The following is a 61,034-nucleotide window of genomic DNA, read 5'->3' on the forward strand; positions in this document are numbered from 1 at the left end:
TCTGGGCGAGCTGTAAAATGGGGGAGCCTGTCTGCGGGGGCCTGTTGTGTTTCCCCACTTTCGGGGTGTCTTCACTCTCTGGGTGTCTGCCCCTTTTCGTTCTCTTGGAGAACCCTTTCACAGCACGCTGCATCCCAAAGGCTATTATTTTCTCAAGGCTCTTTGCATTTTAAACCACAATGGAAGGCTTTTTTCCCCCTTTGCTAGAGATGCTCCGCTTCCAGGGAAGGCACAGAGGCCATAGTTTGGGACTGAGCCTCTTCCTTCTCAACACTCCAGCAAGGAGACCACTGTTTCCTGTTTCCACTACGGCAGCATGGGCCCTGCCCCTAGAGGTTCCTGATGTCTCTTCAGGTGATCACACTGAATGGGGCTGGGTGGGGCTGATCTGGGGAAATTCCCACTTTCCTCGTGTGCATACCTCGCTGGTTCTCAAACTGTGGTCTTTGGGGCCCAGTGACCATTTTTTTAAACATGCTCTCCAGAACTGAGAACTATCGGCTGGAGGGGCAGATGTCCTCCAAGCCGTGATGCTGGCCCCTGCAAGCTGAGCATCACTCTGAGGCGGTCTGTCCTGGTGTCCTGGTTCTCCCCAAGGTTCCTCAACTCCAAAGAACCAGAGTTAGTTGCCAGCTTCTCAACTGTCTTGAGCCCCAGTGATTGACTGGGACTGGAGATTTCAATATCTCATATTTCACACTGAAACAAAGAAAAAGTAAAACAAACAGAAAAAACTCTGTTTAAGTCTGTGCCTCAGGCTCCACACCCTTTTCTCTTGCTTCCCCACCCTTCCTGCTTCCTTCTCACCTGTGTTGAGTTTTGTTTTGCCTGAGCAATCATGTCACCTCTTCCCAGGGGTATTTATTCTGCCCTGTTGGTCTGATGCTTGTGTTTTGATGCTAACTACTGGCCCTCAAGAGCTGGTTACAGCCTGGATATGCCTATCCTTGTTGTGTTAACCTGCCTTAGACATTATACCTGATTGGTTGATTTAAAGGCCTAAAACCTGGGCGAGGCAGAATGGGGTAGGTGTGGCTAAGGTTCCCTCGTCTTTGGGAACAGGAGAATCATGGGAAGCAGAACATGGAGAAGAACCGTGGAGAAGCATGGGGAAAAAAACCACATGGGATAAGAAGAAGGATTCCGAGGATGGAGAAAAACATCAAGATGAAAAATATAAGCAAGTATTTATAAGATGGATGGAAGGTAGCCCAGATAAGAAGGGTTAGGTGGATGGCTTGGGATTTGGGCCGGGAGGTTATTGAGACAGCTTAGGTTGAAATATCTGCCGAGCCCAAGGTGAATAAGGCAATTATAAAATCTAACAGGTGTCTGTGCTTTATTTGATTGTGATAGCGGGTTAAATAATACCACCACAATAACTATAGGGCAAATAATAAACAATATATAGCCCAACACCCATTTTATTTACTCCAGCACCCCCCAGTTACCGTCTCAGCAAACCTAGCTTCTCTCTGTTTCTGGCTAATTCCACTCCGCCGTGATCCCGTCTGTCCCTCAGCCTAGCATCACCTTTAACTCTGGTGTCAACTCGTTCTTCCCAACTCATTCTTCCTTCCAAATTCTTGTCTTGACTAGAGCTATTCTGGTACCCTTCCCTCCCTGCTCCTTTTCTCTTTCCTGTCTCTCTCCATCTTCTTCCCTCTACAGCATTCAAAATCTCATCCACAGTGTACACTGCCACCCTGCTGCTTCCCACCTGCTGGATCTAGATCTTCTTCACTCCTTTCCCCAGGAGCCTTTCTTCCCTTCCAAATGCATTTTCCACCTTATTAGGGGGTGGGGTAGGGCCGGGAGTAGTTAATTGACCCGGTGTTTCCAGAGCCTCAAACTGTCTCAGTGCTGGGGAGGGGTGCACAGGGATGTCACACGTGCATACAAGCGGAGAGACCAGAGGAGGATGGCATCAAGCACCCTGCTTTAAGTTTCTATCCCTGACCATCTCTCCAGCTCCAATGGACCTTTAGCAAGGTCACAGAAACTATGTGTTTTCGGGAAGCTAAACGGAGTGGCACAGGTGGGGTTAGGGCATGGAGAAGGCTGGCTCCGGGGTTGCTTTGAGGCGGTAGGATGGGGTGGGGACAGAGAGGCTGAGGGTTGGCCCACTGGTCTGTTATTTTGACACCAAGCTTCTGGGCCTGCAGACAGAACCACCCTGCTGCCACTGTGATTCTGGATTCTTTGGGGCGCCAGTGTTCACAGCCGGCTTCAACAAGTTATCAAAATTCTGACGTGGGTTTTGAGCATGTGACCTTCATCCACACAAGAATAACACAAGCAAGCAGACACACCCATGTAGATGCAAGAGGCACACAGAACACCAAAAAGGCCGGGCCAGAAAAGAAAAAATAGTTAAAACGCTAAATATACAGGTCAAAGAGAGGGCATTGAAAACTGCAGAAGAAAACTCACAACCAGCTGGGAAATCCAACCTCATGGATGGACTTTCCATTGGTAGACAGCCTTTGTTGCTCTATCTGGACCACAGCCATAAGTCACTGTAATAAATCTCATATGTGCGCGCGCGCACGCACACACACGCGCACACACACACACATACACACACACACACACACACACACACGCTTTCTGTCAGTTCTTTTCCTCCAGACAACCTTCTAGATAATACACAGATATAAGGGAAAATCCATCAGAATAACATTTGGCTTCTCAATAGAAACTTTAAAAATCAGAAGAGACTGGAGCAATGTACTCTAATTTCTAAAAAAATAAAAACACCACAGTTTCCAACCCAGATTACTTAGTTACAGCATAAAGAAGAACTTTTTATGAAAGACATATATAAGCATACACACACACATATATGTTAAGAGAATTTATGTCAACCAAACTAGCCCTACAGAGAATTCTGGAAGTTCTACTGCAAACTGAAGAGAGGAATAAGTACAGCAAAGAGCCCGCAGAAAGAACAAAAGAAGCTATAATTACTGAAACACAAAGTTGGACATGAACACAAACAGAAAAAAGAATGATAGTGACACCCACACACCGTTCTCAATAGTAGCTTTACATATCCATCATCTCAACTCTTAAAAGACATGGATTAGTTGAAGGATTAGAAAGAAAACCCATCTTTCTGTCACCTATGAGAAACTTATCTTATTTTCAGAATAGGCAACACTTTCAAGCAAACAGATGGAAAACACTATTCCCAGCAGGTGGGACCAGGAAGTCAGCAGACATTGCTATGATAATAGCTGACAATCAGACTGGAAATTAAAATTAATCTGAGGAGATTAATAAGGTCGTTTCATCCTGATCAAGGGAAAAATTAACCAAGAAGACATTACAATTCAAAATTCTGGCATACCCAGTTTCAAAAAAAAAAGATTACACTTACTGGACCTCAAGACAAAAACTATTCCGAACTCAGTGGATGATTTCAACACCCCACTTTCTCCAAAAGACAGACCATCTGGGCAAAATAAAGATGGGACAATCCACGTGGAAAAAATAGAGACATCACGGTATTGAGTCAGTTAAAAGTCTGTGTCCTTTATTCTGTCCGGCCACCGAGAATGGGCTCATGCCTCGGAGTCTCCTCCTGCTGAAGTTGAGGAGAACAGAGGTTTTAAAAGCAAAATCCACAAAGACCATAATTTACGTTAAAGTTATATGACACTCAGAGTGACCTTAAAGCATTCAGTTTGACAGAATAGAATAGTTATCTCAGACATAACATGCCAACTGCTCTTGACTTACACCTTCTTCCGTTATTTTAGTTTGTATTAAATTTATATAAACATCAACTGTTTTTGTTAATACATCTGGACCGTGGTCAGGTCATGGAAATTTCAAATGCTGATGTGAGTGTCAGTGTGGAGGTAGAGGGCTGAGAACTGTCTGAGCAAACACAGAGGGGAGTCAGGAAAAGATGCTGTTACCTAGGTCACTTCACAGAAAAACATCAGAATTAAGTGAAATCATATATCAAACTCCAAAAAAAAATTATACATTCTACTTAGCAGCCCATGGGAGTGTCTCTAAAATAGATCACATACTGGGGTACAAAATATACTGACATAACTCAGTGTACCTGATCTGACCACAGTGCAATAAGGCTCGAAACCATCACCAAATGAATCCCTAGTAATTACACAAAATTGAACAACGTATTACTTAATGATATTATTACAAGGTCAAAATAAGTTCATTCCTGTTTTCTGTTTTCCACACCTTATAACCTGACCGTGCCCTGACCTCCACCCCATAAGATGCTCTGCCAAATAATTTTGAGATGTTCTGCTGAGTTCCTACATAACCAAAAATCATTAGAAATGCCCCAGCCTTGCTGGGTTTTTTTGGGAGGGGCTGTATAAGCCCCATTTTCTCCTGCGTTCAATGCTATACAGGGAAATCATCCCATCTGATAGAATATAGAGCTTGTCTAATTCAAGCAAAAATGCTTCAACAACACAGGGTAAACTGAGGAGGGCCTTAGAGTCAGCAACTGGTTGCCCAGAAGATTTTTCTCTGAGGGTAAAAAGCTTGACTCTCTAGGCCAGAACTGCTTGTTACTTACAGGGCCATTGAAGAACCTCTCTGGGCCCAAACTGCTTGTAATCAGTGTCTGGGGGCCTTGTGGCGGCAAAGAGAAAAAGGAAAGAGGGAGTGCAAATCACACACACACACACACACACACACATACACACACACACACACACACACACTTGGTGGGTGAATCAAGCTTCAACAAGCTCCAAGAACTTCACATATACACATACATACATACACACACACACACACACACACATACATACATACACATTCACACATTGGGTGGACCAAACTTCAGTGAGGGAGCTCCAGCCATTTTACATACATACACATATACACACATGCTTGGGTGGATGGAGAAAACTCCAAAGAGCAAGCTCCAAGAATGTTGGTTTTTCTCCCACCGCTTATATATCACAGCAAAAATTTTAAGCCCTATAAAAATTATAATGTGGTTTCATTGTATTTTCCTTTAAGGGAATAGTTACTCTGTGAGCTGTCACATGCTGGAATGGCAGAAGTAGACACGTGATCTTCCTGGAGGCAGCCTGCTCCGTTCTGCAGGACTGAAGAATGGGCATATCCCCGGTTTCAGCAAGGCGCCGGGGATTTTGCCTCAAGACTGTTTATTTCTGCTCCACTACCTTTCCATGATTGTCTCGCATATCTGGCATGGCAGAGACCCTCACTGCCTGTTGTTTCACTCTGTTGGGCAGATTTCCTACACGATATATTGAACATATACCTTCATGAAGTAATTCCGTTTAAATGAATGGATGATTCCGTAATTCCTGATAATGATTTTGTAGAATTTCTGGCTTGATTCAAGTATTTAAAAAACAAAAAACAACAAACCCAACCCTCCTGCAGTGTAACAAAAACTGCTTAGAGCTCTGTGAACCTCCATGTGAAATTACACCACGAAGAAAAACAAGACTGAAACAAAGTGATAATTAAGAAAATACATTCATTCCAGGTTTAGTCCAAGGATAACGCCCCGTTGTACACTACGATAAGAAAGACCATATGAATATAAAAAGAAAGAAAAAATGCTTGGCTATATAAGACAAGATAGAACCTGATTCTTAGAAAAACCTTGACCCAAAAAACTCTTGCTTTGAATGCATAATGTACATTTGAAATAAGAAAAAGATAAAAACTTCCGCTTTGAACTCATAATGAGCATAGAGATAAAACCACTGCTTTAAACTTATAATGAACAAAAATATCTACTTAGGTACAGTTCTAATTAAAGAACTTAGACTCAATAGTCCTACTGAAACTCCCTTTTTATTCAACAATTGTATCTATTTTTGAAAGAGGTAATTTTTTCATAGATGGTATAAAAACCCAAGACAGAATTAAGCGCTTGTTGAAGCACTTGTATTTATGTATGTATTGTCCATATGTCAGATTGTCTGTCGGTATATTTATACGTCTGATTGTCTATGTTTTTATATATGTGTGTCTGTTTGTATGTGTGTGTGTGTGTGTGTGTGTGTGAAATTGTGAAGCCTGTTAGAACTTAATTGTTGAAGTCCCCTGCTTCATCCAAAAATGTGTCTGTCTTTCTGATTGTCTAGATATGTTTTTATGAATGACCTGTGGGGGCTCCCAATGTTTATGTGAATGTATGTTTTTCCCTTCCTTCCTTCCTTCCTTCCTTCCTTCCTTCCTTCCTTCCTTCCTTCCTTCCTTCCTTTCTTCCTCCCTCCCTCCCTTCCTCCCTCTCTTCCTTCCTTCCTTCCTTCCTTCCTTCCTTCCTTCCTTCCTTCCTTCCTTTGTTCCTCCCTCTCTTCCTTCCTTCCTCCCTCCCTCCCTCCCTCCCTCCCTCCCTCCCTCCCTCCCTTCCTTCCTCCCTCCCTCCCTCCCTTCCTTTCTCTCTCTCTTTCTTTCTCTCTCTCTTCTTACCACAACCAACAGCACCAAATAACAAGCCTAACAGCCTGAAAGTTTAAGAGTTAAAATATAGATCGAGTTTCCTGCTGTAATCAGCAGCCCCAAATAGCAAGGCTACCAGCCTGAAAACTTGAGAGTTAAAGTATAGAGACACCAAAGAGCCACCAGCTCCTTTTAGCCCTCATCAACGACTCTGCTGTTCGACCTCAGCCACCCTGGACCCTGTGGCGTAAAAAGATAGTTTTTAACAAGATTACAATGAGTATACATAGAAAAAAAGTGTTCTCCAATACCCTCAAATGATCAAATGTTTTAGGTATTGTGGATGCAAAACAGATGTGAAAAACAAATTATTCCTAAGAACCCACATACATTTCTAACTAAGCAACTTGTTATAAATTAACAAAGTGTAAGCAAGGAAGGTAATTTTTATCAGCCAGTTTTCTTTACTGGCAGGCTGCAATTTGTAGTTACAAAGAAATGAACAATTATTTTATTACTTATCTTAAACGATAATCTTATAAAAATCTTAAAAGAATCACAAATCTAAACTTTCATATTAAAAACCACCAACCGTTTCTACTTCAAATTTGCAAGGTGCATATCTACTCATTAACAATTTTTATTAAGTCATATCAGGAAGCTGAGGGCAAAAGTGAGTACAAGAAGCTCATTATCATCTCGATCGTTAGCCTAGCTTCATCGAGAGAGTCACGTCAGCCAGTGCTAATTTGGGCTCTTCTTGCTCCCTAACCTCTAAAAGTCCCTTGCTCACCTATTAAGAGTGTGCCTTTATGAATCTTAAATAGTTCCTCAAGATTTTGTTCAGCAGAGCCACTGACAAAAACATCTTAATCTAACTTTCTAAAACTATTTAAATCAAATCAGGAATTCTGTAAAACCATTAATTCATCCAAAGCATATTATTTTATGAAAGTTCATCTTCATGCTGATCTGCAGGAAAATTGCCGGAATGAGTGAGATGTCTCCCAAGGGGCAGTCACACCAGACTATAGGCAGTGAGGGTCTCCCCACACCCACGCACACTATGCCAGATAGATGAGGACTGGAACAAGGACAAACATGAGAGGGCACAGCAGCGATCAGAAGAAGAATGCAGAGATGAAGCCCCCGGGACTGTGCCTCCCCAAGGCACATCTGTCACAGCTGTGCAGAACAGCCGGCCATCTTCAGGAAGCTCCCTTACCCACTGCAGTCTCTCCTGCGTGGCATCTGCCACAAAGAACTGGGTTCTGGTCTTTATTCTCATTTGGTGGGGTTGACATTTGGAGGTCCCCGGAGGTTAAGACCCCAATGCACATTCTGGAGCTGGACCTGCACTCCAGGACCGACCGAAAGGTGGTCTAAGGAGGTATATACCTTGAAGATGTTCCAAGCTCTAGGGCATGCTTTTGTTTTGGCAGATTGTTGGAGCTGTCTCACTACAAAGAAAACAGCAAGCCCCTATCTGAGGAGGCCCCCATCAGTAAGTCAGAGTAAAGTGTCTCGTGCAACCCTTTCTGTCTCCTCTTCCTCATAGACTCCCAAGCCTTGAGGAGAAGGACTTGATGATTTAGGACTGAGTGTTCCAAAGCTTTAGGAACATTATTTATTTGGGTGTTTGCTTGTTTAACAGTATCTCAAAGTCTCAAATACTGGAGCCTTATGTTAGGTGTTGAACTGAAGTAGCGTCGCTCTGAACTGTTGACCCGTCTCTCCTGCCTGACGCTGAACACAGAACTCAGGCTCTATGTGCATGCTCTGCCAATGAGCTATAAACTCATGTGCCTTTAAAAAACAAACAAACAAACAAATAATAAAACAGGCCTTCTCTGATTCCCTTATGTAGGCTGGTTCACTGCTCTCCTCTATCTAACTCATTTCAGTCTATCAGACTTTGATCTACGTGTTTGCTTATTCCCTCAGTAGAATATACCCTACATAGAGGCAACCATTGGTCACTGTTGTGTACCATCTCCTGCTCTTAGCCCTGACACGTTGTAGGTTTTTTTGAAAAAAAAAAAAAAAAAAAAATATATATATATATATATATATATATTGAGTGGATATATAAGGTAACAAAAACTCTGATCCAGGTCAGTGGACCTGAGGGAGGGGGAGAGAAAGTGGAATCTTTAAAAAAATTTTTTAATTAATTACAGTTTATTCACTTTGTATTCCAGTTGTAGCACCCTCCCTCATCCCCTGCCAATGTCACCCTTCCTCCCTCATCTTCTCCCATGCCCCACTCCAAGTCTACTGGTAAGGGAGGTCCTCTTCCCCTTCCCTCTGACCCTAGTTTATCAGGTCTCATCAGGACTGGCTGCATTGTCTTCCTTTGTGTCCTGGTAAGGCTGCTCCCACCTCAGGGGGAGGTGATCAAAGAGCCAGACACTGAGTTTATGTCAGTGACAGTCCCTGTTCCCCTTACTGGGGAACCCACTTGGATAATGAGCTCCCATGGGGTACGTCTGTGCAATGGTTATAGGTTATCTCCATGCATGGTGCTTGGTTGGAGTATCAGCTTCAGAAAAGACCCCTGTGCCCGGATTTTTTTGGTTCTGTTGCTGACAGTGGAAACTTCTAAGATTCTGTTAAACTTCTGATCCCTTGAGATCTAGCCTTTCTCCAATCAGACAGTGAGCATTGCCACCAGCTGTGGAACATCTTCCCGTTTCTGCTTGTCTGTGTTCCACCTGTGGGCTTAACATACCTTCCATCTTCTAGAACGTGTCTGGAATGAATCTTTGTTCCTGCTAGTTTTGCCCAGCTGAAGGAAGAGGCCATTGCAACCTCAGTCTTCTCTTCCCCACTATAGGTAGCATGATGCTTGGCACACAATAGAACGAAGGTGTTCTGAATGAGGGGTGGTCTGAGGACTTCGCTGCTGTACAGGTAAAGGATTGTCTTCAATCGGATCTATTTTCTCTGCTAGTCAGCCTTTTGGAGAGGGTCCCCACTTGCTTGACAGAGTCTTTCAAAGCTTCTATGCTCAGAATATGAGCTTGCCTACTTTTTGAGGTAGATGAAAAAAAAAAAGATACAGATGACTCAATCACTTTTCCATAGTTAACAATCTCAAGTAAGAACTTTAATCACACAGGACATTGCCTGGCACCTGCTTGTTAGGGCCACAGAAATGACTTTGTGTTTCTGAACTTTTCTCCCAAGGGAAGCCAGGTAGTGGTGCTGAGCACAGTCTGAGGAGACCCCTGGGTTCCAGCTACTCTTTGCCCAGTCTGGGCTCTCTATCCTCCCCACGTCTCTGATGTCTGAGGAAGTAGGCCTACTGGGAAGGGAGAGGGGATTCTGAGTGGAGGCTCTGGGGCATCATTAACGCACTACCTAAACATTCCTGGAGGTTGCAAATGTGGAAATCCCCATGGGCAGCTTTACTTCAGATCAATTAAGAGCTGGCTGAGTTTAGCTTTGACTCCAAACAAGTCTCGTGAGGTTAGTTAGGAAGATGCCTACAGCAACTCTTTTAGTGACAGACCCTAAGGACTAGGAGCTGCTGGGTTTTGTTAAATGAGTGGTGAAGGGCCAATGCCAGCAGATAACGTGCCAAACATCCTTAGAAAACCTTACCACTCCAGCACCAGCCCCGGCAGCTGGATGACTCTTGCCACGCCAGTGACCACAGGATTAGTTTTTCCAGCAGCAGCAGATGCTGGAGTGGTAAGAAAACACTGCTTCACTCTCAAGCAAACTGTTCTGAAGACTGATACTTACTGCGGTCTGTGCTCTGTGTACACTGTGCTAAGCGATGAAGTGCAGAGGTGATGAAGAGAATCCTGACAAGACCTCCCTCCCTGTGAAAATGGCAGCTGTGGGCTGGGGAGACGGCTCAGCCAGGAAAGGGGCCTGCTGTCAAACTTGATGACCTGATTTTGATTCCCAGGACCCACGTGGCAGGAGGAGAGCTGTCCTCTGACCTCTACGTCCAGACCATGCTCCACACACCCTCCCAAACCACACACAAAGCACATGATAGGTATAAAATAACTTAAGTGGTAATTATGAATTAAATTTTTATGAACCATTTTTTTCTTTAATATACATTATTTGTCTGCAAAATTAGAATTAAGATTGTTGGAAAGATAAACTTTAAAACACATTGAAATATCAAAATGTGGGATGATTTACTAATGATCCAAGGCAGAGAAACAAGTCACAAAGCTAAGAAGCCATTGTAAAAGACCTTAAAAAATTGACAACACTGAATAAGACACCAATGACAGAAAACTCCAATGATCAGAAGAGCAAGGAGAAAATACCCTCCTCATGCCCGACAGCAAAAGGCTGAGAGGCTGATGTGCAGGTGCCCACCGGTACCAGGGAGCACTCAAAGGTGGGCATATTGCAGTCAGAGAGAGTGCGAGTGAGCAGGAGACAGTGAGAGGGTATTTCAGTAAAGTGGAAAAGAGTGTCTTTTGGGCTTGAGCCAAGTGTGAGTGTCAGGAAGCAGGACAGTCTACGAAGCTGGGAATATGAGCTTCATCTTTGATGCTAGGAATACCATGGAGCAAAACCTAATGAGGAGAACAGCAACAAGCCCTCTTGTTAGCAGCAGAGAGGGCTATTTGTTCATTTTTAAAATCCGTCTAGTGTCCCTGTCCACCGGTGATGAGACATGGTTAGTGTCTGTAGTTTTTAAGGGATCTGATGTGTGATTGAATTAATAATTTTGCAGCTCTCCCTGCTTTGTGCTTAGTGGACCTTGAGTATGGAGCAGATTCCCTGTGAGATTTGTTCACACAATTTTCTACCTCTTTAAGCACTGTAACCTTACAGGGCACGAGGGAATCTCTTTTTACGGAGCTTCACTTACCCAATTTCCGCCATGCATTACAGAGTTCACATTTTTGTATGGTTCCATTGAAATAACACAACAACCTTGTCTAAAGCTGGTGGTTTTATTTATTTATTTAAGTGGCTCTATTAACCAGTTCTATCTAAGCGCTCCTTACAGGCACACCCTAACAGCCACCATTTTTTTTTTCCTCGTCAAATGTGTAGAGTTCTTATGAGCAAACAACCTGGCCAAAAATTAAAATTAAAAAAAAAAGGTCCAATTGTCATTACTGACATAGATTTTCAGTAAAGCTGAGTATCTGTAAAGAAGAGGTTCGATCATCCAACCTCCCTGAGGTTAAGGGGGTGACAGCAATGCCTGCTTGGCTCAGCCGTGTCACTGAGGACATTAAACCCTCAGTAAAGCCCTATCTGATGGAAGTTCAGATCTTCCCAGCCCTTTGGGGGCAATGTGGTGAAGGAGTCTGGTGATGGAATTTTGCCTCGTGTCCTCGGCAGATGCGGGGTTAATCTAAAGTTCAGTTTCTCGGAGACTGACGCTGTCAGTTTCTCCAGCGGGTGCTCTGCTCCTGAGAACCAGGTAACAAACCTTGTGTAGCCTTGAGCGAATCCTTGGGTGTTTTGCCAAGAGACGCACATGGGCTGTTGCTATAAGAAAGTTGATGGTGGCTTTTTGCTTTAAAAAAGCTGTTTGAGTGCCTGACAAATGAGTCTTGATCAGAAACCTGTCTTGACTCCCTTCTTCGCGTCTCTGCCCCGATCATTCCCACTCTCTCTTTCAGGTAAACCCTCTTGACTTGCCCTGCAGGACGGGTCATCTTGGCTTGTACGCATTCTCCAGGCAGACATTTTCAAGCTTCCTAGAGAGAAGTTCCATGTGTAAGCAAAGAGGTTCAAAGGGTGATCACTGCAGTGCATTTTCAATATAAAGCCAAAAAACCATCGAAAGACAATAACTAAATTCTAGAATATTGGTAAGTGGCTTAAACCTGATCGTACCTACCTTTGCTATTAATTTAAAAATGTCAAAATGTCAGAGTACATTAGCAACTACTTACAATATCTCATAAGGAAAATAGCAATTATAATTGCACATAATTGTAATTGCAAGTGTTTTTTGTTTTTTTTTTTAAAGAACACTTGAAGGAAATAGTTTATAAAATATTCCTAAATCTGAATAGTGTATTTAGATAGTGTAGATTCAGGGGACACTTTCCTTGCAATTGTCAGCATTTCTAAACTCTCCCTAATAAATAATTCTTTCAAAACCAAGTAAGAACATCTTTCTCTTTATTTATCTATGCACTTTACATGCCAATCACAGCCCCATCCCTCCTCTCCTCCCAATCCCACCCTCCTACCCTCTTCTGCCATTTTGTCCTTCCCCTTCTCCTCAGAGAATGGAGCCCCCTCCCCTCACACCCACAACCCCATGACATCCTGCCCTGCCACTTCATGTTGCATCAGAACTAATTTCGTCCTCTTCTTCTGAGACCAGACAAGGCTTCCCAGCCAGAGGAAAGTCATCCAGAAGCAGACAACTGTGTTCATGTCAGTAAGAGACCCCAATCCAGGTTAGTGGCTCAGTCTCCGTGAGCCCCCGTGGGCCTACGTTAGTTGACTCTCTTGGTCTTCTTGTGGAGTTCTTGTCCTCTTTGGGTCCCTTTCCCCTTCCCCCCAACTCTTCTGCAAGATTCAAGAATTCAAATACAAGAACTGTGCATTTAGATCTCAGAGATTCAGGGAACTCTTTTCTTGCAATTTTCAGCATTTCCGAACTCTCCCTAATAAATATGTAATTCTTTCAAAACCGAGTAAGAACATTTTTATTACATTTTATTTTTCGACAGGTCTTAATGAGTAACGCTGGCTGTTATGGAACTCACTGTGTAGCTCAGACTGGCCTCAAACTCACAGAGATCCACCTGCCTTTGCCCACCCTCACCCATGAGTTTGCACACACACACACACACACACACACACACACACCACCACCACCACCACCACCACCACCACCACCGCAGCAGCAACAACAACAGAAACCAGTAGCTTGCCCCAGACACTAATCCAGATCAGCCAAGTTGGCTAAGGGGTTGTCATGTGCTCTGGTCCCCCATAGAGAGTTGGGAACTGTGTGTGATAGCAGATACTTAGCCCTCAGGAAGAGGTTGGGTTTGAGGATTTTTTTTTTTTTTTAAATTATAAGGTGTTGTACTCAGAGGTGGCAAGAGAGTATTTGTTATTTTTATACTCAGTCCCACATAGGTCTTTTCCCATTCACCCAATGTGTACATTTTTCAGCTGGACTTTGGCTTTCTCAGGGGAGATTGTCTCTGTGTGTTGAGGCTCACAGCACATACATGTAGGGGAGGGCATCCAAGACTCCCTGCTCCTCCGACGTGCTGACATCACTGTCAGTCTAGGGACTTTTAGAAAGCTATTTAGTATTTCAGTTCCTCGGGTTTCCATATCTAGAAAATAGTTTAATAATACCCATGAGACATGGAAGTAACATGGAAGCCTACTTGGAGATTTATCAAGTCAGAGCAGGAATCATGTCTCTCATTTACGGTTCCTAGAGTTTATATAGACACATAAAAGCACATGGGTATATGCTTGAAAGTGGAAGCAAACTGCCTAGAGGAACAAAGGTAAATGAATGAACGGAAGGACGATGAGGAGGTCGGGGAAGGGTTCACTGTGCAATGTGTACTTGGGTGGATTGTCCTTATGTAACACAGTCTTATGTACAATTAACATATGCACTGAAAAAATTAATATTGGATTATCTATTCATAACTGCTGTCATTACTGTTAGTCTCATATTCTCAGGTTAGAGATGAAGTTCGCACCATGAGCTATTTTTGTTCAGTTTCCCGCTATCAAGCTTACATGTCATCACAGTTATGCGGAATCCCCACAATGAACCCTGAAGGAGTCCCCTGAAGGCAAAACCATGAGACCCGTGTTAAGTCTTCTCTGGAACTCTCTATTGTGCAGGCCCTTTCCTCCTTGTTTCTTGGTTACAACCCGACCTCTTCTTTAGTCAACAAGTGACTTCGCAGAGAGCCTCTCTTTGGCTAGCCTTGTGACACAGGGAAAGTTTTCATTGTGTAAAATGGTGTGTCAGCATAAAGCCTCCTGCACCTTTTGAGATAAAAAGGTGATTTCTTATTTATATTACATTTATTGAGTTTATTGAGTTTGTTGATTTGTGTATGTTGAACAACCTCACATCCTCGGATGAAACTAACTTTAACTTAGTGTAGTATCTTCTCTCTCTTTCTCCCTCTCTCTCTTCTCCTTCCTTCCTTCCTTCCTTCCTTCCTTCCTTCCTTCCTTCCTTCCTTTCTCTTTTTGCCATGGTCTCATTGTTCCAACAGGAGAAGAAAAGCTATGGATTCCTTCAAAATTGACAATTAGATGTGACCAGAGGAGACCTCCTGAAAATCTTGACTGCAGACATGAAGGAAGCAACTAAGAACAACAAAGCAGGGAACATGAATTGCTGGTCCCTCTACGTGGAAACAGCTCTGAGACTAACTGAGACATGAGAAAATGTCTCTGCATAGCTAATACATTTTGCTGGCTATAGCTATAGTCCTCAGGACTTATATGCCATCCTGTCATATGTCATGGATGAAAATTTATGTTATAGTTTGGTTATACAGTCCAAACTGACTTACAAAGAAAGACAAGTGCCTTCTTTACTGAAACATGTAGCAGAGAATCATCTTTAGCTGATTTATGAAGCCTGCACATTTTATAAATGTGTTAATGCAGAAGTGCATACTACTTCTTAAATTTTATATGTTAACAGAGCAAAGGGACCAGACACCAAAGAAGATCAGGGGATCCAACTTCACAGACTGTCTCAGTAGCTGTTTCTTCAAAAATCTGCATCCAGAACATCTTCAAAATGGCTCGCTAAGGTGGTCCAACCTCACAGAGTGTTCCAACCAGGACTTCGGTTAAACCCTGCACATTCCCATCATGCAGAGACAAAACAGCAAATGTTACAGCTAGCTCTCCTAGGACTTGGCCAATATCCCAATTTTCTTAGGGACCCCCAAAAGTTTCTGTCACCGCAGATTGCAGGAAGCAATTTTAATAGAATGACACCCCATTCCCAAGAGGTGGGGTGGTTGCTTTTTGGTTGTTAAGTGGGTGGTGAATGTTTGTCATCATTTAGGGGTGTTGATCACAAGCTGTTAGTGGTCTTGGTTGGGGAGAAACCAAATTAAAGGAGTTTAGATTCAGGTATTCCTTTTCTCTTTTTCTTTTCCTTCTTCTTTCTTCTATCTAGTGTTAAGGGGAAGAGTGAGGAGAAGGGATGAAAATAAAAAGAGAGGATTTAGGAATGCTAGGATGAAAGGGTATGTTATTGAATCTACTTTTAAACTAAAGGGCATTCAACAAGCCAAAAAATTTTACATTGGTTTGGATTTTGTATATTGATACAAAGCTAAGAGTATATTTTTCTACAACATACTGTATGTTTCAACTCTTGTTTAAGGTTTTGTACCTATGCTGTTCACTAAAAAGTGCTATGTAAAGCTCTAGTCCTTTTGAGGGCCACTGTTAAAAATTGTTTAGGATAATTAAGAAATGCAAGTCAAGTCAATAGTCAGTCAATCAAACTTATGGTCATGTTAGGTACTAGTTCAGTTATTTACAAAAATAATCATTATTTAGCCTCCTGGCGATGTTTTCAGAATTAATCAGATAGTAAACAGCTGGAAACAAGCAACACTTGCCTATTCATAACCACTATAAATAGATGGATGGTCTTCAAAGCCTCAAAGAGCTCCAGAATATGGCATTTAAAGATGTTTTATTAATTAAAGGTTTGTTTTGTTTTGTTTTTGACAGTGAGTCATGTCTGCCCCTGGCAGCACCCCCATTCTACTTCGAGGAAGATGATGGGCATCAAAGAACCTCCATATGGAGTTTGCCTCAACTGTGGTGAAGCAGCCACTGGGCAAGAAACTGCGTCCACTCAGGTAATATTTATTCTTTTCAGGTCTCTGATGGGGTTGAAGACTAGGTAGATACAGTCCGACAATTAAACTGAAGTTGTTTAAGATTTAAGAAAATGTTTAAAGGTCTAAAAATACATTTTTAGATTGATAAATGCAAGTTAAGGTAGAAAGTGATTTAAGTACAGAATTTTGAACTTACCAGAACCAAATACATTATGAATGTAACTCCTACTTGATAATTTTCATAATTGTTCTTATTGTATATAGTTTATTATTGTAAGACAAAGAGCCTTTTATTAGACTAAAAACAGGGAGATGTTGGAAGATGTTTTGTGCTTTGTGTATTCAAATGCTGATATACCAGAAATCTGGTTGCAGCCCAGACATTGGCATTATGATGAAGCATCTCCTGTCTCAATGTTATGTAAAATTGGTCTCCATCACCCTCTAATTGGTCAATAGAGAGCTGAACAGTTAATAGCTGGGTAGAAGAGGATAAGGAGGAACTTCCCAGGGAGAATGCTGGGAGAGAAGGTTGCCATGAGGGCAGAGCTGGAGCAGAAGCAGCCGGGGTAAGACTAAGATGGCAGGTAATAGGGCAAGTAGGCCAGCGTCAGGATTAGTGGGGTTAATTTAGATTGAGCTGACTGAGAATCTGCCCAGCTATGGTGCCTAAATCTCTTATTAATTAATATAAAGGTCTCTGTGTCATTATTTGGGAGCAAGGGCAGGCATAGAAAAAAATTCTTTTACAAAAACCACCCATTTCATTCAGATTTTCCAATTTTAGTGAGACACAGGTTTTTGAAATAAGAACAATTCTTTGGCTGTTGCTATGTCCTTTTTCATTTCTGATTTTGTTAATTTGGATATTCTTTCTCTGCCTTTTACTGAGTTTAGCTAATAGTTTGTCTATCTTGTTGATTTTCACAAAGAACCAGTCATTGGTTTTGTTTTTGTATTGTTCTCTTTGTTCCTAATTTACTATTCAGCCCTGAGTTTGATTATTTGCTGTTGTCTGCTCCTATTGGGTGTGTCTCCTTCTGTTTGTTCTAGAGCTTTCCGGTGCACTTGTTAAATCTCTTGTATGAGGTCTTGCCAGTTTCTTTATGAAGGCACTTAGTGGTATGATCTTTTCTTGTACATTTGGTTTTGTCATGGAAATTTTTATTTTTTCCCTATTTGGTAATTGAAAGTTTTGCTGGGTATATTAGTCTGGGATGACACCTGTGGTCTCTTGGAGATGGTAAGACATCTCTTCCCAGGCCCTTTTGGATTTTAGAGTCTGTTGTGAAGTCAATGTAATTCTAATAGGTCTTCCTTTATATGTTACTTGGCCTTTTATGCTTGCAGTTTTTAATACTCATTCTTTTTTCTGTACATTTAGTGTTTTAATTCTTATATGACAGGAGGCTTTTATTTTCTGGCCTACTCTATTTGTTGTTCAGTAAGCTTCTTATATATTTATAGGCATCTCTTTCTTTAGGTTAGGGAAGTTTTCTTCTATGACTTTGTTGAAAATTTGATCTGGGAAACTTCTTTTCTTCTATTATTCTTAGGTTTGGTCTTTTCATAGTGTCCCAGATTTTCTGGATGTTTTGTGCCAGGAACTTTTTAGATTTAAGATTGTCTGTGATTGGTGTATCAGTTTCTTCTATTGTACCTTCTACGCCTAAGATTTTCTCTTCCATCTTTTGAATTCTGTGGGTGATGCTTTTGTCTGTAGTTTCTGTTCTCTTCCCTAGGTTTTCCAGGATCCCCTCACAGTCTAAATTTCAGCCCACCTCAATATCCTTACACTGGTAAGTAAACTTCCCTGGGGGGAGGGGTTGGAGTGACAAATCAAACCATAGCATTCTACTCTCGTTTGACAAGATTTGGGGTTCCTTCTTCATACAGCCATAGATCCTGGTGGTATTATTGCCAGAGACTTGGTACTTTGTGTAACCGTTTCAAGGCCAATGGGTCATAGATTTGAAGACTGAGCTTGTGGAAGTGGCTGAGTCAGCGACTCGTGGGTGCAAAGAAGACAGCTGAAGCTCCCACGACGCCAGCATTATAGGCGCATTGCAAATCAAGTGCTTTACAGTGCAGTCCTTGTCTTCTGGAAAGCCATATTTAGGATTCTAAAGCACCATTTCTCTTCTGGAAAACTAAGGACTTTGGATGTAAATCCTGAACTCCAACTTGTTTTGCTCTTTAGAAATAGATATTTGTCTCCTAAAGTCTCACAGGGGTGTCCTCCCCCATCAACGTCAAAAATAGCTTTTCAAATAAAAAATAAACTATTTTTATTTAGTATTCAGTATTTTGATGGTTAAAGGAAGCAGCAGAGAAGAAGGTGGGACAGAATGATGAATTATTTCCCCAACATCCAACAATGAATAGGTGGCAGAAAATGGGTCTCTATTTTTCTGAACTCTAAGAAGGTGAAAGCCAATAGGTCAAGAACCAGTGTAACCACGTTTAAGAAATGGAATCCTAAATATCCGTTGACAGACGGATTTTTAAAAATGTAGTATACAGATGCTACAAAATCTTTTTCAGCTGGAAAGGGAAACTAAAACATGACATCTGGGGCTGGAGAGATGGCTCAGAGGTTAAGAAAACTGGCTGTTCTTCTAGAGGTCCTGAGTTCAATTCCCAGCAACCACATGGTGGCTCCCAACCATCGGTTCCCTCTTCTGGCCTGCAGGTATGTATCTAGGCAAAACAGTGTGTACATAATAAATAAATCTTAAAAAAAAAAACATGATATTTTTAGGAAAATGGATAGAACCACGGATTATGATGTTAAGTGAAACAAACCAGACTCAGAAAGACAAACACTAAACTTTCAATCACATGTAGAATTATAGATGTGTGTGTGTGTGTGTGTGTGTGAGAGAGAGAGAGAGAGAGAGAGAGAGAGAGAGAGAGAGAGATCACAGCTAGGTCATAAAGAAATGGGGCCATGAGTAGGGGGGACGAAATTGGGAGGAGAGGTTAATAGAATTCACATGACATAACATCAGCACGTGGGCGGGCTGTGTCTGCCCTCCCACTGGGGCGCAAGCACGTGGGCCGGGAGGGGCCCCTTTGTGACGTGGGCGCCCCCCAGAACTCCACACTTCCAGCGAGGGCCTTAGGTCAGAGCAAAGCGGGTGGCCCCGCGGTGGGGGAAGCGGGGCCATGGTTGAGACGGCCCAACCCAATGGGGAATCCCAAGGCACAGAAGTTACGATCCAGATCCAGCAGCCAGCGGAGAGATCCCCGAGGACACCGGCCAGGCGGGGTCCGCACTCGGTGCTCAAAGTGTCGCAGCTGCTGCTCAGGGCCATCGCGGGCCACCAGCGGCTGACCCTGGCGGCCCTCAAGCGGGAGCTGGGAAACGCGGGCTACGAGGTGCGCAGGAAGATCACCCGCCACATCGGAGATCCCAACAGATCCGAGAAGGGCACGCTCCTGCGGGTCAGTGGCAGCGAAGCCGCGGGCTACTTCAGGATCTGGAAGGTTCCAAAGCCAAAGAAAAAGGTGGGGCCGTCCCGGCTGACCCTGGGCGGCCGCTCCTCTGGGAAGACCGTCCTCAGATCCCCCCGACCACGCCGGCCCCGCTCCCGTCGCAAGGCGGCCAAGAAGGCCAGAGAAGTCTGGAGACGCAAGGCCAGGTCTTTCAAGGCTAAGTCGAGGAGGACCTGTTCAAGCGCCAGGTCAAAGGTCAGGTCAAAGACCAGATCGAGAGCTAAGGACCATGTGCGTGCCAAGGCCAGGGAACAGTCTCATGCTAGGGCCAGGACACAGGCCCACGACAGAGCCAGAGCACAGGAATGCGTTGGGGCCAAGGAGCAGGAGTGTATTGGAGCCAAGGAGCAAGAATGTGTCAGGGCCAAGCAGCAGGAGTGTACCAAGGCCAGGGAACAGACACAGGCACGTACCATACCCAGGGAGGAAGCCAGGCTCAGGGCAACAGACTGCAGAGTGCGGCCTTCGAGGGAGAACATCAAGCCCCGGTCTGCAGCTCACAGGAGCCCAAGCTTGAAATCCAGGGAAGAGAAGAGGCAGGAACCCCAGAGGCTGGTGAAGCAAGCCAGCCCGAAGCCAGCTGTGGCCAAAATTGATAGTGCTTCCCTCAGACAAGGAAAAGCGCTCAGGAAGTCGTCTACCAAATGCGAAGGTGCCGGGAGCTCGAGGAATCCTTAACGGCCGGAGCTGTTCCCTGCTGCCTTTCCGTATAGGCTCCAAGGAGAGCAGCTCTTTCATTGAAGCTATTTACAAGATTTTCCCGAGTCTGTGTTTCCTCTTGCTCGCCCCTGGAAGGGAAAGGGGAAAAGGTGGGGGTGCTGAGGGGAGCCAGATGGCAGGGGCTTGGGAGGCAAGGTTCTGCTGTTTCCACAGGACCCATAGAGCTTCCCTTCATAACAGAAAAGGGGGGAAAAAAGAGGGAAACCCCCATTCCACAAGAATCTCCATCAGGGACACTAGCAAATCCTCAGTGAGTTTTTGAGACGGGGCAAGAGAAGAATTTTAGGACAAGACTTGATTAGAGTGAATTTGTAGCTTTCGTCCCAAATTACAGTGCTTTGCTTGAACAGCACATCTTGGGTGTGGAAGGTAAGTTAAGGGATGTGGCGTGCGGCCCAGGGGAGGTGGGTGTCAGTGGTTCCTGATGGGGTGCTTATGCAGAGTGGAGCAGCACAGATGGGGAGCCTGGGGAAAACAGGGCTCCAGTCCTAGCTCTGCTCTTGTGTAGTCCTGGGTGGTTGGAACCTGGAAAGTACAGGGATCTGCAGTTAACCATGTCTCCCTGCTGTAGTAAATGATGAGCTGTTGAGCTATAAAATGTTTATTATTGTTTGCCCTATGATTATCACGGCGGTATTATCTAACCCGCTATCACAATAAGACAGACACCTGTTAGACTCTATAGTTGCCTTATTTACAGTGGTCCAGGCAGATACTCCTAGCTGTGCTGTCTGAGTCACCTCACCATCCGTGTCCCAGCCCCCATTCCATCCTTAACCATCCTATCTTCCATCCATAATCCTATAAATACTTGCTTTTATTCTTCATCTGGGCCTTTTCATGCCATTATTGGAGTCCTCCTGGCCCTATGTGATTTCTTCTCCAGGCTAATACATTGTGGCATCCTTCTTTTCCTTTCTTCCTGTCCTCTAAGCCCAGGAACCTTAACCCCATTCTGCCCTGTTCAGGTATAGGCCGTTTAATTAGCCAATCAGGTAGGCTTACTCAACATGGATAGGTGTACCTAGATCTTGAGAGCTAGTAACATGCATCAGACCAACCTCCCAACATCTCCCTAAAACAGGCTGTGGATGATTCGGACCATTTCCTAGAAACAGGCTATGGATGACGCAGGCCATTTCCAAGAAGCCATCATATTTCTATTATTACTGTTTACACAAAGTTTCATTCAGCACAGCTTAATAGTTAAACTTATATAGGACCAGGAGCAAATAGATCTAAACCTTGAGCCTGTCTAGACAAAAATGATCACCTCAGTTTATTTTCATTGATGCACTCAGGAGTAGCTGTCTCTGAGTGCTCAGACACAGGGATTCCTCCAAATGGCTAATTACAGCCCTCACAAGCAGTCATTAATGAAAGCCTCTTGGTTCCTGTCTGGAGAACACTAAAAGAGATAAATCATCCCCACTTTTCTACATTTCATGGTGGACTGGCTGGCTTTGTGTAAGCACGTTTTTTAGAAATCATATTTTATTGTGATTTCTTATATCTCTGTCTCCCTTCTCCACCACAATCCCTTCAACACCCCAACACCAGGCAGGAGAGAAGAAGGTTAGTGTGTGTGTGTGTGGGGGGTGGTCATTGGATTCCTTGGGGCAAGTCCAGTCTGTTTCAGGATATCTCCAACTTCTCATCAAAGTGCAGCAACAGTAACTAGGAGGAGCAGTGGGGAGCAGCAGCCTTCTTTCTCAGATCCCCCACCCCACCGTGTCTCTCTCCTGACTCTGGCATATATTTCCTCTCCAGAGTCCCCAGAATTAAACTATGCAGCTGGCAAAGATCTCGCCCTTCTCAGCGCCCACACGAGGCAAATAGTCAGCTGCTGTGAATGATCGAAAGGCGCTCCATATCCTACACCTGGGATTAAAATATGTTTCCACAACATAACTGAGTTTTTAGAGACACCCGAACTTCCACTACAGTTTTGTGAGTCAACTTGACCCAAGGTAGAATCACCAGAGAGGAAGGAGGCTCAGTTGAGGAAAGGCCTCCATGAGATCCAGCTGGAAGACATTTTCTCAATCAGTGATCAGAGGGGGTGGGCCTAGCACATTGTGGGTGGAGCCATAGAAGACTGAGCAAGCCAGTAAGCAGCAACCCTCCATGGTCTCTGCATCAGCTCCTGCCTCCAGGTCCCTTCCCTGTTTGAATCCCTGTCCTGACTTCCTTTGGTGATGAACAGCAATGCGGAGTTGTAAGCTGAATAAAACCTTTCCTCTCCTACTTGCTTTTTGGCCATGGTCAAAAAGTCGCAACAGCAGGAACCCTAAATAAGACATGGGAACCTTTGGTTACTTTAATCAGAGCAAATGAAATGTCCCTAACTTCAGGTCTTGGTTTTCCTATCACTTGTCTAAGAAAAAAAAATCTAATCAGATTATTACTGTTTGTTAAAGTTTTAATGCACATTTATGTGAGATTGTTCCTGGGGAAGCATGAACAAGTATGTTTACCCCAGCTCAAAGTGAGGATACCACCACAGTCCAACTTTGTGAATTGATGAGTCTTATTGGGGTTAAAAGAATATGGGGTGAGGCGTTATTTACAGGAGCAAAATGACGCAAAAACATCTGTATCACCGAACAACCATATGCCAGCATGGGTGCTAGCTCATGGAAGCTCAAGCCCTGCAGCACACTGCGCAACTCACTGGCAGCTCAGAGGGCTGGAGAGTGAGCGCTACTTTCCAGGAAGAGCAGCTGGTCTTAGCCTGGTCTGCAAGTGCCTCCCAGGACTCCTCACAGTTAAATTATGTCTGTGGAGAGAGGAGTGTCTTAGTGTTCTATCGCTGTGAAGAGAGGCTGTGACCATGACAAACTCTTACAAAGGAAAGCATTGAACTGGGGCTTGCTTACAGTTTCAGAGGTTTAGTCCAATATCAGCTCGGCAGGAAGCATGGTGGCACGCAGGCAGAGCAAGGGCTGAGAGGTCCACATCAGGACAGGCAGGCAGCAGAGAGAAAGAAGAGCTGAAACTCCAAAGCCCACCCCCTGTGACACACTTTCTCCAACAAGGCCACGCCTTCTAATCCCTCTCAAGTAGTGCCACTCCCTAAAGACCAAGCATTCAAATCTATGAGCCTGTGGGGGCCATTCCTGTTCAAGCCACCACGAGGAGCTGAGTGTACCTGGCCAATTTCAGGGACTTTCTGAAGCCTTTGAGTTGTTGACATCATGTGTTCTAACTTGCCCTGCAGGGTGGAGTGTGTCATCCCCCCTTAGAGCATCCTGTTTCACCTTCCTATCCTGCATCCTAAAGAGCTCCCAAGATGGAAGGTTTTATTTGGCGAAAACAACATTGAATACTCTCTAGGCTAGTTGTTTAAAAAAAAAAAAACAGTTAATACATGCAGTAACTTGCAGTAAAAGGTTACTACATGCAGTAACCTTTTAAAATATGAAAAGGTCCAATTTATAAGAAAACTGCTTCTCAAATAACAATTGTATTTAAATAACACGTGCCAAAATGTTCCAGAACCTACAAGCCTGTGAAGAAACAAGCACACAATACAGTGCTGGCAGGTATATTAGATACTTTGTGTTGCTAGAACACAAGGCAGCTTCTAGAAAACAGAGTTTATTTAGGCTTATGGTTGCAGTGGGTTAGGGTCCTCACTGCTGGAGTAAAGGCATCAAATACTGTGGAAGCTGAGCGCTCCCACCTTGACCTGCAAGCACAAAGCAGAGAGGGCACAAGTCAGAAACCGTCAAAAGCCACCTCTAGTTACACACTTCCTCAAGGTCACGCCTCCTGACCAAGAATATGGGGGACAACTTGTGCGATAGATATCTTGTTTGCATATTTATGCACGTGAAATGACACATCTGTGGCACATCTAAGTTGTTTGGTGTAGCATTGCATTATGAAAGTCTGAAAAGAAAAGTACCTTTAGGACCTCTAACAGGGAACCCATGGGCCACACCTTCCTGGATATCAGGTAAGTGATCCTCATGCTCCTTCCCATCCTCCATTTGCAATTCCTTAGTCTCATCTTCAGCCCTGTGTAAGATCACCCTTGCTCTCTGACATCCCTCCCTGTGGCCTTTGCCAAACCTTGTGGCAGAGCCGATTTGTAGACCCTTTCAAACTCTTCTAGCCCTTTCCCATTCCCTTGTGCCAGTTCTCAATATCTAGAAACACATTCTACCTGGAACCCCTTAGGGGCCACACCTGGCAGGGATTCAGAAGCACTTCCTTGCAGGCAACCCACAGTCATCACCAGTTCCTCAGATCAGAGAGGACAGTAGACTCCAAGGACCAGAACACTCACCCAACAAAGACAAGGCCAGGTGCCAACCCCTCCAGTCACAATGGTCCCAACCCCAGATACCTCGATGCCACTGAATAACTCACAACCATCAGCACCCAAAACAATATGCCTCCACCAGAATCCAGCAACTGTCCTGCAGCAAGAAAAGCAATACAGCTGACTCACAAGACAAGCACTTCAGAATATAGCTATCAGGAGTATGCTCAAGAGCCTCAAAGAATCCCTTAATGAAGTCTGTGAAAAGATAAACAGTGGAAGGAGAGGAGTAAAACAGCTCAACATCTGAAAGGAGATAGAATACAAATCACTTTAATTGAGGTAAAACTGGAAATGAGAAATTTAGGAAGTGAAAATCTCAGAGGTAAGTGTCACAAAGAGTACAAGATATACAAGAAAGAATATCAGACATGGAAGACAAGATAGAGGAGATGGATGCCACTGTTAAAGAAAATGTTAAACCTAAAATAATTCAGGCACAAAACATCCAGGAAATCTGGGACACTATGAAAAGACCAATAATAAAATAATAGAGGAAGAAGAAATCCAGGCTAAAGGCAGAGAAAATATATTCAACAAAATCATGGAAGAAAATTTTCCTAACGATGCCTATCAAGGCACAAGAAGCATAATTAGCACCTAAATAGACTAGACCAGGAGAGAAATTGCTCACAACATGTAAAACACAAAACACAGAGAACAAAGAACTTTTAAAGGTGTAAGGAAAAAAGGCCAAATAACATAAAGGCAGACCCATTAGAATAACATCTGGCTTCTCAGTGGAGACTCTAAAAGCCAGAAGGGCCTGGATGGATGAATTACAAATTCTAAGAGATCATGAATACCAGCCCAGAATATTATACTCATAAACAAAATTTTAAGCATAGTAGATGGAGATAGAAAAACATTTCATGATCAAACCAAACTTAGGCAACATGCATCTACTAAGTCAAGATGTACAGAAGGAAAACTTCAACCTGATGAGCTTAGCCACAACCAAGAAAACACAAAGAGTGAATAAACCCAGAAGAGCAAATCAAAAGAAAACCCCACCATAACAGAATAATGGAAATTGACAAACACTGTTCGTTGGTAACTCTCAAAATCAGTCACTTCAATTCCTCAATAAAAAGACTAACATATTGGATTACAAAATAGGATATATTCCTCAGCATCCAAGAAGCACAGGTTAGTATCAAAGATAAATACCACCTCAGGATAAAAAACCAAAAACAAAAACAAAAAAGGTATTCTAACCAAATGGAACCAAGAAGCAAGAGGGTGTACCCATTTTAATATTTGATGAGATAAACTTCAAACCAACACTAATAAAAAATAGGAAAAAAACATTAAGTATCATATTCATCAAAGGAAAAATCTACCAAGAGGGTATTGCAAATCTAAACATTTGTGCACCAAAACAAGGGCATCAAAGTTCATGAAGGAAACACTATTCCAGCTTAAATCACAGACTGACCCTCACACAGTGACAGTGGAAGGCTTTTATTACCCAACTTTCACTAATAGACAGGTCATCCAGAGAGAAACTAAACAGACATGCTAGAGTTAAGTGACATCATAAGTGAACTTAGCAGATATTTACAGGGTATTTCATCCAAATACACACACACACACACACACACACAAAAAAAAAAAAAAAAAACTCTTTTTAGCAGATCATGGAATGTTCTCCAAAACTGACTGCATAAGTTTCAACAGGTACAAGAAAATGGAAACACCTCCCTGCATCCTATCTGACCACCATAAATTACAGCTGGATATAAAAAAACAGAAACAAACAAACAAAAAAGCTTACAAACTCATGGTAACTGGGCAACTCACTACTGGATGAAAAAAATGGGTCAATATAGGAAAAAAAACCTTTTAGTACTGAATGAGAATGAAGACACCGCACATCCAAACCTATGGAACAAAATGAAGGTGGTTCTAAGAGGCTCGCAGTACTGCCGACCTCAGAGGAGCTTTCTCCCGCAGCAGATGGAAACTAGTACAGGGACCCAAAACTCGACCAGCTGCAGAGAGTGAGACCCCTTAGAACACACATTTCTAGGGGGATATCTAAAAATAACTACCCAGCACACTTGGTCCCCGCTGGTGGACCTGTTTGGAAAGGATCAAGAGGTGTGGCCTGGTTGGATGAGCTGAGTCACTGGCGGTAGACTCTGATGCCCCAAAAGTCCATGCCACCCCGTTAGCTTTCTGTGCCTCATACCTGTGGATCAGAATGATTTCCCAGCCACTGCTCTAGCACCATGCCTGCTTGACTGCTGCTATACCCCAACCCTGGGATGGTCACAGACTCTAACCCTCTAGAACCCTGAGCCCCAATAAACTCTCTCTGAAACATTGTCTTGGCCATAGCGCCTCTTACGGGAATGGAGACCAATCTAAGACAGTCATGTCATGGTCTCAGAAAATGTGCCAGACAGGAAGTAGCGGGGATTTCCTCAAGCAGAAACCAGTCAGGACTCATCTACTGACCACAGCAAAACACGAGCAGAATACAGAAAATAAAAGGGAAATTAAGAAGAAACAGCAGATAGATGTGTTTTTGACATCAGTCGTGTCGGTGGTTTCATAGATGCATGTTAACTTCCAAACTTTGCAAGGTATATACAGTAAACACTTAAATTTTATGTCTCAATCATATCAAAGAAAGTGGCTTAAAACAAGAAGAAAAGTATTTGAGACTAATTTCCCTTCCCCGGTGTATGGAGTAAGGGAAGTCCCAGGAGAATGTGTCCATCTCAAAAGCCAAGGCCTTAGACCCACAGGAAATTGGCAAAGCTTTCCTCATTTGAGTGAGGCTCAGAAACTGCACAACTTTCCTTTGTTTGGTCTGAGTACGAGAGTTGACAGTGTGTGCAAGGATACTCTCATGAGCGATTAACTAGTGTGTGCTGAACATAGAAATTGCAGCCTCTTCCTCCCAGATGCGGAAAGTCTGCGATTGCCGGACTACAGCGCCTTTGTCCTAGTGAGAGTTAATGTTGCTGTGATGAAGCACCATGACCGAAGGAGCTTGGGGAAGAAAGGGTTTACTGCTTATACTCCACATCAGTGTTTATTACTGAAGGAAGTCAGGACAGACAAGGCAGGAACTTGGAGGCAGGAGCTGATGCAGAGGCCATGAAGGGGGGCTGCTTACTGGCTTGCTCCCCATGGCTTGCTCAGCCCACTTACTTTCAGAACCCAGGGCCAGCTGTTGTAGATATACACATGTATTTATTTTGGTCCCAGGTGTGGGATATGGGACTGATTCAGATGGTCCACAGCAGCAGACTATTAGCCCCATGCAGGCTCTGAGAGGAGCTCTTTGCCAGCTGCAGACAGTTTAAATCTGAGGACTCTGGAGAGAGAATAAATGCCAGGGCCCAGAGAGTGTGGAGGGCTCTGAGAAAGAACAAGGCTGCTCCTGCCTCCCACCTGTTGCTCCTGTTGATGCCGTGAGACAAGAAGTTAGAGACAGAGCGTGCGTGGCTCACCCAAGCCCAGCTTTTCTATCTCTGTGCGTCTGTGTGTGTGTCCATTCTCCATTCTGTCACTGCATCCAGATTTCCAGAACTCAAGCCACACGGGATACAGTAACTCAAATAAAATAAAATAAAATAAAATAAATGGAATTTAAACTATTCAGAAGGAAGAGCAAGAGCCCCACTTCTAGGATGAGAAGTCTCTATGAATGAGTACTTCATTCAGCCATTAGAGGGATGTCAGTGGTTTCCAACCTTTGCTACGGTTTTACTCTTTGTAACCCACTTGGTTCTTTCTTCTTATCCTATTGCATTGCTTAGGGCCTCAAATGCAATGCTCTATGTTTATGGTTGTGATAAACATCTTAACCAGCTTATTTCTAATTGGGATGAAATTGATTCTATTTCCTGAGAAAGATGCCCTCCTATTTTTTTTTTTCTAGTAGATACTCTTCATCACAGGAATTCCTACTTCTGAACTTAGAAGATCTACTTAAACTCAATAATTTAGTTTCAAAATGAATTGGGGAAAGCATACATGTAAGAATGCAAATGGGCTCTTTAAAACAACAGTTAGGGCTGGGAACAGTTCAGTGGCAGAATATGTGCCCAGCATCTGTGAGTTCCATCCTCAGCGTCACCTGGATGAAGAAGAGGAATGGGAGGAAACTCTTGTGTTAAAATACATCGTAAAGCTCTAGAGACATAATAGAGAAGCAATGGGAAATAGCGCAGTAGACAGAATTCAATGCATACAAGCAGATTTTATGTCTTCCTAGAATGTGACATTTCAGATCAACAGAGAAATGAATGGTTAATTTGTAAATGATATCAGGACAATTAGTTATCCGTTAAGAAAGAAAGTAAAATTCCTGCCATTTTAAAGGCAAAGTCTAAGCTTATTAAAGAACCAAATGTGGAAGCTAGGGATGAGCTTAGTGGTGGCATACAGGCTTGGCATGTATAAGAACCTCCATTTAATCCAAATTCACAGACACCAAAAACAAAGGAAGTGAGAGAAAACACCTAATATAGAACAGACTCACTTGAAGTATTAGGAAAAAAAAATCTAACCATGATCTGAGAAAGCACACCTTCAAAAGACACAACACAGAACCCGTAGCTTCAGACAACGCATTGATTATGCCAAAATGAAACCCTTTGTATGTCAAAAGACACAATGATCAAAATAGACAAAATATTTACCTGGGAGTCCTTACAACTGAGACTATTAATATTTATTAGTAAGAAGGAAAACATCACCCAATAAAAAAAAAAAAGAGCAGCAGAAAATGGAAAGTTGAATGAAGATGTATAAGAAACAAATATGTGAAAAGATACTTGGCCTCAAGTAATCAAAAGATATGCAAATTAACCCAATAAGAGGCTGTTTTGGAAAATATAATGAAAACTAAGAACAACTACTATAGGAAGTAATCTCATATGTTGACACTTTGACAGTATTTACTACATTTTTTAAAATGAGAGAGCCCTCCAATGCAAAATTCTTGTTATCAAAAAATAACAGCACTGCTGTAAGAAGGACTCACATGATTTCACTCAGCGCTGATTATGACAGCAAAATGTTGAAAACCAGTCACATACCACTAAAGGCAGGACTAATTACCCATTCGCAGGAAAGAATGTTCAGCAAATCACATAAAAACAAAAGAGGAGCAGCAAAGAAGATTCTCCGAGAGAGGCAGTGAGGTGAACAGAGTAAGGGGCAGAGCAACAGGCTGAATCTCATTAGTGACATAAAAGAATGCCTGTGAGAAAGGTGAGGAAGCTTAACTGCATGCAGAGATAGAAGCCTGTCCATTCACTGACACTAGTGGGTGCGTCTGGGGACAGGGCTTGGGTAGAGCAACCTCAGATAGAGGTGTTTGCTTCGCTTGACTTATGCTTTCGTTCTTCACAGAAACAAATCTTCATCATTTTTTTTTTTTCAATAGCGAAAAAGTCAGACAGACAGCCAAGAGCTGGCTTGGCCCAATGAGCTGCCTCACAGCTCACCTTAGTTCTTTTCTCTCTGAAGTGAGGGACCACCTGGGAATGAGAAAAAACAACTGTGATTCTTTGAATTGAAGCCAGGTGCAGAGAGCTCTTGAAGGGCTGGGTGAACTGTTCTGAGAAACCACCAGCTGTCAACTATCTACAACCAGCTGTAAACTATAGAGCAAAAGTGACCTGATTTTCAGGTATGAAAACCCTGTGCTTTGCATGTTCGGGGTCGTCTCCTGTCTTTGGAGGGGCGACCCTATCGCTATAGCAATAAAACTTGCTTTTGCATTGAGTTGTGGTCTGTGAGAGTTCCTGGGAAGGGCGCGATCCTGAGCAGTGAGACTCCAGGTCTTACAGAAGCATTTCCCATGAGTCCTGACTCCAAGGCCACTTGTCCTGTAGGTTTTTTTGTTTGTTTGTTTGTTTGTTTTTTGTTTTTTTTGTTTTCTTCCTCTTCTTCCTCTTCTTCTTCTTTCTTCTTCTGCTTCTGTCTTCTTCTTCCTCTGTCTTCTCCCTGGCCCCTAAGAAATCTTGGCATACCCTAAGATCACAGGTAAGCCACTGCTAAAATTAAATCTACTTTAATTAAATGAAATAAACTCAGTGATGACTTTCTAAGATAAGAATGAAAAGGGAGGGCCTGTTTTCATATTTGGACTGAATGTTCAACTTATCTTCTGGCCCTTACATCTCTAGTTTCTTCTCTGGTCTTCTCTGGTCACACAGAGGTCATCTTCATGGGGGTGTTTGCCAGGATCCAATCCAGATGCAGGCGAAAAGAGATGACGTGACATTGCTTCTTACTGCTCGAGCCCATGCATATAGAATTTGAAGAGGCTGGCATTTACAGCTGAGCCTATGGGTTGCCAAGACATCGAATGAAGGGCCCAGGGAGCTGCTCATTGATCGCTGGTGTCATTTTAGCAAGATGCGCTTGGCATAAACGCTCAGCAGGCTGGCTTATTCTCATCAGATGCCGTCATCTCTCATTCGTATCATCTTATTACTGTGACCTTACTGTCCTCTAAATAATCTACTATTGTCTTTGAACTCAAGCAAATCATTGTGAAGAGGCATGTTCACAGCTAAATCCCCAGCTCTCATGAAAATTTTATTTTATGTGTATGAGTGTTTCACTGCATGTGTGTTTGTGCACCCTAGGTGTGCCTGGTGCTCTTGGTGGTAAAAAGGATCATATTCCCTGGAACTGGAGTTACAGATGATTGTGAATCACAGTGTCAGTGCTGGGAACTGAACCTGTGGCCTCTGCAAGTTCAAGTACTCCTAAGTGCTGAGCCATTTCTCCAGTTCCACTAAATAACTTTCCCCGGTTTTTGTAGCAATACTGGGGGTTGAGCCTAAGACCTTGTACACCTTAGGCAAACATTACCTCTGAGCAACAGCCTTAGCCCTCCCAACTCTCTCTTAATAGTCATGTGACAAGTGACTATTTTTTTTCTTTGTTCCTGTCTCATTTATTACATCCCAACCACAGCTGCCCCTCCCTCCCCACCTTCCCTCTCCCCCATACCCAACGCTCCTCCTCCCTTCAGATCAACCAAACATGGCATAACAAGGTGTGATAAGACTAAGCAGAAGCCCTCATATCTGGGCTGGACAAGGCAACCCATTAAGAGGAAAAGAACCGCACGATCAGACAAGTCAGAGACACTTGTTTTTATGTCAGGAAGCTGCTTCTTGTGGTAGTTTCCAGGATTTGCTCTGTTCTGTTTTGCGTACTTTCTTGTTTAAAATAAGATGATAAATTTCAGCAGATTGGGTGAAATGATAATCTAATGCACACCCAAATTTGCAGTTCTGGGTATTTTATCTGGAAATTTCTTCAGGATCTGTAGGCCTCTAAGGGTGCATTTCTGTATTTCTGTGTGAAAGTTATTTCCTCTACTTAACTGTTATTTTTTATTGTTTAAAACATTTTTCATTTTTTAAAGATTTAGATATACTATACATACAGAAGGATAATTAAATAAGTAAATAACTCAATGAGTTTGGGCTAAATGTATTTAGTTAAATAGTCAACATTTTTATGAAGATACGGAGTCTGTGGCCATGGTCCCAGACCTTTTAGGAAATCCTGCCCCTCTCCTACCTCCTTCCAACCCCACACTGTGGAACCTTGAATTCCAGGCTCCATGTCGTTGCTGAAGATGTGGATCTGGGAAGAATGGGAAAAGACTCCCAAAGCCATATTAGCTCTCTGTTCCTTCAGCCTCTAGACTCACACACACCAACTGTTCTGTATAATCACCATAGCCTCAGACTGGATCTGGTAAAAGGACCGACCCCAACCTCAGGCTCCATCCAGCCCTCCTGCCCCTGGACCCACATGCCCTAGCCTCTTCATGTGGGAGCTCTAACTGCCTCATATAATCGCTGCAGCCCTGGACCCAGTAAAAGACCCAAGTCCCTCAGTACTGCCTCTTATAAACAATTCCTGGCTGTCTAGCTTGCCTCCCTGCCTTTGGATTCCATGCAGATGGGCTAAATATATGGTCTAAAAATACTCTAGCTCCAGATGCCCAAGTTATCTCAAAAACACAAATAGTTTTCTGCCCCAAATCACCAATAGGAACAGTCTCCACGAAGAACAACTTAAATGAAATTCAAGTTACAGAATTCAAAAGAACAATTGAAAACATGTTCAGTGAGTTCACAGAACTCAAAGGAGAGAAAAAAAATAAATACCTGAATGACAGAGAGGTGAGGAATAAACTGATGGAAGCAAAAAAAAATTACTAAATAAATAATGAAGACAATTCAAGATACGAAAATTAAATAAAGAGCTGGAAACACTGAAGAAAACACAAACTGAAATGAAAGAGGAAATGACAAGACTCAGAAATCTAATAAAAAGCTCCGTGGAAAGCACTGACAAAGGAATGGGGTGTGCAATAGACAGAATTGGATCATCTACCAAATGAAATAATAAATATTCTAAAACTAATTGTGCGAGCTAGTTATATGTCAATTTGAGACGATCAGAGAGGGAGTAACCTCAACTGAGAAAAATGCCTCGATAAAATTGGACTATAGGCAAGCCTATAGGGCATTTTCTTAATTAGTGATTTGATATAGGAGGGACCAGCCCATTGTGAGTGGGGCCAACCCTGGGCTGGTGGTCCTGGGTTCTACAAGAAAGCAGGCTGAGCAAGCCATGGGGAGCAAGCCAGTAAGCAGCACCCCTCTGTGGCCTCTGCGTCAGCTCCTGCCTCCAGGCCCTGCTCTGTTTGAGTTCCTGTCCTGACTTCCTTCAGTGACAGCAGTGATATGAAAGGGTAATCCAACTAAACCCTTTCCTCCCCAAGTTACTTCGGTCATGGTGTTTCCTCACAGCAATAGCTACCTTAACTAAAACACTAATGAATGGAATATGCAGGAACGTTAAATCACAGTGAAGAGACTAAATATGTGAATTATGTGCATAGGAGATGAAGAATTCTAGGTCAAAGCCATCGCAAATATTCTCAGTAAAATCATTGGAGAAAAATTCCCAGCTCTAGAGAGAAAAGATGCCCACTCAAGTTTAAAAGATTTACAGAAAAAAAAAAAAAAACACAAAAGAGAACCTGAAAAGAAATGCCTCATGACATCTTATAGCTAAAACACTAAGACCACAAACAAAAGAAAGACTATTAAAAGCTGTGCAAGAGAAGAGCCAAGTCACATAATAAATGTAGGTCAATTAGAGCACCAGCTGATTATTTGATGGAAACTTTTAAGGGCTTTGGAAAAATGTATTCCAAGTTCTGAAAGTTCTCAACTGCCAACCCAAGTTCCTGGCAAAAACATCCATTGAAATTGAAGGATAAATAAAAACTGTTTATAATAATAACCGAACAAAGGAATAAATGATCAGCAGCCCAGCTACACAGAGGATTCTGGAAGGAATGCTGTGGAGTAAAGAGAAGCAAACACACTGAAGGGATCATGGAGGAAAAAAAAGCAATCCTGGAACAGTTCACAAAAGAGGTCTAAGAAACCCCCTCCCAAAAAAGGCCAGGAATTAATAAACATTTTTCAGTAATAAAACTCAGAATAATTATGATCTTTTATGATCTTAATTCACCAATAAAAAGATATATGCTACCAAATTCGGTTATAAAACAGGATCCAGATTTTTGCTGCCTCCAAGAAAGATATCACATCCTCCAAGTCATGTACCAGCTTGGTGTAAGTTATTCCAAGCTACTAGAAGTACAAAAAAATGTTGGCCTAACTATTCCAATATCTGACAAAATAAAGCAAATCAAAACTACTCAGAAGAAATAGAAAAGATCACATCAAATTCATTAAGGGGAAAACCCATGGAGACTGTTACAATTATAAACACTCAACAAACAAACACTGGTACACCCAATTTCATAAAACAAACATTTATTATTTTGTATCTGCAGTTTCCCCTCCCTTCTCTCCTCCCAGTTCCTCCCCGGACCTCTGCCCTCATCCATGTCTGCTCGTCAGGAAAGGGCAGGTCTCCCATGGATGTCAACAGCCACGGCACATCAAGTTGCAGGAAGACTAAACGCATCCCTGAATATTAAGGCTGGATGAGGCAACCCAGTGAGAGAAAAGGGTCGCTAAGGCAGGCAAAAGCGTCAGAGACAGCCCGTGTTCCCAGTGTTGGGTGTTCCCCAAGAAGACCAAGCTATATACTAACAATGTGCAATGGGCCTAGTTCAGTCCCATGCGAACTTCCTGGTTGGTGGCTCAGTCTCTGTGAGCCCCTGTGGGCCCAGGTTAGTTGGTTCTGTAGGTTTCCTTGTAGTGTCCTTGACTCCTCTAGCTCCTATAACCCTTCCACCCCCTCTTCCACAGGATTCCCCGAGCTCCGCCTAATGTTTGGCTGTGGGTCTCTGCATCTGTTCCCACCGGTTGCTGGGTGAAGCCTCTCTGCTGACAGTTGACATTAGGGATCGCTTCATTGACATTTTTTTTCTATTTGGGGATTCCCCCCCCAACCCCCAGCATGGGTCTCAAGCTGGAGTCATTGGTTGGCTGCTCCTGCAATTTCTACACCACCTTTACCCCAGCACATTGTGTAGGTAGGAAAACGTAGGTTGAAGGGATTTTTTTTGCCTGGGTTGGTCCTTCCATTGGAAGCCTTGCCTGGTCATCCTTTTTTGAAGTAGGCATCAGACAAGACAGATACAAACAGTCAAGGTACTAAGGATATGAGATTTTGAGTGTCCATCCCTAAATGGAACGTCTTTACCAGCTGTCCAAGACTCAAGGAACGCTGGGGAAGAGGGAGCCAAAAGAGTGTAAGAGCTGAAGGATGGAGAGGAATTCCGTGCAGAGTGCTGCCTTCCGGACGCAACGTGGCGCTTACACTCAAAGCAGCCACTGTAATGCACAGGAGAAGCACAGGAGATGCGGTTACCCGAGTGACATCGTGCCCTCTGAAATTCTGCCAGAGACACACAAAGTGCTCTCCAGTCCCCACTCCACACCGAGACTGTTGATTGTTGGGAGGTGATTGTCGCAGGGGCAGAGAAGATTCTGTTTCTGTAAGGGTGTGGCCCCTGGAAGGTTTTCCACACTCCAGAGGATGACTCCGGAACACATGCACATATGAACAGCACTCGTTGAACTTAGTGGGTTATCAAAACAAAAGGAGGCATGCAGGAGAGAGAGAGAGAGAGAGAGAGAGAGAGAGAGAGAGAGAGAGAACTGTAGAGCAGAAATTCCAGGGCATTTTTGTCAGTGAGCGACACCCCCACCCCCAGGGGACTGTAGGCTGCACTGACGTAACTTCGCTCCTGAATTCCAGCCAAATAAAGACACTCCAAGAGCAGATTATCTGCCGGTTATGGTCAGCTTCCCATTGGTGACCAGTGAGGCGAAGCTCCTTCCTCCTTGATGCTGAAAGCCCATCGGGTGGCCCACCACCTGCCTGCGCCCACTTTGTGTGTGTGGTTACTGCAGCTCTCAATCCTATAAATGCCGAGGGCAGCGGGTTTGCAACAGAGATCATTGCCCCTTTGCTCCGGACCAGTCCGTGTGTCGGCTCATAGAAAAGGTGAGAAAGCTGGCCCTGAGTCTCTGGGTATCCTCGAGATGAGCACTTCCTAAATTCTGTAGGCAGAGCGCATTCCACACATGGTGACCACAGAGGAGATGTGACAGGTCTTGACTTCAAATCCCCGCATGTGCGAAGGTTTCCCCTGTGCATGTCCGACTGTGTCTCTGCGATCTCAACTCTGTCTTCCTAGATGCTTCTTCCTCTGACTCTCCTCCTGTCTTGCTGTCTGGAGCTCTGTCTACCCACTTGCCCTGGCTCTGGTGAGAGAAGGAGTGTGTGTCACTGCCAGGTTGAATCTCCTTTTGAATTGATCTGTCTACATGGAAAGAACTCGTGTTCTCAGAGCCAAAGGGCTGGGGTGGGGTCGCCCCAGACATCTGGTGCAGGAAGTTGTCTCTGCACCAACCATCGAAGACTTCCATTATACTTACACTGGATAAGTCTGTCTCTTATTTGACTAGTCATTTTCCTAAATTCTTTGTTTCTGTCATTCTTTCTGCCTTTGTCCCTTAACATCTTAACTTTATACCATTTTCCCATTGTCTTTCTACAACAGTAGCAGAGAGGGTATTGTCTGGTCTCTAACCTCATCTCTATCAACTTAAATAATTTATTATTAGGTAGCTCAGTGAGAGAGATATTTGAGGATGTTCAAGCCTTGCTTTTGCCTCTTGACAAGTCATTTACTCTTTTTTTGGGACTCCATCTCCCCATCCACACAAGAAACCTTTCTAAATCATCCCCGTGCCTTGCTCATGAGGCGCCTAGGCAGGAATGAATGTAAACTGCAGTCTTGCAGAAACCACTATTGAAATGCTTCTGCTTTTGCAATCTATTCTTGTTTCCCCCTTTCCTAATGTTCTCAGTCATGTCTGTATTCAATTTCATCATTTGTTTCCACTCATCTGCCTTTCCCCCTTTTATTTGCCTCATGACTTATTCATCTCCCTCTTTTCTCATTAGTGCCTTCTTCTCAACCCATTTCCCTGAGTGAATAGATTTTCTGTTTGTCTGTGTATTTTCTTTTCTTGCTCCTTTGAGAAAAAAAAATGTCAGAGTGTCTTACAGAGGCTTATGACAATGAGATATGTAACACAACAATCCAGCTTTTCTGTTTCCTCTAAGATCTACAGAATAAACAAAATTTAAAAAGAAATAGAATGGGAGTTAGGGATGTGACAAGACTTTCTATGAAATTTGTATTAATTAAAATATAATCACAGAAGGAAGCTTCTCTGCTTCCTTCCCTTTCTCTAACACCTCCTGTGTCCCCCCACTTCACTCACTCTCTAACTGATACCCACTTTTTACAAGGAACTAGATGCAGCTTGACAGCTCTCTGAGAGCTTTCTGATCTAGAAAAGTAGCCTTTAAACAAACTACTGAGGTAAAAATCCTGAGAGCCCTTTCCCCACATGTGAAGAAGAAAAGGAAGTAGCTAAGGGGAAGCCGTGAGCATGCATTGGGTAAGCCCTGTCCATGTGTACCCCGATTTTAGCATTTCCGTTATCAGCTCATCCTACACCAGCCCACACAGGAAAACAGTCTTAGCAAAGCATTCTCTGCAAGTGGCAAAACTGAGGTGTAAGCGTGTTCTGAGCTTCCACGGTCTGAACACACAAGATAAAAAACACTACTAAATGTCCAACCTTGCTGAGGGTCAGTATCATTCACTTGACTTCATGTGACCATTTGTGCCAAAACTCAGCTACAAATCTCACTTTACTCAGTATCCCCAAGAAGCAAGAAGACCCCTCCAGCCCCCTTCAGCCTAGCTGCACCTTCTCACAGACATTGTCCTTGGTGGCTGACATAGTTAGCTAACTATGTCAACCCCTTGCTTTGTAAGTGGCGCAAAGTGTGCAAAATCATTTAAAACACTATGTTAAATTACTTTCAGGGTATCGCATAGGGCACAAGTGATTTTTTTTCTGACTTGGGGTCCTGCTCGGGCTATCTCATTGTATGCTGATAAGGAAAATGTGAAATGCAAAGCACTTCCGGTGTCAAGCATTTCAGGCAAGAGATACTCAACTTGATTTGGTTTATCCAAGTTCAGACCCTGAGCTCTGGCACAAACCGTATCCATGTACGGTTTTCACATAGAGATATTAAGTCTCAAACAAATGTATATTTCATGCCCTAATTTTGCCTATGTCATTGGTCAGTAAACCGCTTGGCTCCTTCAAAGGCATTCAGATACGATGGCTTGTCCTCTCGTTTTACACTGATTATTTCAACAATCAGTATACATTTTCAAGTTGACATGAACAGTACTACAGCTCTCATGGACCATGGTCGTGCTGAGGTTGCTGAAGAAAAGCAATCTAATGCTCGCTCTTGCTATCATCAGCATCAAAATGTTTATTTCTTCCAAACCTATTCCGTATAAACAACCAAACCCTTTGTATCCAGAGGCTAACTCTATGTGTGTATTAACTGGACACACTTTTAGCAAATGTTTCTCTGCACCTCTTAGGGTTCTGTGAGTTTGAGTATGTTTTAGCAAAGAGAGGCTTTCCTTCGTGTTGCCTGTGCTTTCACGTTAGTTAAACAGCCTTGTAGGGGTGATTCTCAGAAGGAACTTACGGTCAGGTTTACTTGATTCTTCTTTTTTCCTTTATTTATTATTGGCTGGCATGGTCTTGTGCACGCAGTCATAGCCTCTCTATGTCACACGTGTGACAGCCCTGTCATATCCTGCAAACACTGTTTTGTGGCAAGCGTCCACCACTTCTGTCTTTAACAATCCCTGCCACCTCTGTCACTGTGACTCCTGAGTCTTGGGAGGAAGGGGTGTGATTCAGATATCGCCTTTAGGGCTGAGTGTGTCGGAGTCTTTTATTATCCGCAAGATAATCAGTGGTGGGGCTCTGTATAAATCGCCATCTAGTGCAAAAAGGCTTCTCTGGTGTGGGTTGAGAGATGCGTTAAAGATAAGAACTTAGAAGGAAGCTTATTATTATGTCCATTTAGCAGAATGATATTACTGGGTTCCCCCCTAGAGCCTATAACGTAGCCCAAAACAGGGGCTGGGGCCACTTAAAATTATTATATTTAAGAAACTTTATGAATTCATTTATGTCATAGTAAAAAAAAAAAAAAGGCTTAAATATAAATCTCAACATTGCTGAGGCAGGGACAAAATGATTTCCACCAGAGTTGTAAGTTGGATTTAGTCATGAATTCAGTATCAGTGACCCTTAGTTCCAGGAGCAATCCTAACAAGTATGTAAATATTGATTCCAATGTGGCTTAAAGGGGACAGACAGAGCGTAATACAGCTAAGCGCCCTGTGGGCCTTGATTCATTTTTGCAGTGACGGGTCACCCAGAATTTCTATTTATCAAATTCACAATATTTTACATACAATGATTTACAGTACTTCAGCTCTCAGAGTTTTCTAATTTTTACAGTTGTCCAGGCTCCAAGACCTTGTGACATACACACACACATAGGCACAAATGAAATAAGCAAATAACCTGCTCATAGCTGCAACATTTGTAAAAAAATCTTTTGAGGCAAAAGAAATTTGGTTTTAAATAATGTAGCCATGAATATTCCAAACACACTGACATAGGTCTTACTTCGTTTCATGTTAATTATATTTTTATGAATTCATAAATATATTCTTAATAACAACAAAATATCTCATTAATTTCTCTAAGTAACACTTCCCATGTGATAGTTCCTAATTTTTCTATACAAATAGCTCTTGGGTGTACAATTTTGTGTGTAGAGAGTCTTCATTGATAATTTATTAGAGTGAAATTTTTAAATGCGTTCATCTACTCGCTCAGTAAGCCTGTGTATCATCATTATGTGCCGAGCACTGTCTGAAAAATTTTATAAGAAGTATTCATTTCATCGTGAGGTTAGCCCAATAATATGAGAGCCATCATTGTCTTTGTTCTGGAGATGAGGAAGCTAAAATCTGGTAACTTATATCAGCTCCAGTTATACCACTGGTAAAGTAGAGGAGCCAGGGTTTAAATTCAAGTCCTTGAACTTCCCAGATGGTGAATAGTCTCTACATTAAAGGAATGAACACATTTTGATTAAATCTTTAAGAATCTCATACCATGAATTTTGATCATATTCTCTCCAAAACTCTTCCCCCTAATGCCCTCCAAGAGCTACCCCATTTCCCAACCACCTCCTCCTTCCTGTACTTTCTGTCCTTTCTAAAAAATTTAATAACCCAGCCAGACATGGTGCATACACGCCTTTAATCCCAGCATTTGGGAGGCAAAGGCCAGCAGATCGCTGTGAGTTTGAGGCCAGCCTGTTTACAAAGTGAGTACAGGATAGCCAGGGCTACACAGAGAAACCCTGTCTCAAAAGAAAAAAACAACAAAATTGACTAATCCATCAGCTTGAATCTGTGTTGTCCATGTGCTTCTGGGTGTGAGGCCAGCCTCTGCAGGGGGATTGAGCCATCAGGAACCATACCCCTAAGGGAAAGTGACTCTGTCCTCCTCCAGAAGCCATCGCCCAACAACAACCCTCAGCTCCACCCCTCCCCCTCCAGGCTGGAAGGCTGACAGACTTGATCTTGCACAGGATTTGCACAGGCAGCCACGGCTCTGTGAGTGCAGCAGTCCTGCTGTTCCGGAAGACACCATTTCCCTCCAGTCTTCCCAGATGCCTGGTTCTTACAGTCCTTAGGCTCCGTCTTCCAAGGTGATCCCTGAGCCCTGGGGAGGGATGAGACAGATGTCCCATTTGTGTCTGAGTGCTCATGGACACATGTTCTCTGCATTTTGGCCAGTTGTGAGTTTCTATGTTAATCACCATTTGCACAAAGAGCTCTCTCTGATGAGAGCTTACACTAACAGTTGAGAGATGAATTTGGAAGACAGTTTTATACCGTGTCCATTTACCAAAATAACGGCAAGCTGTGCTGGCTAGTTTTATGTCAACTTGATACAAGCTGGAGACATTTTGGAAGACGGAGCTTCAGTTAAGAAAATGCCCTACCAGATTGGCCTGGGTTAACGAGGCGTTTCTTCCAGAGTGGATGCAACATCAGCTCTTCTCCCTGGGGTAGCTCATCTTCGGGCGGCATCATGAGATCCTGCCTTTTACCTGCCATGGCGATTCTGTGACCGACCATTTTAGTCGCAGCAACACAATGAGGTAAGGCGAGAGTCCTTCCAGAAGTTCCGTTTTGTATATGAGCCATAACATAGGGAAAGCAGGGTCCCTGAACAGCGGGGTCAGAATCATTGCCTGTTCTGAGAGAATTTAAATAGAAGTTCTGGCAACCACAAAAGCGGGGAGAACTGTGCTCTTTTCATAGAGAAGCTTTTGCAGAGAATGGCCCTCATTCGTTTTCATTGCAATGACATACTGTATCCAGATGCATCGGCTCTGAGGAGCTAATTATTACATTTTCAAGAATTCTGAGACCTGGCCATCAAACATAGTCCATAGTAACAAATAATTTGATTTACAACTAGATAAAGCATACCTAAACACAAACACAGTAAATGTTCAAAACCATCCCTCCCTAATTTGGTCGCTACATTTTACCATCATGTATGCTTGCAGTTTGTATGCACAATGTGTGTCTGTGTGTGTCTGTGAGTGTGCGGTGTGTGCTTACATGTGTGTATAATATGTACATGTCCCCACATGTATTTGTACCACAAAAAAAAAATCATATTGTGAAGAAGGTGTCCCTGGCTTGCTAACACCTTTCGTTAAGAACACGACACCACAACATTGCTTTAGTTACTGTGTTGTGATTTGGGGCTGGTGCTTGCAGGATAGTCAAAGTCTGTGAGTAGTGTGAAGATGTCATTGGCGAGGAAACGTCTAGAATCCGCCTCTCCAGGTTTGAATAAGGGCTTCACTGCTTACTGATCCTTCCTATAAAACACAGACGGAAGAAACACTATCTACCACACAGGATAATTGCAAAGCTTAAAGGAGTTCTGATGTGGGGACCTAGTCACACTTAGGGAGAGTGCTCAGATTCCCACATCTTCGCCTCAAAGTTCCCTTCAGTGGCTTGATATGTCATTCTAGACCCTAGGCCATCCTGTTTGTCTCTAAACACAGTGCCACCAATTCAAGACCACTCGGACGGCCCAGAGAACTGTGAACCTATCAGTCAGGGAGTTAGATGGGCAGGGGGGAGAGACAGACAACCAGAAGATTAGTGGGTGAGCAAAACTAGGCTGGGTTCTACAGAGGCCAGCTTGTCACTGTTCCTCCAAATTCCCAGAGTAGACAGCACCAACGGTGAACTGGAGCGAAGCGGAATGTAAGCTGTTAGTGTTGATCCCTGTGGCGTGTCAGTGTAGGCTCAGCACCTATCAGACGCAGCACTGTGCTGTGGAAACTGTGATAGCTGAGGGGGGTGTGCACAGATTTATGTGGGGGGCTGAAGGAAATCCTTAATCACTCTTTGTTTTTGCTACGAATATTAAACTTCTCTCTACATCTAAGTGGAGAGGGGTAGGAGAGACTGAAGATGGTATCTCAGGACCAACCTAGGAGAGACAAAATCCCACAAACAGTCCTTAGCTGATGTTCGCATTACTGCAACCCATAATAGCCCTGGAGTTTTCTGTGCCTTTAATAGAATTTAGCGTAACTATAGTTTGCTGCCTTTTTTGTTCACTTAACCCTTGTCTGTACTTATGGAAGTAGGTTATCCAAAGCGCTCCTTATGCTGGTCAGTCTTTGCCAGCCTGACACAAACCTAAACATACCAGAGAAGCAGGAATCTCCGGTGAGGAGTTTGCTTCCATCGGAGTGCCCATGGGCACCCCTGTGGGACATTGTCCTGACAGTTGCTTGATATAGGAGCACCCTGCTCACTGTGGACAGTGCCATGTTTGGGAGGGTGTGCCTGGACAGTACATACAATAAAACGTTTGCTGAACAAAGCTAGGGAGAGTAAGCCAGTGAGCAGCCTTCCTCCATGGTCTCTGCTTCAGTTCCTGCCAGTGGGTTCCTGCCTTGAGTTCCTGCCTTGGTGTCCCTCACTGATAGACTCTACCCTTTAAGCTGAAATAAACCTCTGCCTCCACAAGTTGCTCTTAGTCAGTGTTTTATCACAAAAACAGAGAGGCAAAGCAGAACACCTGCACATTTGTTCACTCAGCTGTCCTTCCCTGCTTCCCTCTTGAAGCAGACTCCAAAAGGTGGACCTGAGGAACAGCAGCACAGTGACCGATTTCATCCTCGTGGGCTTTGAGCAGAGCTCCCCTTCCACTCAGGCATTGCTCTTCACCCTCTTCTTGGCTCTCTACAGCCTCGCCATGGCCATGAACAGCCTCATCATCTTCATCACCTGGACTGACCCCAGACTCAACAGCCCCATGTACTTCTTCCTTGGACACCTGTCTTTCCTGGACATCTGCTTCATCACCACCACCATCCCACAGATGTTGATCCATCTGGTGACCAAGAACCACACCGTCTCCTTTGCCTCCTGCTTGACCCAGATGTATCTGGTCTTTGGTGTGGGTGTGGCCGAGTGCATCCTCTTGGCTTTTATGGCCTATGACCGTTATGTTGCAATCTGCCACCCACTGAACTATGCCCAGATTATGAGCCATCAAGTGTGTGTCCGGCTGGTGTGTTCTTCCTGGATCTTTGGGATGGTCAATGGCATCCTTCTTGATTACATGACATTTCGAGGTCCATTCTGCAGGGAAAACCACATAGAAAACTTTTTCTGTGAGGCCCCCATAGTGATTGCCCTCTCCTGTGGGGACCCTGAGTTCAGTCTGAAGGTGATCTTTCTTGATGCCATTGTGGTGCTGCTCAGTCCCATGGTGCTCATTGTCACCTCCTACGCCCGAATCCTGGCCTCCATCCTCAGCAGAGCCTCCTCCTCAGGTAGAGGGAAGACACTCTCCACTTGTGCCTCCCACCTGACTGTGGTCATCTTTTTCTACACCTCAGCCATGTTCTCTTACATGAATCCCCGCAGCACCCACGGGCCTGACAAAGACAAGCCTTTCTCCCTCCTCTACACCATCATCACCCCCATGTGCAACCCCATCATCTACAGCTTCCGCAACAAGGAAATGAAGGGGGCCATGGTGAGGGCTCTTGGGAGAGGCAACCTGGCTTAGGCAGAGTCTGTCTAGCCTGAAATTTCTTGGTGGAGTTCAATCTACTGGAGATAGAAGCTTTCCCCTTTCCAGCTTTTACTCCCCAATGCTGGGGGGCTCCTGGAAAGACATTCATGTCTTCCTCAACACCACACTCAAACCTTGAAGTAACTACTCCTGATGTCTAAGGCTCATGTCTTGAGGTGACATCCATCATAGACAGAGCTTCTCTGATTTCTCTGGGTGATCTGTTTTTGTGATTGGAGGGACAAATGCAAAGCCATAGGGGCTATGTCTCTAATTGAGGCAGGCATGCTTCTCAGGAGAAAGCAGTTAGCATTGTCTTAGTTAGGGTTTCTATTGCTGTGAAGAGACACCATGACCACAGCAACTCTTATGAAGGGAAACAATTTAATTGGGGCTGGCTTATAGTTTCAGACGTTTTGTCCTTTATTGTCATGACTGGAAGCATGGCAACATGTAGGCAGACATAGTGCTGGAGAAGGAGCTGAGAGGTCTACATCCCAGTCAGCATATAGTACAACTCTCTATAGACCTATGGAGGCCATTTTTATTCAAACCACCACAAGTGTAAAAACCAAAATGTTTTTGAGAGCTTTTGCTTAGGAAAGATAATATAGTTTGAAAGCCCCAGTATGGAGGCAGTGGGTTGGAGAAATATGGGGTGAGCAATGCAGAGACCCATCCCTTCATGGTTGCCCATAAACTCTTTAAGTTTATAGAGGAAAAGAGGAATTAATCAGTGGACTTTTATTACTTTTCAAACCCTGCTAGAGGAGACATGAAATTCTACTAACCAAAATAAACCTTTTCTTCTCTGTGAATGTGAATTATTGAGGCTACTTTGTCATAGTGACAGGAAACTGGCTCACACAAACATAGTAGAAAATGGGGACCAACTGGACTTTGAAAATGATGTTCACATAACTTTGAGACCAAAACTTTAAAAGAATCCAGAAACATAGTTGCGAAGTTCCTAGGAAAAAAAGTTAATGAATTCCATTCGGTATGTATTCACAAGTGTTTTGTAACTTCCTGGGGAGATATGAACAAGCATCTGTTCATCTCAGAGAGGGCAGGAACAGCAGACCACAGAAATTATTCCACACAAATCTGGGGTAGTGAACCAGTGAGCTTATTGGAACATGGGTGAGTTGGTGGCAGCAAGTCACCAGAAAGCTCACTCCAGCATGGGGAGTGACTGATGAAAACTCACCCCAGTATCAGGAACTGTTCATGAAAGCTGTTGCCTCGCATGAACTCTTGGCCCACCTCTCAGATGAAGAGATTCTCTTCTCCTTCAGCACAGGCTTATGCAACCTTGGAGAGGGGCCTTGTGAATCTGCTAAATTCCATTAGCTTCCTGAGCCTTGTGAGTTTCCTTGGCTTTTCAGTCTTATGAGCTGCCCCAACCATACCCCTTCAAGAGGGAAGTTCAGAAAAAAAAAAATAGCTATAAGAGGTAAGAGTAATACTATGAACCAAATGCAGCTCATCCACAAGCTTCAAAATTGAATGAGCATTAAAAAATAGGTACAATAAATCACATTTCCAGACAAATGAAGAAAAGCACACAATCAGCTCTGCTGTAGCTGCAGAAAAAAGCATCCAATCTGCCAAAAGCTCATGTTTACTTATAATTTTTAAGGAAGACACTTTGAGCAGATCAGGAATGGGAAAAAAATGTTCATTAAAGTATTAAAGAAATTCTTGAGCTAGGCATGAAGGCGCACACCTTTGATCCCTGCACTCAAGAAGCAGAGACAGGTGGACCTCTGAGTTTGAGGCCTGCTCTACAAAATGAGTTCCAGGACATCCAGGACTGCCCAGAAAAACCCGTCTCAAAAAATCAAAACCTAAAAATTAATTCTACTACTTTGGGGTCTGATTTGTTTTTGTTTTTCCGAAGCCGGGAGGTCCACCCTCATTATTTATTTCAGTCTTTCTGTTGTTGCTTTTTTCAATGTTGGCCATCTTGTGTAAGTATAGTTACAAACGTCCCTCTTAGGACTGCCTCCTGTGTCCTGCAGGTTTTGATATGCTGTAATTTTACTTTCATTCACTTCTAGGATTTAAAATTTTTCTTCACTGATTTTTTTTTTGATGATACATTCATCATTCGATAGTGTGTTTTTTCTCTTTAAAAAAAACTTTTTATTGATTCTTTGCGAATTGTACATCATGCACCCCGGTCCCCCTCTTCTCCCTGTCCCCTCGTATCTACCCTTGCAGTCCCCTCCCCTACAAGAAAACAAAAAATAAAAATAACAAAGATAAAAAATAACATTAAGAAAATAAAATAAAACATCTGCCTGTGGGAGCTGTGCTGGATCACACAGTCACCCTTTTGCCCAAACAGCTTCACTTGCAAATGTTCTTTGCAATGAGTCATTGGTCGGGTTCGACCCCTTTGGCTTCTGCTAACCTATCAATACTGACTCCTCTTTGATGTCCTGCCGTTGTCCTGCATCCTGGAGATCCAGCTTTGTTTCTGAAGGACCGGCCCCTTCATGCATTCCAGCAGTTCATAGATGGGGTAGACATTGGGTGGGTCTACTCAGAGCCCTGGATCTGGGCCCGGGTGATGGCAGTGTCATGGGACTATGGATGAAAGGTAGTCCAGTTGAGGAGGATTAAGGCGAATGGCATTGGATGGAGCTGGGAGACGGGTGGTGAGGATATTGAGACAGTGTAAGAAAAATACTGCCCTGCCAATAAGGCAGTTATAAATCTAACAGGTGTCTGCATCTTATCGTGATAGCAGGCTAAATAAAACCACCATGATAACCTCAGGCCTAATAATAAGCATTATTCAGCCCCTACAACAACCCAGACACGGCCCTCAGCGGCAGCATAGGCCGGAAGCTCACCATGGTCTCAGGGGGCAGAGCAGGGTCCTCACACCAGGCTTCCCCACCACCCTCAAGTTTCCAGTTCCTCCTTTCTTCACGGACTTCTTCTCTCCCAACACTCCACCACATCCTTGCTCATCGTAGGAGCGGCCGCCCCTACACCACAACTTGCACTGGGCTTGCCTCTGGGTATCTGAGTATCACACGTGCACCTGCCACCGCAATGGGCCAGGCCCCCCTTCATCAATCAACAGTTAAGAAAATGCCCTACAGGTTTGCCTACGGCCTGATCCAATGCAGACATTCTTAGTTGCGGTTCCCGTCTCTGGGAACCTTGCATCAAGCTTGTGTGACGTTGACATAAAACTAGCAGCTCTGAGACCGAAGGGTCTGGAGGCTCTAACACATACCTCACAAAGATCCGTAAAACCTCTCTGAAGCCCGCAATGCGGACCTACTGGGCTGCCCTCCTTGTGGGACGGCCCACACCGATCTCTCTTTAGTGAGCCCCACTGAGCTTCACTCACTAGGCTGCTTTGTTACGAACTCCTGCTCACCCAGGCTGCCTGTGGACTGGGGTCATGCCTGCGGGAAGACCAGACCTGGGGGCACGCTGCTGTACCTGCGCTGGGGTAACTGTGGCCCCATGCTTGCCAGTACTCTTTATGAAACTGGGTGCACGTGTGCTTGGTGAGCCAGGACTTCAGAACTGTGACGTCCTCTTGATGGATTGTCCCACTGTTTAGTGTGACTCGGTTTACCTCTGCTGACTAACTTTGGTTTGAAGTCTGCTTTGTTTTGTTTTGTTTTTTTAAATCAGGCATTAGACTAGTGATTCCTGATTGTTTCCTAGTTCCACTAGCTGAGAATATCTTTTTCCATCCTAAGGTGAAGTCTGTCTTTAATGGTGTGGTGTGTTTCTTAGAAGCATGTATAATGAGAGGACATTTTTTTTTTATCCAATATGCTAGTTTGTTCATTTTTTTTTGATTGGGGAATTGAGACCATTAATATTCAGTTGTTATTTAAAAATATGTACAGGAGGATACAAAGTGAATAAATTGTAATTAATAAAAAAAATAAAATTAAAAAAAATTTAAACTATAAAAAATAAAAATAAATTTAAAAAAAGAAAAATATGCGTTAATTCCTGTCATTCTGTTGATTTTGTCATTTTTTTAAAGATTTACTTATTATGAATACAGTGTTCTGTCTGCGTGTACACCTGCAGGCCAGAAGAGGGCACCAGATCACATTATAGATGGTTGTGAGCCACCATGTGGGTGCTGGAAATTGAACTCAGGACCCCTGAAGAACAGCCAGTATTCCTACCCACTGAGCCATCTCTCCAGCCCTTGTCATGTTTTATTAGTCTTCGTTTGCTTAACCATTCTGATGTTGTTTATTTCCTTTTCCTCTGTAGCATCTTTTATGTGCTTACTCTTTTCCGAAGTCTGAAGTATTCCTTAAATTCTTTGCTGCTGCTTGGTGGGCATGAGTCTGCTTAGCCTGCTTTGGTCCTGGAAAGTTCTTGTTTCTCCTTCAACCATGGCAGATGCTTCTGTGTCTAATGGTTTACATTGGCAGCTGTGGCTTTCAGAACTTTTAGTCTCTCTTGGAATGTATTCATTTTCTCTATGCGGTCCTTAAACACATTCATAATCATTCAGGTGAATTTTTTTGGTCTGGAATTTTGCCTAAATCCCTCTTATTGGAGATTATACTTGCATAATTGGTGATTTTTTTCAAGGAGATGTGTCGTCCTGGTTTTGAAGGGTGTTAATTAGGGTTTCTATGGCTGCAGCCAAACACCATGACTAAACAGCAAGCTGGGGAAGAAATGGCTTATTCAGCTTATACTTGCGCATTGCTTTCCATCACCAACAAAAGCCAGCATGGGAGCTCAAGCAGGGCAGAAACCTGGAGGCGGGAGCTGACGCAGAGGCCATGGAGGGTGCTGCTGACTGGCTTGCTCCTCATGGTTTTCTCAGTCTGATTTCTACTAGAACCGGGGGCCACCAGCCCAGGGATGGCAGCACCCACAAAGGGCTGGACCCTCCCCCATTGATCCCCTTGAGAAAAGGCCTTACAGCTGGGTCTCATGGAGGTGCTTCCTCGACTAAGGCTCCTTCCTCTCTGAGGACTCTAGCTTGTATCAAGGTGACTCAAAACCAGCTAATACTTTAAAGATATTTTTACTTATGCATTGGGGCTCTTATATCTGGTGTTAGATGGATGGTTGTGGGTAGTTTGATTTATTTAAATCTTCTTCTTTCAATGGAGGTGTTTGGAATGTGATGTACTATCCAGTATGGGCGAGGTGTCATTTTCCTCTGTTGAGATGGGTTCAGGACCCCAAGCTCTCCTGTAAGGGTCAGTTTCTATCTGTAACAGCAGTCAGTGTCCAGGGCTTAACTCACTGTGAAACAGAATGATAGTCATCCACAAGGCAATCACAACTTAAGTACGGATTATTTTAGGGAGTACGGAGATAATAATAGCATTTTGTGTTCTAGTATATCAACCGTTGTAAGTGTGAGTAGAATCAAAAAAGGAAACAGGGTGGGAGTCATGATAAGTATCAGGGTGGTATGAAAGCAGAGGGAATGGTTTTGTAGGTATAGATAGGTGAGGAACAGCCACAAATGACGATTTGGGTGAGGTGAGCACGGTGGCCTAGTTAATGCAGGAAACTGTAAGCAGTTCTGTGACAGTGGTAGTTGACGCAGAGACGCAGAGCTGCCCGAGGTGCTGAGCACATGTGATGTTGATTAACTCATTGTTCCACAGAACCTCCATCCGACCTTCTGAGGACATGGCAGAATGAGAGCCAGGCCCTGGAGAGGAGGGCCCTGGAACACTGTCTCCTAGGCACGGCCTGTCGTTCACCGTGAACTCGGATCACCTACTGCTGGACAGCTCCTGACAGTTAACGGCTGCTGGAGAAAGGGGAGTGGTCGTCTTCAGTGCAGAGCCGCTGGTGAACTCCACCGTGGGGCTCCGGTGGGCAGCTCTCATTGAACTCAGTGGGTCCCAGAAGGGAAAGGAGAGTGGGGAGTAGACTTATTGCAAGGACAGGAGCTTGGTGTGGGAGCAGAAGAAGAGCGTAGGGGATGAATGTGGCTAGGCTGTATTATATCCATCCATGAAGGTGTGAAAGAGTGGACTCACTTGTAAAAATGGAAAAATATTATATACAATACAATACAATATATTGTAAATAAAGTTCAAGACGGAAAAATAACCACTTAAGAATAGACAGTAACATACTATGGAGTGTTGGGGGAAAAGACAAAAACAAAGAAAAAGATAGCCAAAGTATGCATGCAAGCAAGTAAACAAGTAAACAAACAAACCCATGCTTCCACCACCATGCCAATCCATAACATGGAGTAGGGCTGTTGTTTTAAATTCTTTCTTTCAGTGGGGTCTTCTTGCTTTTCCTACTGCTAGGGTTGTGCTTTGTGGCTGTTGGCTCAACTAGAGTGTAAAGCTGGTAGGCTCAGTGGTTCTGTTGAGTCGAGTGTTCCCTGAGCTGGCAGAGCAGTGACCCCTATACCCCTGTGAGCCCTTGTCTAGGGTACCGCTGCTGCCTCACCCACAGAAGAGCCTGCCTCTGCCATCTCGTGGCAGGGCTCTTTGTGCCCATGTACCCTATCCTGGCTTGCCCAGTTCAGAGCCCATCTCTGCCATCATGTGGGAAGGTGTCCTATCTCTATCACCTGGCTCTCACCAGGGGCTTTTGCGTTTCAAAAATGTCTTTGTACATGGGTAGTATGATCATCCTCGGAGAGAACTTTTAAAATGCAGTGCGCTAAAATTAGTGGTGTTCAAAATGCTGTTGGATATAAAATTAACACACAAAAAATTTAATATCATTCTATCACTACAAAAAAAGTAGAAAATACAAGTTTTAGGTTACTTTTTTTTTTTTTTTGAGACAGTCTCACTGTGTAACCCTGACTGGCCTAGGACTCATAGAAATCTGCCTGCCTCTGCCTCCCAAGTGCTGGGATTAAAGCATGTGCCATACTACCTGACCTATTTTTATTATTTTTGATTAAAAATAATTACATGTATTTAAGGAGTACTGTGCAATGACTCGACACATGTAAGTATTATACAACGATCAAATCATAGTAATATCACCACCATGCAGTTCTATCATTTCTTGATGGTGGAATCATTCCAAAGTTTCTCATTTAGCTAGTTTGGAATATACAACAATATTGTTGGCTTTCCTCGTCCTACCTTGGACTGGGACACTGACATTTATCCCTTCTGGCTATGTGTAGCTTTGAACCCATGGATCAACCTCTCCCTAGCTCTCACTCTCTTTTTCCCTCTTTGGTCTCTGGTAACCATTACTATGTTCTTATTTTCCATTCACTCAACTTTTGCTAGTTCTGAATACAAGTGATATAACCTTTTAAATAGTATGAAAAATATAAAGCACATTAAAATAATTTAAATGAAAATGGGAAGTCTTCATAGGAAAAAAAACTGCATACAAAATTATAAAATGGCACCAGTAGGAAAATTTAAATGAATGGAACAATGGAGAGACCTCAAAAAACATATAAATTAAACAGTTCTTTGGGTTAATAGTTTCTAGACCCAGACCACATGTTGGACAGTTCTTGTTCTGGTATAACTATAATTTCATCCCAGAATGCACCAAATAAACCTGCTGTGGGAAGTGGTGCTCAGCAGCTGCGGTTAGGGCTCAGCTGATGCAGTGCTTGTTTGGTATGCATAAGGTCTTGAGTTCAGTGCTTAGCACAGCATAAGCCTGGTGCTTAGTACAGCATAGATCCATGCCTATGATCTCAGTACTTCCGAGGTAAAGGCATGGGAATCCAGAGTTCAAGTTCATCTTTGACTATACAGCAAGTATGTTGCCAAGCTGGCTACATGAGACCCTGTTTCAAAACCAGATAGATAGATACATAGATTCATAGATGATTAATAGATAAATAGATACTTAGATACATAGATAGATATATAGAACATAGATACATGGACACATAGACACATAGACAGATAGATAGGTAGACCGACAGAGGGAGAGAGAGAGAGAGAGAGAGAGAGAGAGAGAGATAAATAGATAGGTGAAGAGAGGAAGTGACATTTCAACATTGCGACTTTTAGACAGAACCACAACTTCCTTGAGTTAGTATTTCCAGGAAGGCAATGTCGTGGAGAGTGGATGGAATTCTACAGCATGCTTGGGGTGGGATTCTGTGAGTGAAATGTTGGAGAAGTTATAGAAATGTGTGAATGAACGAGTGGACTCCTCACTTGTGTCAGTGCTCCTTTCCGCTCCAGTGGTTCTTTTAAAGAGCTTTGAAGCATTTGCTTCTGAGATGTTGGATGTCTATATTATTAGTTTTCTTTCTTTTGCTGAAAGAAAACATCGTGACCGAAAGCAACTTGAGGAGGAAAAGGCTTATGTGACTTAGAGGTTACATTTCATCACCAGGGGAAGTCAGGGCAGAAACCTGGAAGTAGGAATGAAGCAGAGGCCGTGGAGCGATTCTGCTTGAGCGATTCTGCTTCCTGGCTCGCTCCCCATGGTTCGTTCCCCATGGCATGCTCAGTCTGCTCTCTTATACACAATTCCAAAACCACCTTCTCAGAGGTGGCACTGTCCACAGAAGGCTGGGCCCTCTCAATCACTAGTCAAAAAACAAAACAAAACAAAACAAAAAAACCTACAGTCCTGCCTTCGGACAATCTGATGGAGATGTTTTTCTCTTAAGTTCCTCTTCCCAGATAACCCGAATACATCAAATTGACAAAAACAAACACAAACAAGCAAAAAACAACCAGCGCACAATGTGAAGAAACGTCAGCTATCTTATACTGCAAAAGTCTATTTTTCTTTTGAGGCTGTGCTTTATCATATACAATTTGAGATATGTTGCCAAGATATCCTGAGAATATTAGACTGGGTGAACACCCAAACTGTGGAAGGAGGGTATGTGATATGGGGGGAGGAGATACTCCCTCCCCATTTGAGTAAGTCAGAACACAGGCTTCATACATTTACACTCCTTAGCAACCCACGGTCCCCAGGAGCAGAAGGGCTGCTGGGAAGTAGGGGAAGCCGTGGAAGCCATGCAGATTGAAGGGCAGCTAAGTCAGTGGACATCAAAGTTTTGGAAGAATGATGAGTAGATTGAATTGGAAAGTAAATCTGCTTTTAACAAGAGAATTATGTCACCGAAGAGGGGGAGAGGATGGGGGTTCTGAAGAAATCAACCTGTAGACATGCTTGCTCCATCGGGGAGACCTTTTGACCGCCTTATTGCGATGCTGATACAGTGTGGGTGCTCAGCTCACCCACATTGACTGTTGGGTTGAACGTAGCATGGTGATACAAGAAAATGAGATAAAGATAGAGCAGAGATTGAGGGACTGTCCAACCAATCCCTGGCCCAACCTGAGACCCACCCCATGGGAGAGAGCCAACCCCTGACACTAACAATGATACTCTGCTCTGTTTGCAGATGGCAGCCTAGTATAGCTGAGAGGCTCTACCCAGCAAAGAATTGAAACAGATGCTGAGACTCACAGCCAAAGATTGGGTGGGGCTCAGGTGGAGCTGTGGAAGAGTTGAGGTAAGGGTAGAGGGACCCAGATTGGAAGAACCTTCACAAGGAGACCAACAGAGCCAACTAACCAGGGCCCAGGGGGGATTGCAGAGACTGAAGCACCAACCAAGAGCCATGCATGGGCTGAACCTAGGCCCCCTACACAGATGTACCTGGTGGCCAACTTGGTTTTCTTGTGGGTCCCTTAGTAAGGGGAGTAGGGAGATGTTTCTGACATGGCTCTGTTGCATGTTTTTTGATCACTTCCCCTTGATGGGGCTGCCCTGCCAGGCTACCACGGAAGAGGATGTGCTCAGCACTGAGGTGACTTGAAGTGCTGGGGTGGAGCACTTCAAGGGAGGGGGGAGGGGTAAAGAGGAGGGAGGGTGTGACCAGGAGGAGAGGAAGATGGGGATTGTGATTGAAATATAAAATGAACAACTAAATAAATAAAGTTAAAAAGAAAAAAAAATAGAAAATGACTTGTGAAACATAAGAGATGATAATAAAGACAGGAGAAACATGAGCAAAAAAAAAATTAATTCAAAGTTAAGTTGGGAAATTAGTGGACAAGAGTTAAAGGACTCCCTGAACAGAAGCTGAGGGAACAATAATCATATTTGCTAGATCCCTATCTATAGCAGAACACATCTCTCAAGAAAACCTGGGAGTATGTTTGGCCCTCCAGGCCACTTGCTTCACAAGGGAGCCTTGGAAAGTCCAAGTAAAACTACCCCTCCAGGGACACACTTGGAATGGCCAGGCCTCAAGAACAAGTAGCTGGCCTTATTACAGTTGGCTGCCATAGTAACCAACTGGAAACCTCTGTCTATCTGGGGAAGGAACAGGGGTTCACGTGCTCAGGCAAACACACCTGAGAGATAGGAAGGAGGGCAGTGGGGAGAGGAGCCCAAGCATCCAGCCCTATAAATAAATGCACAGCTGGTCTGCAGCAATGCCCTGCACCCTCACTCTGAACCTCTGGATTCCTCTTCTGCATCCAAGACCAGCACAAACAATGTCCTCATCAGCGTGGTCCAAACCCCATGGTCAAGGTCAGTGAACTCTCTTCTACTACGTAGCTGACCTTGTCTCTGATCTGTCACAGAGCCAAGCTTTCTCTGGGTTTCTCAGACACCATCTGTATTCACATCACACAGGGCACACATCACACATGGTGGCCATGAGACAGACGTCACCGCTTTGACTCTTAACCGCCCCCTTGCTCAGTTTCTCCCTCTCTGGAGTCCACCAGGGTCTCATCCTGGATCTTTCACTGTTCACTTTCTCTGTATCTTCTCTCCACAATCCCATCAGGATCTCAGTCTGCTCACCTGCCTTCCTTCCTGGGGCAGCAGATCCGTAGTTTGGACGGGACTGACATACAGAGTCTGGTTTCCAAAGCCAGGATGAAAGAGAGAACTCAGCTCCATCTCTCCTTCCTAAAACGTGAGCAGGTACCAGCTCCTGGGATCTGGTTCCACACCACTTAGCAAGCATGCCCAGCCTCCCTGGCTCCTTCTGCAATGGGCTTCTTATCTCATTTCTTTGTTCTTGTCGGCAGGTGAAGGCTTTTGAAATCTGTGTCTCCCGGTGTGCTTCTCTATACTAACCTCTTCTTTTTCCTCATGCGTCTCTTCTTTGGCATTTGTGTTCATTGAGAAGTTTGTATATGTTTTGATCATACTTTCTCCTCCATTGCAACTCCTCTCAGATCCACTTCTATCTCTCCAACTTTGTGCACTCTTTTCTTCTTTTAATTAACTCGACAAGTATAACTTGCTCTGTCCATATTCTTGATGTATGGCCTTCCACTGGAACATGGACAGGGGCCACACCCTTAAAGAAAATGGACTCTTTCAACACCTATCAGTGGCTTTCTCAGCTAGGAACTGGACTTCATTTCCACTTCCCCTCCCCAAGCTGGGATTCTGCTGCCTTGAGTTTGTGTAGGTTTTGTGCATGCTGTCACTATTGTGGTGAGTTCATATGCGCAATGACCCTGGTGTTCCTGGAAAACAGTTTCCTTGCAGTCATCCACCACCGATGGCTCTTAGAATCTTCCTGCCTTTCATCCACAACGATCTTGAACTTTAAGAGGAAGGCGTTTGATAGAAAATGTTGATTTAGGGCTAAGCATTCTTCAGTCTCTCATCTCTGCACCTTAACCAATTCTAAGTCTCTGTATTACTCGTCGTTTTCTGCAAAAAAAAGAAATTCTCTGGTGAGGGTTGAGAGGTGCACTGTCTGTGGGTGCATAAGTCATCAGGAGTCGGTTTCATTTTATGCCCATTTAACTGAGTAACAAGGGGTTCTTATTTGGGCTTTGTGACCTGGCTAGCCACAAGTTCTTAACCTCAGTAACAATGCCAGAAAGTGGTTGGTTACTCTCATGAAATTAATGCCACTATCATATGAGTTGGGATGTCCTGTCAGGCCAGTCATTCTAGCTCCCAAATTTCACAGCTGGGTACAACTGACGATAACTTTTCTCCTCTGCAGCATGTGTAGCCCCTCTCAGCACTAACTATGAAAACTAGCCAATTGGAACAAGGCTACCAGGTTCAATATATGCGTGATTTCATTTCTCATTGTGTTTCGGTCCATTTAGATCTTTGTTCTTCCCCTTGTCTTTCTGTATTGTTTAGTGTAGTGGTTCTCAACCTGTGGGTCATGACCTTGGGAAAACACGTATTTCTGATAGTCTTAGGAAGAGGTTGAGGGTAGCTGGTTTGGTGAGTATTCTCCCCCTCTCTGATATCTTTGTCTCATTTCCATCTTTCCTCCCTCTTTATGTTCGTGTATCTGCTTTTCCATTTGGCATTTTTCTTTATTTTTCCTTGGGAAAAGGAGGCTGAGAAGTGACCCATGGACAGCACTCTCTTAAAGATCGTGGTAAGGAACATGTATCCCACATTATGTTGTTGTTATGTGTGTGTCTTGGGGAAGTGGAGGGAGGTTATTTCCAGGAGTCAAGTAAAAAAAGGAAAGGATACTTAAAAAGAACAGGAAAGGTGTGCTGTGTCTGGAATGATGAGCCCAGGGTATGTGGGTAAAACACCAGGTAAAAATTCATATAAACATTTTAATGAAGAATAAACAGTCTAGACAAAAACAACATTTTTTTTTTTCAGAGAAGAGGGGAGAGAGGGGAAAGATGGGGAGGAAATCAACTCTACTGAGGAGAAATGATGCCCTTGTATAGCTCTGAAGAAAAGTCACCTGGCTTCTTGATCTATTTGTGTTGAGTTCTATTTAGACAGCTGACTAACTAGTTAGAAAGTACATTTTACAGCATCGCTTGTCCTTCGAGACTGGCTGTTGGGTGAGGTGCCAGTGGTCACTTGGTTCTAATTGTAGGGCATCGTGATTCTCTGGGTCAGTTGCCCCCTTGGTCCCACTTGCCAGCAAGGGTGGAACAGTAACCCCACTGACATTGTTGGACGAGGCACCACCTAATTTCTGCTGAGTGAAAAAACAATGTCTAGGCTCCCTTCCTCATTCCTAGCCATCATATGTGGGTGGGACTGCAGTTATTTCCTAACTGCTCTCTATTTTACTAGATACTCCAAGCTGCTGGGGACTGTGTGTTAGTGAGAAGGGATTTTGCTTTATGCTTTCAGCCCTTTACATTTGACTTTCTTGTCTCTGCATTTATCCCCTGACAAAGCAACAAGATCAAGTCGTTGACAAAGTTCTCTCTTCTCCTGGTGCTGCTCTGGAGATGAGAAGGGACAGTAGCATCGTTGCTGTGTTGTAGGGTGAAATGACCAGGCATCATAAAATGCTTGAGCCGTACTGTGGAGGGAAGAGGGGCTGCATGAAGTTAAAGGCTGTCCTGTGGCATGGCTTAGAGGTCAAGAGATCCTTGGTGGTTGGAGAGCACTTTTGATGTAGGTGATAATGACTAGTATCAGCTGGAGCTTAAAGGCCTGTAATGTGGATGATACTAATCTCACCAGAAAATCAAATAATCAGGGGCCAAAGAAACAGCAGAATTCAAACAGAAACAAAAAGTCTATGCTCAGGAGTAAGAAAAAAAAATAACAAAAGTCATCATAGTTTAAAATGACAGCATGAGAAGATTTGGGGAAGAGAGGTAAATGTGAGAATCATGATTGTGAGGAAGAGAAGTCCTGCCCCCAGCACGGGGACCCAAGGATGCTGTACTGAGGGAGTGTAGCCAGTGGTCAGGACCTAGGACTGTGACTTACCCAGCAAGGGGGCCCAGGGACACTGTAGTAAGGGGGTGCAGCCAGCAGTCAGGCCCAAGGACCATGACTTACCATTGGTATCTGCGGTGTGTAAGAATGGGTTTCACCTGGGTCTTGCCAGAGAAGGAGACAAAGATTTCCAAGAGTCTGACAGGAATAGATCATCTGAGCTTCTGGGAGCAGAGCGACCCTCGACACAGGACAGATGTACCCACACCATGACAGACTTTGTAACTTGACTGTAGTTAGGGATGTATCAGGACTTGACAGGGTCCTGTGCAAACAGCTAAGAGGGCATTTTATCTTGTGGGAAAGTATGAAAATAGACCCAGTCTTTGGCTTAAGATAAGGAGATAATCTCCAGCCCCCCTCCAAAAAAAAGATGATCACCCTTAAAAAGAGCAGAATCTGGTTTGGGCTGTACTTAACCTGGCACCCAGGAACATCCTTGACGGTCTCTTCTGAGGATTTTAACACTGAAACAGATGACGGGCCTCTGGATGTAGTGAGACTTGTGTCTGGAGGCAAGCCCTACTACCATCAGGGACTTGAAAGGCCTGTGGGTGAGTTGTTGTCTTGGGAGTAACGCGAGACTTTAAAGAGAAGACTAGTAGAAGAATGGGCCAGGGCTGTTGAGCCTCAAGTGTGAGCATGGAAAACCCTCTTCGCCTTCCCAGAGCATTGAGGATGCTGAGCTGTGTGGAGGTGATAGTTTCTCCCTCTCCCTCAGTAGTGTTAGACTTCATGCTTTCTCTTCTCTCAGAATAAGATTCCTGGAGGAATTCCAGTTTCTTGAGGTCCATTGTTTCAATGATCTGATAGCAAAAATAAGGGGCACAAGTGACCTTCCGAAATAGTGTCATCCCTGCCAGGCCAGTTACAATTTCATTTTGTGTTCTGATTTTTTATTCAAAGCAAGACTAAACCTTTTATTAATAAATAAGTACTATATATACATATCTATCTTTCTGTATAACAGGCTATTTTGTTGCTTGTTTGCTTTCTGAAATTCTGGAGATAAAAACCAATGTCTTACACATGCTAGGCAGGCACCCTTAACTTTCCATTTGGGCAGGTCAATCATCTGACTAAGAGCAATCACTTCCTCAGGAAAGTGAGACCATCCCTCAGCAATTTTGGAGTATCCCCCAAGGAAAGTGGATCCCCCCTCCCCCAAGCCAAACAAAAGAGATGGGAGAAATAATTAACCCTGTCTACAGGAGAAAAATAAAACTCTCATGTTAAAGGGAATCAGAAATAATTTATGCTGGGGCCATTTTGAGTGACCATGGTGTGAGGACCCAGATTTAGGTTACCCCAAATTCCTTGTTCCAAAGTGGAAGCAGTTTCATGAAGTTTAACAGTTTACAGAACAAAGACAGTCATAAAACAGTGGTGCTGGCTCGTTTTATGTCACCTTGATGAAAGCTATAGGCAATCCCGAAGGGTGAGAACAATGCCACTACCACCATTTGGAGGCCAAATTTGAAGCAAGTTTTATTCAGGTGCACAAGAAAGCTGGCCAGCAACCTCCTCCTAGGTTGGGTTAGAAAGAGCAGTGCTGAGCCTGTTTCTCATGGCCCTTTTAAGGAGTAAAATCATGAGTAACTGTAAAACAGCCTTATAGAAGCAGGTCAATGGCGCAGTTAAGAAGTATAGGGAAAAAAATCTCAGAAAAAAAGTCATTATCTTGTGATCATTGACAGGATGTCCTCAAAAACAAGTCAAGGACATGGGTTGGGGCAGGTCAGGTTCCAGGAAACAGACACTTAAAAACAGAAACTCAGCTCCCACTTTAAATAGGAATCTGTTTTTAAACAACGCAACAAAATGGCTCCTGCCTTCAAAATGGAGTCAGGCAGGTTTCTCTGGAGTCTCAGTTGAGGAAATGCCTCAGGCTGTGCAAGCCAGTAGGCTGTTTTCTCAATCGGTGATTTAATGGGGGAGGGCCCAGCCCATCGTGGGCAGTGCCTCCCTTGGGCTGGTGGTCCTGGGTTCTACAAGAAACAGGCTGAGCAATAAGCAAACCAGTTAGCAGCACTCTTCCATGACTTCTGTGTCAGCCATGTTCCTGCCCTGTTTGAGTTCCTGTCCTGACTTCCTTTGATGATGAGGTGTGATACGGAAGCATAAGCCCTTTCTTCTCCAACTTGCTTTTTGGTCTTGGCGTTTCATCCCAGCAACAAGGCGAACTTAAAACTCATTGACAGGAGTATCAGAGAGGTGGTTACAGCAAGGTGAGGTAAGCTTTTCCGTAGGCCCAAGGTGCTATCTGATGACGTTCTTAAATTTGGGGTTGGTGGAAGCTAGTGTCTGCTATGTTAACAGATTCCAAAAAGTTTTATCTGTTAGTCACAGGGTGTTAGTACTGGCAGGGGTGAGGGAGGAATAGTAGGGGCTAAAGCTAAACCAACGGTAGGTAAAGGTATTAATGGTATTAATCTTTAGACCTGTAGCACTCCAGTCTCTCCACAGTACTGCGGCTCTCATCAGCCAATCGGCCTCTGAAGCTTCTTTCCAGGAGTTTTCATCCAGAGCCCTTCAGTGAGATAATTTTCGTTTCTTTGCCACTGCCTAGCATGGTCACTTGGGGCCCCCATGAGGCCCTTAGGTCCGCCCACCCTTCTGAGTCCCGACTCAGAACTTTTCTTGTGTTCACTGGCCAGAGCCTAAGTATGTTTCCTCTGGTAGTTTGGGCTTTTTCTTTCCCTGTAGTCCTCCTCTCCATGTGGCTGCTTACAAATGGCACAATTTTCTCTTTTTCTCTTCGTTTCCCTGCCCTGGGCAGATGCTAAGATTTACAGCTTTTGTGCTCTGGGATTTTTCTTTTAAAAGCTAATAAACATGTCCTTGAGCTTTCTTCAGAGTCTGTTTTTAAGTACTTATATTAACAAGACCTAGAACTCCGATACGATCCCCTGATTTCATGTAACGTGGTGACCATGGTAGGACTCCTCAGATTTTCCAGTAACAACAAGAATATCTTAG

At 43.7% G+C, this 61,034-nt stretch overlaps 2 protein-coding genes across 2 annotated transcripts; both read left to right on the plus strand.

Annotated features, from left to right (window-relative positions):
• The first annotated feature begins 19,376 nt into the window (after positions 1–19,376).
• LOC110560088 (testis-specific H1 histone) lies at positions 19,377–20,414 on the plus strand. The gene has a single exon (XM_021655814.1). The coding sequence runs from the start codon at positions 19,407–19,409 to the stop codon at positions 20,412–20,414; it is 1,008 nt and encodes a 335-aa protein (XP_021511489.1). The 5' UTR covers positions 19,377–19,406.
• A 15,127-nt stretch (positions 20,415–35,541) lies between these two features.
• On the plus strand, positions 35,542–44,384 carry LOC110560087 (olfactory receptor 10AD1-like). Its single transcript, XM_060390499.1, has 4 exons — positions 35,542–35,738; positions 36,192–36,285; positions 41,339–41,427; positions 43,433–44,384. The coding sequence occupies exons 1-4, from the start codon at positions 35,542–35,544 to the stop codon at positions 44,382–44,384; spliced, it is 1,332 nt and encodes a 443-aa protein (XP_060246482.1).
• Positions 44,385–61,034: the final 16,650 nt, after the last annotated feature.

Source organism: Meriones unguiculatus, chromosome 8, assembly GCF_030254825.1.
Source record: "Meriones unguiculatus strain TT.TT164.6M chromosome 8, Bangor_MerUng_6.1, whole genome shotgun sequence".
Lineage (NCBI taxonomy): Eukaryota > Metazoa > Chordata > Mammalia > Rodentia > Muridae > Meriones > Meriones unguiculatus.

Coding starts and splice junctions, on each gene's coding strand:
- LOC110560088 (XM_021655814.1), top strand. CDS start 19,407: ATGGTTGAGACGGCCCAACCCAATGGGGAATCCCAAGGCACAGAAGTT.
- LOC110560087 (XM_060390499.1), top strand. CDS start 35,542: ATGGAGAGGAATTCCGTGCAGAGTGCTGCCTTCCGGACGCAACGTGGC. Junction 35,739..36,191: donor AGACTGTTGATTGTTGGGAG/GTGATTGTCGCA, acceptor TGGTTACTGCAG/CTCTCAATCCTATAAATGCC. Junction 36,286..41,338: donor TGTGTCGGCTCATAGAAAAG/GTGAGAAAGCTG, acceptor TCCCTGGGGTAG/CTCATCTTCGGGCGGCATCA.